Raw genomic sequence first — 72,089 nt, forward strand, 5'->3', positions numbered from 1 at the left:
GGGTTCCCAGAACAATCAGTTCTCTGTAATTACCTTCCATCTGCTTTATGTCATTTCTTAATGTTTAATGTATTTTCGGTGAAACATTAGGCATTAAGCTTCTGTACACTTATTCTGCAATTTTCCACTTAGTATAACATTGCCTTGGTCCTAATCAGATCAGGAATAAGACTTGGACTCTTGTTCCTAGACCCAAAGATAAAAATGTAATTGGCATAAAGTGAGTTTTTAGAAATAAGTTGAATGAAGATTGAAATGTTTCCAAAAACAAAGCAAGGTTAGTATGTAAAGATTATTCTCAAGAAGAAGGTATTGATTGTGGTGAAATTTTTTCTCCTATTGCAAGATTAAAAGGTGTTACAACTTTATTTTCTTATGTTTCACATAGAAGATTTAAAGTATATCAAATGAATGTAAAATATACATTCTTGAAGAGGAAGATTACAAAGAACAACTTGAAGGTTTTATGGATCCTATAAAAAGGGATATGGTCTATAAATTACACAAAGCACTATATGGTCTCAAACAAGCTCCCTGAACTTGGTATCAAAGACTTGATAACTACTTGATAAATTTTGGTTTTCAAAGAACAAATGATAACAATAGCCTGTATATTAAATAAGGACCAAACAAGAAGATTGTGTTGGCCAAAATATTTGTGAATGACACATTATTTAATGGAAATGAAGACTTATGAAAACATTTTTTAGAAGAGATGAGTAAATAATTTCAGATGTCCACGTTTGGAGAAATAAAATTCTTTGTTGGATTACAGATTCAATAGAAGAAAGATGGTATCTATATTACTCAATCCAAATATATCAAGAAGATACTAAAGAAGTTTGGAATGGAAGATTCAAAACCAGTTGGAACACCTATGTCTATTGGAAATAAGATTTACAAAATGATGATTAGAAGGAGGTAAATCAGACCACATATAGATCAATGATTGGAAAACTAAAAAATGTAGTGCATACAAGGCCTGATATTGCATTAGGAATTGGTATGGTGGCAAGATTCTCAGAAAATCCAAAAGAAAACCATATGATGGAAATCAAGATAATCATGAGGTATCTACAGGGTACTAAAGATTATGGATTATGGTAAAAAAAGGAGGCAATTTAGATTTAAAAGCATTCACAAATGCTGATTGGGTAGGAAGTGCTGTTGATAGGAAGAGCACCAATAGTGGGGCATTCTTTCTTAGTAAAACACTAGTGTCTTGGATAAGAAAGAAGAAGAATTGTATTTCTCAATCTATAGGAGAAGCATAGTATGTGGTAGTAGTAGTTAATTGCTCCAATTTTGTTTAGTTAAAACAACTATTGGTAGGTATGGAGATAGAAGCCAAGGATCCAATGGTTATCTTCTGTAATAACACTAGTGCAATTAATATATCAAAGAATATTATGATGCATACCAAAACCAAGCACATTACTATAAAATATCATTTTCTAAGAGAATTGGTGCAAGATAAAGAGGTAATATTGGAATATGTAAATACTAAAGAATAAATTGGAGACATATTCACTAAGTCATTACCTAAGGGTGCATTTTTGTATCTAAGAGGTAATTTAGGGGTCACTCCCCTATCTTAAGGCTACTAAATGAAGTTTACTTATGCATCAACTAGAGCATGTTGAGATCAATCAGTTGATTCAATATTGAAAAGGGCATATTTCATATAAATCAATACATGAGGTACACTGGCATTTCTCTAAATATTGTCTATGGCATGAGATATCAAAGAGGGAGAGTTTGTTGTCATATCACATAAATTTGTGTGAAGATGTTAGAGAAGAAGATGAACTTGGTCTGATATCAAATAAGGTGACTTTTTTGATAGGGGGAGAAATTGAAGGTAGAGGGAATTCTCATTGATTAAAATTAGAATGAAACTAAGGATATGTTCCTTTATTATTTCTCTAAAATTTCATTGTATTATGACATGTTGTTTTACCATCAATGCTAAAGAGGGAGATTGTTAACAATAGTTGGTTAATTGTGTATTGTCTTTGATGTTACACAAAATGTCATCTATTTACTAGTCAATGTATGTTGAGCTCACTCAGGAATTGAAGATGGTTTCATATATTTTCCTAGTATTCTAGAGTTTGCCAAGTTCATAAGACAATGTCTACTGAGTTCACTTGGGCAACAAAGAAAAGTTCACAGAAGTTGAGTGTTAACCAAGCTCACTTGATTAATGAAATAAAAGTTGGATAGAACTAGTGTTAACTGATCTCACCTGGTTACCAAAGGAAATTTCTGAAAATGCAGTGTTAACCAAGTTCACTTGGTTAACATAGGAAAATCATTTTTGAGATAGTGTCTACTGAGTAGGGTTTTCTAATGAAGGATTTTTTTATTTTTTTTTAGGATATTGAGTTCAATGGTTTTTTATATTGGTTATAGCTGACTAAGGAGATGAATGTTAAGTATTCTATGTTGTATTCAAGCCAACTTGACACTGTATATGATATATGCTAGTGATTTTACACTATTAAGAAACAAAATAATTAATACCAAGATAAAAAGATCACAACAACCTAAGGATTAGCTAATTCCCATAAATAGTTATATGTGCCTTAGATCTAGATCCAACTTGAATAAAATTGGAAAGATTTTCTACTCTTTAGGCTCTAAAAAACCAAGGTGGGTGCACCTAAGGGATGAAAGATTTATAACATAATACTACACACATATTTCATTCATTCCATGAAATTCTATAACAATAAAAATCCCTTGTAGCATATTAGTTACAATTCTTCTTAGAGTTATGAGTAATTTCAAGAAATAGTAGCTAACTAAAACTTAGAGGTTAAACGTAAACAAGTGTTGACCAGCTTTGACACTCTTTAGACATTAAAATAAAATTGATTTAATTTGGTTTTAAGCTTGATGCTTATTCATGATTTCTCCATCTGTAGACTAAACTAATAGATCAATGCCTCATCCATAAGGAATCAAAGTCTATCTAGTTTCTAGACCTAATTGACTGCATTACAATCAATATTATAAACAATTCTCACTAAAACTCATTCTTATACACATGCTTCCTATTACCATGGAAATCCTATCAACTTCACTAAAGCATTTACTTAATTCATTGAACTAAAAGCAATAGTGAAATGACATACAATTTGATTTAATTACATTCAATTGAACAAGCTTTGCTTATCCAATTTCAAGATAATTAGCTAATGAAGATAGAGACAAGATTTAGGAAGAAAAGATATGGGGACAGTTCATCTTTGTATTAATTTCCTTTGAAAATATTATGAAAATTGTGACAGAAATCAAAATATGACTCAAGATAAGACATTAAGATCCTATAACATCAATGTACTCTTAGATATTTGTAAAGAAAATACATCATAAAGTTTGCATCAAGAAACTGGACCAAACAATACTTAGTAACACAAAAATTGTAAATGACTCAAACCTATTCTCTAGCCTTGGAATCCTATTTATATAGTATGAGATGCAAGAAGTTTCAGGCATAGAGAATTGACAACTATCCTAAAGACAAAGAATATTTACATTTTCCTACCATCATAAAAGAAAAAAAATTTTGCAATAGAAAAACTTTTCCTCATAAACATTCTTTTGGTGGGACCATTTTCTACTGTATCCTTTCATTGCATTTTCTTGTTGATGAAAAAGTTGATTATTGGCTTTATTATTGTCGTGGCTCCTCAAAAGATGTGGTTAATAGAATTGATAGTGATGTTTCTAGCTTTGATTCTTGAAAACTCACTTCAACTTGAAGATCTTCATTTATATCATCATGGACTGACAATACAACAATTATATATATATTTTCTCTTTTACCAAATCATCAATCTAGATTTCTATTCTAGCAACTATAATTGGTTGCTCACCTTTTTCCTCTTCTTCTTTTTGATTTCTTGCTGATGTATCAATTATCTCTACCTCATCTTGTTCCATTTCCTCATCAGCATTAGTCTCAATATCTTCTAACTACCCACCATGAGCAATATCTGCCATCCACTTGTCAAAAAGTGTGTCATCTAGCCAATTAAATTGTAGAATATCATGTTGTTTCTTAATCACATATTCAACAATTTTGTCAATTTTAAAAAAATCATGTCTTAAAGAATCAAAAAATAACTAAAATTTTCCCCAACATGCATTTCATTTTTCTTTTATAACTCTATTCGTCCTTAGATAAAATAGGTCATTTAATTCTTGGGCCCATTTCTCCTTATTTTTCAATTTATTCTTTTTATCTAAAGCATGTGGGGATAAATCAAATTTAACACTCTTGTACTTTTCTAGATAACTAACAATTCTCCTTTGTAGCTCAACACTTTTTTCATCAAATTCTAAAAGATCATTGGTAGTATCATAAGTCTTTTCTATATGTTCATGTGATAAATTGATGATAGAAAAACACAAAAAAGTGACCTCTTTTCTCCTTTTACTCCACTTATTGACAATTGGCTTCAAGGCTTCACCATTTACCTTTATCTCATCCCATATATTTATTGTCTTTGCTAATTGCTCATAAAATGAGGGCCAATCAATTTTATCAACCAAGTACATAAGGGTGTTTCTTAGCCTATCCTCATATTGTCCATTTAGTTCCACATGCAATGTCCACAATTGGCTCTTTTCTTCATCAAAATATTCTATAGTATAATACTATGGCCTTTGTGGTGTGTCTGGGATCTCAATGAGGGGAGTTAATTTAAAAGGCTCCATTGGTGGGTAAGTGTAGGTGATTCTTGCCCTAGTGGATCGTCCCATTACTTTATTCTCAAGTTCAATTCTTTTTGGAACTTCTTTATTGTATGCATCGAAAATATTTTCATACTTGTTTTGTAACTCCAACTTTTCCCTTTCTTCTCTTAGAGTTGTGGCTAAGGTAAAGTGGGTTGACTGAACACTTAGATGTGCCACTTCTAAACTAGTAGTTTCTTCAACTCTTTTCACAATTAAGTTGCCTATCAACCAAGTACCATCAAGCTGGGAAGAGCTAGTCCTAGATCCTTTCCTCACTAACCAAATGACCAATGTAGCTTGGTCCTCACTAAATTTGGCACCTTTCATTTGTTTCTTCCCTTGATCCTCTATACTCATTTTATCTAAAAAAAAATTAAAAACCAAAGCATCTGCAATATCACAATTGTGTAGCAGTAGAACACCAGATGCTTTTATCAATTTTCTCCCTTCTTTAGGGGTAAATATCTTGAATTCTTCCATCATTTTATCCTTTATTTTATTTTGAACATCTACCTCCTCCATTTCTAGATGCTCTATTTTTAGCTTATTGCATCATTCTTCAAAACTCCCATGTTTGTTCTCCAAGAAAATTGGTAGAAGGCTTTGGATTTGACAAAATTATCATCATAAATGAATTCATGGCTGGCTTGTTCATTATAGGGTATAACTCTCTTCCTCTATAGTCTATCACTATTAATTCAAGGCTTGGAATTGGAGGTTCCTGAGGATTTCCCTCTTCTAATTCTACTTGAGTAATGAACACTCCCCCTTGGTATCCCAATTGTTACACCTACTCCCTAGTGAGTTGTTAATATCCTATTTGTAATGGGATTGAATAGGTGAATACTCCTCCATATGAGATTTTTGTTCCTTTTCTATTTTCTACCTCTTGGGTGAGGGCTCATTAGGTCTTTCCTCAAGAACAACACTAGTTGATCCCATTATTTATTTTCCTTTATCTACATTGGTGCTTTTATTTTGAATTATATTGTAGCTACTTCTTGTTTGAACAACTAACTACCTAGACCCTACTGTAGGAGTAAAGGATAACCTCCTCATGACCTCTTTGGCTTTTTCTGGAAAAGAATTTTTAAAGAATGGTTTCTTCTCATTCATGACTTCCATGATTTCATAAAAAGTAGTGATGAGTTTACTAAATCTATCTGCCTCCATTTTTGCATCAGCTAGAGGCTTATAATTATTATCAAAATAATGAATGAATTTTAAAACCCTAGAATAAACCCTCTAGTTTTCCTTATTGATCTCTTACTCTTGCAGAGAGAACTCATTCCTTATTATACCTTTAGGGAAATAAAATTGGTGGTCTTTTGTACCCACCTTGACCCTTCTATTGAACACATCAAAAAATCCTTTAGTGTCACAAAAATGGGGATAAGATACAACCATCTTGTACTAGTCCAAGAATTTGTACAAGAATGACCAACCATCCTTTGTGATTATGAAATGATGGGCCATAGTACAAGTGGGAAAAATTGAGCCTTTGCCTCTTCTAGCCAATTGTGCTTCCTCCAATCCTCCTAGCTACCACAACATCTTAGCTATCCCTACCTTCAAAGGCACCTTGTAGGGTAGTACATGGGGAGTCCCTTGGAATCCATAAACCCTAAAAATTGTTGAAATAGGGTATGGTATGATATCATCCTAATTATGTGATACATTAAAATAAGAAGGATTATCCATTGGTTTCACAAAATCCAACAATGACTTTGGGGTTTTGGGATTATCCTTTAATATGAGGCATCTTAACCTAGATGCAAAGTACTTATCAAATCTAACAAAGTTGGTCTCCTCTACAACCCAAGTCATGTCTGCACTCCACATCTGGCATAGTAAATCTTCTTCTTCATACTTTTAGTTCAAAACCATCCCATTTTCAAAATATGTAACCCCTTTCAATAGGGACTATTGGAATTATGTTGTATTTGTCATTAGTGATAACACTTATTCAATTTTGAATGGTTACCAAGATCATCACTCAATCTACAGTTTATATCGAGCATTCAGTGGTTACCTAGTAAGTTTAGTAGTTAAGTAGTTCACACCGAGCATTCTTAAAGATACTAAGTGAGTGTGCAATTCAATAGTGTATACCAAGCTTACAATGTTTACCAAATAGATAGTGGTCATCGAGGTTCACAATGTCTACTAAGTCATTAATTAACATGATGTGAAGTTAGTATCTACTGAGTGATGGATGTGTAGTGTTTACCAAGCAACAACAAGGTAAACAAAGGATTCATTTTCTATTGAGTGACGTTATATCTATCGAGTCTCCAATGGTTACCAAGTTTCAAGCTATGTTGTATGATTAGTATGGGCTGAGCTTCTACTTCTATTGAGTGCATGATGATGCCGAGTAATGTAGTGGATGCCAAGTATTAGAAGCTCACCAAGTTAGCTTGAAGAACCTAAGTTTTCTACTATTTAGTTGACTCAATAATGTTTTGTTTACTTGTGTTTTAGCCGACCTTATAATTTTAAATATTGGAATGGTGTATATGTAATGTATTATATCATTTGCAATGCATGGGTAAAAAAAAGGAATGATATGTAATGCAAATCAAAAGTAGAGTAGAGTATTCGACAAGGTCTACAAGAAGTAGCAAATTCATATCAGTCACAAGAGGTGATCTGTACTTCAAGGGTCTAATCAGAAATCAAGTTGTAAGTCAGATCTACTAGTTCATCCTGACAGGTGAATCAGTTTTCTAAATCCTTTAACAAGGTAGACTTAATAGTCTTTGTATAAATCTCTTAATAGAGTGTATACTTCATTGTATGTTTGTAAAACCTCTAACAAGGTGGATCTAGTAGTCCAAATTTCTCTTAATAGGGTAGATCATTAGAAGTGGTCAATGTAAGCCCTAATAGGCCAACTTTATATTGTTGTAGTGAAGTTTTGTGAGTATCATCCCCACCCTAGTTTTACTTTCTATTTGAAAGGTTTCTAGGTCACCAAAATATTGTGTTCATGTGTTTATTGATGAATGAATGGTGAATGATTTATATGGTTGAGTGCTGAATTGATTTAAAGTTTTTGAGATTACTGATTCACCCCTCCCCTTTTAGTAACCTAACTAGTCTTGATTATTTCCATCAATTGGTATGAGAGCTTTGTGGTTTTTAAGATAAAGTTTGATAACTTGAGCAAAGATCAAGGACAATGAAGACATTCAGACTTGATAAAGCTATTGATAATCAAAAGCTAGATCTGGAAATGGCCATAACTCAACTCAAGGAAGAAAAAGACTATCTTTCACTATCATTGAAAAGAAGGAAGGAACTTGCAAAAGAAATGAAAGACCACCAGTACATTGAAGAAAAGATTGATGACTTTTTTCCATCAAGTAGTTTAGATGAAGCTAATGAAGTAATCAAAGAACTCCTTGAAAGGAATTGTTGACATTAAGTTATTATTTTCCATTAGTAGCAATATTTATCTATATCAGTATAGCTACCAAGCTTAACACTCAGTTTCCTACACTCATTGAGCTTCACATTTTACACTGAGCATCTCAATATCTATCGAGCAGTCAGACTGTGTCATGATAATCTAGTGTAAATCGAGCATTGAAAGTGTAATGTTTATCGAGTGATGAAAGTGTAATGTTTACCAAGTGATGAAAGTGTAATTTTTACCAAGCAATGAAAGTATAATGTTTATCGAGTGTTGGAAGTGTAGTGTTTATGGAGTGAAATCAAGGTAAATGAAGGATTCAGTTCTTACCGAGTAACACTACACCTACCAAGTCACCAGTGGTTACTGAGTTGAGAACTATGTTGAATGATTAGTATGAACCAAGCCTTCACTTCTACTAAGTGCATGATGATGCCAACTAATGCAGTGGATGTCGAGTATCAGAAGGTCACCAAGTCAGTTCAGTGAACTTGAGTTATTTACTATTGGGCTAACTCAGTAATGTTTTGTTCACTTGTGTTTTAGCTAACCTTACAATTATAATTATTGGAATGATACATATGTAATGTATTATATCATTTACAATGCATGCATGAAAGTATCAAGATAGACATGTAATATTTTGAGAAGTATAAATGAGAATCAACAACAGAGCAGAATATTGAGCAAGGTCTACAAGGAGCAGTAAAGATTCATCAATCACAAGAGTTGATCTATACTTCAAGGATCTAATCAGAAATCAAGTTTGAAAGTAGATCCACTATTTCATCCTAATAGGTGAATCAGTTTTGTAAATCCTTTAATAGGGTAGACTTAACAGTCTTTGTATAAATCTCCTAACAGAGTGCATACTTTAGTGTATGTTTGTAAATCCTCTAACAAGGTGGATCTAGTAGTCCTTTGTGCTCCTAATAGGATAGATCACCATAAGTGGTCAATATAAGCCTTAATAGGCCAACTTTATACTGTAGTATTAAATTTTTGTGGGTATCATCCCCAACCTAGTTTTACTTTCTATTTTGAAGGTTTTTGGGTTACCAAATCACTGTGTACATGTGTTATGAATGTTTTATCTCTCATATATGATATAGATTAGATGAATGAATGGTGAATAGTATACATGGTTAAAGTGTTGAATTGCTTTAAAGTTTTGGGGTTACTAATTAACTTATCCCCTCCTAGTATCCTATCATATCTAGAATATTTCCAACAATTGGTATCAAAGCTTTTTGGTTCTCAAGATAAATTTTGATAGCTTGAGCAAAGATAAAGGACAATGGAGATATTTAGACTTGACAAAGCTATTGAAAATGAAAAGCTAGATCTAGAAATGGCTATGGCTCAACTCAAAGAAGCAAAGGAGCATCTTTCCCAATCCCTGAAAAGAAGGAACTTGTAAGACAAATGAATGACCATTAGTATGTTGAAGAAAAGATTGAAGACCTTTCACCATCAAGTAGTATAGATGAAGCTAATAAGGCAATCAAGGAACTTCTAGAAAAGAATGGCTCTCTATAGGAAGAAGTAAGAAAGCTTAAAAGGGAACAAGAAATCCAATCAATTAGGCTATGTGAAGTGTTGGAATAGAGAAAAGGAAAATGAAGACTTGGAGGCAAGAAATAATCAATCCAATCAGCATGAAGATCTTGTAGATCAACTATTTAATGAAAATGAAGAAATTATGAATCTGAGATCTGAAATGAAAGCCTAAGAAATGATTTAATCATTGAAAGACAAATCAATGAAAGCTTACAAAGTGACTTAAGATTTGAAAGAAAAATCAATGAAAGTTTGGAAAATGACCTAAATACTAAAAACAAATCAATGAGAGAATGATGAAATCTCAAGCAAACGTGACTCAATTAAATCAACAAAGTGAGCAGAATCTTCATAGACAAAAAGGTAAAGATGGTTTTGGTTATAAGGAAGAAGGTGAAACATCCAAAGAAGGTTACCAAAGGAATCAAAGACCTACTTGAAATCATTGTGGTAAGTTAGGTCATACATCAAATAAATGTTGGAGTAATGAAAAAGAAAAATTTAATGGAAAGTGCTACAACTAAAATTAGCATGATCACAAAGCAAATGAATGCAAGGAAAAAACAAAATTTGAAGGAAAATGTCACAAATGAAAAAAGAACGGTCACAAGGAATTCCAATGCAGATCAAAATCATTCAATCTAGTTGAACAACTTGTTAAGGCAATCTTTGGACAAGATTAAAATACCTAGTGCAGATGTCATTATTATGGAGAATATGGACACATTGGCAAAGATTGTTGAAGGCATCACTTGAGAAAAAGAGATACAATAGTAAGATGTTATACATGTATTGAACTTAGTCATATAGCAAAGAATTGCATGAATATAGGAAGAATTGAAGATGAAAAGAAAGCTAAAGCTGATAACATTCAGAAACAAATGATATAATAGAGGATTCCTAAATCTACTGAGAAAAATAGTTCAAATGATGGCCACATCACTCAAGAAGTGGGTGAATCCACCATTTCCAATTAGATTCATAAAGGAGGATTTTGAACTATATCATCAAGCTATATCTAGAGTAGTTCCAAATGAATGAAAGAAAAAGATCTAATTAGTATTTTAGATGCAAAAGGGTCACAAGAAATTGGGTCATACCAAGCAAAGTCAGTCTCAGACTCAACCGAGCTAGGTTGGGAGTAACTAAAGTTTTGTTCAAACACCAAGTTGCAAGCTTCTATCAAGAAAGTGAATGAATGATATCCTATCAAGCACTATTTCATTTCAGCTACTTTCAAACTAAGCATTAATGACAAAAAAATTTGTCAAAAAGGGAAAAATTTGATTTCATTCTTCATCGCGATTACAAAGCTAAGAGATTTCCAGGTGTACTTAAGAAAATTCCAAGTGATTTCAAGTGATTTTCAAGTGGAGAATTTGTTCAAAAAATTTCTTACACCTATCATGTAGTGATGACATCTAGGAGTAGCAGTAGTAGCAAGGAAAAGAGGGTTTCAGAGATGCTGGTAAATGGTGCAGAATGGAAAGCGCCTAACTTCAAAATTGTTCCTGCCATTGCAAAATCTCTTGATCCTAATGGAGCTCAATCAGAAATTTCACCAAAGGTACTCATCATAAATAATATTCGTACACATTTTAAATGTTCTATTCAAGAGATTGGAAACCTAGAAATGGACAATACCCTATGAAAAATGAGTGTTGATGGCTCTTTAAAATGCGAGCATAAGTATCTAGAGACCAAAGGATTAACCCATATCTTGCATATGCCAAGAAGTTTCCAAATTAAGTGGATTAGGTACATACTTAGTCATGTTCTTAATGGGCAACTATGGTTAAAGAAGCTAGTGTTAATCAGCAAGAAGATGATTCATAAAATTATTGGTCTCACCATACTTAGCAAAGTCAAAACTACCAAAACCCTAGGTCGGGACAAATTGTAGAAGAAAACCCTTGCTGAATGGGATAGTAGAGGTTTGAAGGTTAGCACTATATCTGATGTTGAATTAAGGTTTGGGATTCATTTCATTGCCCACAAAATTTATAGCTCTAGTCATTTGAACAGTGTGCCTTGTGAGGCTATGGATTTGACATTCAAGATTGTGAAGAAAAATCTTTAATTTGACCTATCAAAATTATTGTTGAAATAATTGAACAAGAACATGAACAGCATAAGGACCTCAAAGAATAATCCTTACAAATTTGGCTCCCTGTTAATTTGTTTATTTTTCTATGTTCAAAAATTCTTTCCATCCAAAGGAACTATTGTGTGGAGAAAAGATATTCCAATTCTATATCAGATTAATAAGTTTATTGTTGACATGGGTGAAAATTTTGAGAAGGTATGGATAATTATTTTGAAGATTTCAAGGAAAGAATGAATAATAGGTTCCAAATTTTGCCAAAACTAGGTGAAGATTACAAAGTGATGTATGCTTCATGGTTGACTGTGATAAGGTATACATTCAGCCAGTCAGACCCCGAGTTGCATGGGTGAAACCTCTTCCTTATGTGGTAAATATTGATGAGGCCAGGGACATTATTGAAGCACTAGTGAATGAGCCTATAGATCCTAAGCTTCCTACCTTTGGCACTTATGATTAAGCCAAAACTAGAATTGAGCTTGAAATCAAGCTACCCCAGGCTATAAGCAAAGGGAAGAGGAAGATAGCCAAATTGAAAATTGCATTTGGCCCTCTTATGCTTACTAAAGGTAAAGGAGAGGATGAAGATGAAGAAGAAGAAGAAGAAGAAGAAGGAAAAAAAAAAGAATCTAAAAAAGAAGAGGAACTACCAAAGAAGAAAGGGAAGGTGTTTATCACCAAACCTAAAAAGTAGCAATCTAGAGTATTCTCTAGAAGAACCAGACAAGGCAAGCAGGAAGTTGTACTTGTTAGGCCTCCACTCACATTTGAGGAAAGGCTAAAATAGTTAAAGGTTGGAGTAGGTATAAGAAATTTTAAAGCTCTCAAATATGAAACTCAGACTCCTGCAGAACAAAAGGAGATTGAAGACTTGATGATGGAAAAACTAGGAACTTGGAAATTCTCTCCTGATCAATTTTCATCACAAATTCCTATAGTACTTCTTGACAAAATAAAAGCCAAATGGGAGAACACAATACAAACTATCAAAGATATATTTGAGAAAAAATTGAAGGAATTAGTACCCATTCTGACAGAGGCAGAAGTCAAAAAGGCAATGAAAGATCATGAAGGAAGAATGAATAAGAGATTCAATATGTGTCTTATATTATTAAAAGACATTGAATCAGTTGTCAAAAATGCTATAGATGTTTGGAGTGATGCATATCATCTCAGAAATCATCAGTTGATCCTATTGAAATTAAGGATGATGATAGTAGTAACAATGATGACTTTGATAACACTCCATCTATCATGGTTACACTAGGAGAGCTGCATGCACCAATGGAAGAAAAAAAGGAAGAAGACAAGGAGGAGGAAGCACTTGAGGAAGAAAAAGATGAAGAAGATCCAGTAAAAATTGTAGCAAAATTTATTGCATCCCTTCCTCACTCTTCACTAAAGACTATTACATCTACTTTGGAGATAGCTTCTACAAGTGAGATTGTGAGCACAATTGCTACATCAATTGCTCAATCTTCAATAGCCACCTCCTAGCTCTAGGTATCTAAAATAGAAGTGCCAAGCACTTTATCTACCGAGTTGCCTATCACTTCTTCAGCTACTAAGTTAGCTACCTTAGCTCCTTCACCATCAGTGAGTGTACCAGTAAGTTCTACAATTTTGTTTTCATCAATTCCAGTAAGTTCTATAGTTTTGTTTTCATCATTATTATCTATATCCACTTCGACTCCAATTAGTTTAGATACTACTATGGGTACACTACCGAGTACGACACCATTTTTGGGAAGTGTTTCATTTTTTGATCTGGTTAATACTTCTATTGGCATTCAATCCTTGAGTCCTATCCCAATTTTTCTTGCTATTCCTTCTATCTCTACTATCGTGTTTATTCCAAAGGTCAAACCAGTAATCTTAGAAGTCAAACAAAAGCATCCATTAAAACTTCTAATCACTGGGAAGGAAATTGAAGAAGACATTGATTTAGACATAGAGATAGTAATACCAAAAATTGACTATGACACTGCTACCATTGAAGAGATGACATTAGCCAATCAACTCATAGAGATGAAAGCTACACAAAAGAAGTTAAGGTCTGAAAGGGATAAGGAGTACAAAATAATTGAGAATGCAAAGGATATAATTACACAAGCTATAGGTGTTGAAGTAGATTCCACTCAACACATTTTGATTTAGTTAGAAGAGGTAGTATAGAAATTTAATGAAGATCCTTCTAGACAAGAGAAGCTAATTGAAAAGGTTGAAAGGAAATTTGATGATAAGGTGCTAGAGCATATTGCTCAATAGATAGCAATCAAGCAAGTTGAATTTTCCACACTTTTGGGAAATTTTGAAAATTGTTTTAATAATGCAACATCAATTTTTTCAAAATTTTGTGATTTTTTTGGTTTTACTAAAGAAATAAAGGATAAGCTAAATAAGATTGACATTGATATGCAATCAAGTGCATCCAAGCTAAAGGTGGACTCCTCCTCCACAACCTCCCATCACACCAAAATTAGATATCTGGCAGATGTCCAGGCAAAACTATTTAGAGAGGAAGCAAGGATCTTGTCTACACTAATAGACATCTAGAACATGATCCTTCCTATCCTAGATACAATGCAGAAACATATTGCTCATTGCAAAAAGTTGATCCAAGATTAGAACTTCTCAATGGATGATCACATGATTCAATTCTCAGTAGAAGTTCAAATTGCTCTCTCCACCTGTCAAATTTTGCAACAGACTTGGGATAGTACTTTTTCCACCATCCTTAAGGTACATCAAGATTTTATATCTCACTTTGGTGTAGTCATATAAACTATATATGTAGTCCTTTGGCATTATTTTCAAAAAGGGGGAGAGATTCAACATAATAAATGAGGAGAGTTATCAGTATAAGTGAAAGGGGGAGCTAGCACTCTATAGAGTTAGCATGTGTACATAAGTATCTTTATATATATACATTATAAGTCATCAAGAAGATATATAGAAATGTATATGCAATAGTTCTACAAAGATCAATTTTGAAAAACCAAAATTCATTGAGTCAGGTTATGTACATTCATTTTAGCTTATAAGTGTTTTGTCACTAATGCCAAAGGGGTAAATTGTTGGCATTAAGTTATTATTTTCCATTAGTGACAACACTTATCTATATCAGTATAGCTATTGAGCTCAACACTTAGTTTCTTACACTCACTGAGCTTCATAATTTACACTGAGCTTTGCAGTTCACATAGAGCATCTTAGTATCTATCAAGGAGTTGAACTATGTCATGAGAATCTAGTGTAAACTGAGCATTAAAAGTGTAATTTGTATCAAGTTATGAAAGCATAATGTTTACCAAGTGATGAAAGTCTAATATTTACCAAGTAATAAAAGTTTAATGTTTATTGAGTGTTGGAAGTGTAGTGTTTATAGAGAGAAATCAAGGTAAACGAAGGATTTAGTTCTTACTGAGTAACACTACATCTACCAAGTCACCAATGGTTACCGAGTTCAAAACTACATCAAATGATTAGTATGGACTGAGCCTTCACTTCTATTGAGTGCATGATGATGCCAAGTAATGCAGTGGATGTTGAGTATCAAAAGGTCACCGAGTTAGTTCAGTGAACCTGAGTTATTTACTATTGGGCTGACTCAGTAATGTTTTGTTCACTTATGTTTTAGTTGACCTTGTGATTATAATTATTGGAATGATATATATGTAGTGTATTATATCATTTACAATGCATGCATGAAAGTATCAAGATAGACATGTAATGTTTTGAGAAGTATAAATGCGAATCAGTAGTAGAGAAAAATATTGAGCAATGTCTACAAGGAGCAGTAAAGATTCATCAGTCATAAGAGGTGATCTATACTTCAAGGATCTAATCAGCAATCAAGTTTTTAAGTAGATCCACTATTTCATCCTAACAACTAAATCAGTTTTGTAAATTCTTTAATAGGGTAGACTTAAGAGTGTTTGTATAAATCTCCTAAAAAAGTGCATACTTCAGTGTATGTTTGTGACTCCTCTAACAAGGTGGATCTAGCATTCCTTTATGCTCCTAATAGGGAAGATCACTAGAAGTGGTCAATGAAAGTCTTAATAGGCAAAATTTATATTGTAGTATTGAAGTTTTGTGGGTATCATCCCCACCCTAGTTTTACTTTCTATTTGGAAGGTTTCTGGGTTACCAAATCACTGTGTACATGTGTTATGAATGTTTGATCTCTCATATATGTTGTAGATTAGAGGAATGAATGGTGAATAGTATACATGGTTAAAGTGCTAAATTGCTTTAAAGTTTTGAGGTTACTGATTCACCCCTCCCCTCTTAGTAACCTATCATATCTTGAATATTTCCAACTAGAATGACTCTCTTAAAGAAGAGGTAAGAAAATTGAAAAGAGAACAAGAAGTTTAATCAATAAGAATGTGTGAAATCTTGGGACAAAGGAATAAGGCAAGTGAAGACCTAGAGGCAAGGAACAATGTTAATCAAAATCAATCCCTTCAGTAAGAAAGTCTTATCAATCAGCTCTCCAATGCAAATGAAGAAATCATGAATTTGAGATTCGAAAACAAAAGTTTAAGGAATGATCCAATCACTAAAAGATAGATCAATGAAAGATTGATAGCTGATATAATATCTAAAAAATCAACTCAATGAAGGGATGATGAAATCTCAAGTAGATATGGATCAATTAAATTAGCTAAGTAAGGAGAATCTTCATAGGCAAAAATGTAAAGTAGGACTTGGATATAAAGAAGGTGAATCTTCCAAACAAGGTGCCCAAAGGAATCAAAGACCTACTTGAAATCATTGTGGTAAATTAGGTCATACATCACACAAATGTTGGAGTAATGGAAAGGAAAAATTCAATGGAAAATGCTACAATTGTAGTTGATATGGTAATAAAGCTAATGAATGTAAGGAGAAACCAAAATTTCAAGGCAAATATAGCAAATGTAAGAAACAAGGTCACAAGGCATCTGAATGTAGATCCAAATTATTCAATCCAGCTAAAAAAAATGTCAAAGCAATATTTGGTTGGGAATACAACACTTGGTGTAGATGTCACTATTGTGGAGAATATGGACACATTGGCATAGACTGCACAAGGCATCACTTGAGACTGAGAGATTCAATAGTAAGATGTTATACATGTACTGAAATTGGTCACATAGCCAAAAAAATGCATGAATATAGGAAGAGTTGAAGATGAGAAGAAGGCTAAAGCTGATAACATTAGGAAGTAGATGAGATAGTAGTGGATTCCCAAATCTACCTAGCAAAATAGTTCAAATGATGGCAATGTCACTCAAGGAGTGGGTGACTCCACCATTTCCATTTAGATTCATGAAGGAGGAACTGGAACTATATCATCAAGCCAAATCTTGAGTAGTTCCAAATGGAAGATACAAATGGATCACATGAGATTAGGCCTTACCAAGCAAGGTTAGTCATAGACTCAACTGAGCAAGGTCGGGAGTAATGAAAAGTTTGTTTGATCATTGAGTCACAAGTTTCTAACAAGCTAGTGAGTGGATGATAGTATGTCATGCACTACGTCAGTATAGCACCTAGCATTTATGGTGAATTTTCATCAAAAAGGGTAGTATTTGACTTCTTTTTTCACCACAACTTCAGTATTCATAGAGCTAAGAGATTTATAGGTGCACACAAGCAATTCCAAGCAATTTCGAGCGAATTTCTAGTGAAGAATTTGTTTGAAAAATTTCTTTCTCTTATTGAGTAGTGATGACATCTAGGAGTAAAAGCAACAACAAGGAAAAAAAGTTTCAAAAATTTTTGTTAAGGGTGTGGAATGGAAAGCACCAAACTTCAAACTAGTTCCAGTAGTTGCAGAGGCACTTGACCCTAATGGAGTTCAATCCTAGATTGCACCAAAGGTACTATTAATTAATGAAATTTGCACTCATTTTAAGTGTTATATTTAGGAAATTTAAACCCTAGATATGGATAGTGCATTAGAGGAAATTCATGTTGATGGTTCATTAAAACTCGAGCATAAACATCTTGAAACAAAAGGATTGACTCATATCACACACTTACCAAGAAGCTTTCAGATTAAGTGGATTAGATACATTCTTAGTCATGTGCATAATGGTCTACTATGGTTAGAGAATATTGTGTTAATAACAAAGAATATGATTCACAAGATTATTGGTCTCCCCATGTTGAGTAAAGAAAAATCTACAAAAACCCTAGGTCGAGACAAACTCCAAAAGAAAACCCTAGTTGAGTGGGATGGTAGAGGTTTGAAAATTAGCATTGTTTTTGATGTGGAGTTAAGATTTTGTATTCATGTAATTAATCACAAAATTTATAGCTTTAGTCATTTGAATAGTGTACCATGTGAGGAAATGGATTTAGCATTTAAGGTTGTGAAGAAAAACATGGAATTTGACTTGTCAGAGTTACTGCTAAAACAATTGAACAAAAATATGGACAGTATTAGGACATCAAAGAACAACCCTTATAAATTTGCTTCTTTGTTGACATGTCTTTTCTTTTATGTGCAAAAGTTTTTCCCATCTAAAGTCTCTATTGTGTGGAGAAAAGATGTTCCTATTCTGTATCAGATAAATTAGTTCATTGTAGAAATGGGTGTAAACTTTGACAACAATATGGACAATTATTTTGAAGATTTCAAGGAAAGAATGAATAGAAAGTTTAGGATTCCACCCAAACTTGTTAAGGATTATAAAGATGATGTGTGTTTCATGTTTGACTATGATAGAGTTTACATTTAGGTAGTCAGGCCCTAAGTTGCATGGGTAAAACCTCTCCCATATGAGGTCAGTATTGATGAAACTAGAGACATCATTGAAGCCTTGGTGAATGAACCTACAGATCCCAAGAAACCAATTTTTGGTACATATAATGAGGCCAAATCAAGAATTGAGCTTGAAATCAAGCTACCCTAGGTAATTAGCAAAGGAAAGAGAAAAATAGCTAAGATGAAAACTACCACTAGCCCTCTAATGCTTATCGAGGGTAAAGGAGAGGATGAAGAAGAAGAAGAAGTAGAATAAGAATAAGGAGAAGAACAAGAATTAGAGAAGGAGGTAGAGCCATCCAAGTAGAAGGGTAGGGTAATCATTACCAAGCCACCAAAGGACTCCATAGTTGTTTTCACCAGAAGAGGAAAAGGAAAAGGTGAAGTTGTGCTCAACAATCCTCCACTTACCTTCTAGGAAAGACTGAAATAGATGGAAGAAGGAGCAGGCATCACAAACTTCAAGGCTCTAAAGTTTGAGACAAGGACTGATGCTAAGAAGATGTAGATTGAGGAATTAGTACTCACCAAAATGGGAAAGTGAAAGTACTCCCCTGATTAGATTGCTCCACAAATTTCAAAGGAATTATTGGCAAGATTGCAGCCAAGGTGGTAGTTAGTTGTACAAATAGCAAAAGATATATATGAAAAATCTTTGAGAAAGCTACTGCCAAATCTTAAAGATGCAAAAGTAAAGATAGTAATGAAAGAAAATGAAGGTAAAATGATGATTAGATTCCATACATGTTTGATTTTAATCAAAGATATTGAGCATGTTGTTAGAGATGCAACAAACATGTGGAAGAACATCTATCATCTACATAAGCCTAGTGATGACCTAGTGGAAATCAAGGATGATGATGGTGATAGTGATGATGAAGAGGATAACACTCCATGTGTTACATTTGATGTTGAAGACTATCAAGAGTTAAGGGTTGATGATGAAGAGAAAGAGGAAGAAGCTAAAGAGGAAGACACGGAAGAAGATGAAGAAGATGATCCAATGAAAATTGTAGTAGAAGTCATTGCTTCCCTTCCTCATTCTCCACCTAAATTTGCTACATGATCAGGGTTGGAGATAGCTTAAGCAAGTATGATTGCCACCACCATAGATATATATCATCAACACAATCATTAGTTGCTACCTCATAGCTCTAGGTATCTACAATGGAAGTGTCAATCACTTCATCTACCAAGCTATAGCCCTCTTCATCAACTCCCGAGCAATCTACTTTAGAAATATGCATAGTTGCTAGTTCTCCAATTGTGTCAACTTCTTCAACACCATGTACAATAAGTTTTCTAGAATGTTCTATAGTTTTGTCAACTAAAACTTTAACTATACCAATTTTCATTCTAGTTAGTTCTTCATTTGTAAGTATTCCAATGTGTATGCCACCTATTCATACTTCATTTTTGGGAAGCACATCAATTTTGGATACAATTAGTACCTCTCTTAGTTTTTATTTAGTTGGACCAATTCAAGTTTTCATTGCAAGTCTAGCTACTTCTACTATTGTTTCCATTTCAAAGTCCAAATAAGTAAGTTCATAAGTAAAACCAAAGACTCCTCTAAAACTTCTACTTACTGGCAAAGCAATTGATGAAGTCATTGATTTGGAAAATAAAATTGTTATTCCTAAGATAGATCTAGACACTACCACAACTAATAAAATGATATTGGTTAGTCATCTTTTAGAGAAATAGGCAAGGCAAAAGTAGCTTAGATATGAGAGAGATAGAGAGTTCACTATAATTGAAAATGCCAAAAATATAATAACTAAGGCTATATGTGTTGATGTGGACTCATCTCAACACATTTTGTTGCAATTGGAAGAAGCTATGAATAAGTTCAATGAGGATACCTCTAGATAAGAAAATATCATTGAGAAGGTAGAGAAAAAATTTGACAATAAGGTTCTTGAGCACATTACTTAGCACATTGCCATTAATCAGGTAGAGTTATCTTCAATTTTGAGCAATCTTGAACAATCGTTCACCAATGTAACATCACTTTTTAGCAAGCTTTGTGATGTTACCGAGTATACCAAGGATATAAAGGAGAAATTGAATAAGATTGATGTTGATATGAAAGCAAGCACTCAAAAGCTATAGCTTGACCATAGTTCAAGCTCAACACATCACAAGAAGGTGACATTTTTGTCAAAAATGCAAGTGGAGTTAATAAGAGAGGAAGCTAGGATTGGGTCTATACTAATTGATATACAAAATATGATCCTTCTAGTTATGGACTCAATGTAGAAACACATTGCATATTCAAAAACATTGGTCCAAGATAACAATTTTTCTATAGTAGATCATATGATTGAAATTTCTATAGAAGATCAAGTGGAAATCTCCACTTGCAAAATTTTGTAAGACAATGGGATAAGACATTGGCTCTTATTCTCAAGGTACACTCCAAATTTCTGTCCCATTTTGATGTCTCTATTTGAATATTTTGCATATCTCTTTGGCATTATTGTCAAAAAGGGGGAGTAAGTGATAGTAAGAGATGATAAGAGACTTGTGAAGAAATAAGGGAGAAAAGATATTGATATTTGTACAGATTAAAAGCTATGTGTATATACTATGCCATATGTATGGGGGAGATATGTGAGATATGTAAGATATGTATTTACAATAGCCTTAAAAAGATCAATTTTGACAAATCCTAAATTAGTATCTCATTGTACATAAGGCTCATAAGTGTTTTTGTCACTAATGCCAAAGGGCGAGATTGTTGGCATTATGTTGTATTTGTCATTAGTGATAACACTTATTCCATTCTGAATGGCTACCAAGCTCATCACTCAATCTATAGTTCATACCGAGCATTCAATGGTTACCTAGTAAGTTTAGTAGTTAAGAAATTCACATTGAGCATTCCTAAAGCTACAAAGTGAGTGTGTAGTTCAATAGTGTATACTGAGCTTACATTGTTCATCGAATAGATAGTGGTCACCGAGCTTCATAGTGTCTACTGAGTAATCAGTTAAAGTGATGTGAAGTCAGTATCTACCAAGTGATGGATGTGTAGTGTTTACCAAGTGACAACAAGGTAAACAAATGATTCAGTTTCTAACAAGTGACACTATATCTGCTGAGTCTCTAATGGTTATCGAGTTTCAAGCTACATTGTGTGATTAGTATGGACCAAGCTTCTACTTCTATCAAGTACATGATGATGCTGAGTAATGTAGTGGACACTGAGTATTAGAAGGTCACCAAGTTAGCTTGAAGAACTTGAGTTTTCTACTATTTGGCCAACTTAGTAATGTTTTGTTTACTTTTATTTTAGCTAGCCTTGTAATTTTAAATATCGGAATGGTATATATGTAATGTATTGTATCATTTTCAATGCATGGATGAAAAAAAAAGGAGTGATATGTAATGTGAATCAACAACAGAGCAGAGTATTCAGAAAAGTCTCCAAGGAGCAACAAAGTCATACTAGTCACAAGAGGTGATCTATAATTCAAGGACATAATCAGCAATCAAGTTGTAAGTCAGATCTACTATTTCATCCATATAGGTGAATTAGTTTTCTAAATCATTTAATAGGGTAGACTAAAAAATCTTTGTATAAAGCTCTTAATAAAGTGCATACTTCATTGTATGTTTGTAAAACATCTAACAAGGTGAATCTAGCAGTCTAAATTTCTATTAATAGGGCAGATCATTAGAAGTGGTCAATGTAAGCCCTAAAATGTCAACTTTATACTGTAGCAGTGAAGTTTTTTGGGTATCATCCTCACCCCAGTTTTACTTTCTATTTGGAAGGTTTCTGGGTCACCAAAATACTGAGTTCATCTGTTTATCTTTCTCATGCATGCAATAGATTAGATGAATGAATGGTGAATGATTTATATGGTTAAGTGTTGAATTGATTTAAATTTTTTGAGGTTATTGATTCACCCCTCCCCTCTCAGTAACCTAGCTAGTCTTGATTATTTTCAATAGGGACATCTGCATTAACAATGAATAATGGCCAAAAGTCTTTTCTCTTTGCAATTCCCACTAACCCTTTATGGATTTGCTCTATAATATATGATGCAAAATAAAAAATAATATCAACACAAAAAGAAGAGATCTAATTCAACATATACATAAATTTTATTGGCACAAATTTTTTCTCATCCTCACCAAAAACCCTATACATAGTCATATATATTTCTATGGCCCTAGAAGTGAAAATTTCCTTTCTAAAGGGCTCTTTAGTAGATGCTATGACCACTAGAAAATTTTCAATTGAACCTATGTGTACCCTCAGTGCACCTTGCCTAGTCTTAACCTTCTTAGATATGTATTCTTTCTCTAGTCCTAGTAGGTCAATGGTTACATGAATATGAAAATGGTTCTAGACCAAAAAATTCTCAAATTTCTTTAGGATTTATTCTTACCAGGCATTCCCCATCCATTCTTCTCACTACCCTAGCTATTGGGTCATAATTTTGGGAAATGGCCATGAGTAGGTTAGAATCCATAAAAACACCAAGGACCACTAGTTTTCCTAAATCAAAATTCTAAATGTTTCCATGGGGAGCAAAAAATTTTCTTTCTAAGAACCATATCTTAAAAATATGGAGCCCTATTTTAGTATTAGTAGCATCCCTAACAAAATTCCATCTATCATACAATCCATCCATAATATTGAGCCTAGGGTTCACAGATATTAGTTTTTCATTTGAGAAGACTCATTTGTAGACTCAGGCAATAATTCAAGAAGATCATCATGCATATTTCTACTTGCATAATCTACCTTTCTTGAGAAAACTTTCTTTGGAGGCATATTTACTAGTGATATAGAAATACCAAAACTCTTCACTATCTAGTGGATTCAGATACTTACTTGGCTCTTCATTATCCTTCTCAAAATTCTACAACAAATGGTTGATCCTAAAATCCTTTTACAATTTCAAATGTGTGAGGAACAATTCTTCAACTAGCCTTAGCTCTTTATAATTCTAAAATTCACTTGCATAGAGAAGAAATAGAAAAATCATGCAATATATCTCTAGTTTTATTTTGTATGGGGATCTTTTAATCTTCATAAATGAATTGTAAGGAGAACTAGGGTGGCACCACCTTCTAACTTTTAAAATACACCATCAAAAAATTTGACAATCTAGGAATAAAATCATGAGTGACTCATTTTCAATTTTCTAGGTTGGTAGTCAACCCAATCAAGTTTCTCCATGTAAGATTTTCCATCCACTGCTGGCAATTATTTTGGACCCACTGCCGCTCATGGACATGTGTCACACTCTCACTATGTCACTATGCATAAATTTTAAGAACTTCTACATTTGACATAGTGACGATTATTGATTCATCTTAATTTGATGATGCATATTTTACAAGCATTTTAATGCAACTACGGTGGGTCCTTCTATTTTTCCCTTTCGTAGCCATGTCACATGCACTAGAGATCAAGCAAGTCTCCATAGCGACATGATGCCTACCATTGATGCATCTTTAATCTAACAACTCCAATCAACATGTAACCTTTTCTAAGTATAAATCCACATGGTATGTGACATCAGACCACGTTGACATGCTAACATAGTCATTTATAACTATTAACCCTTTTGGCACTACCTTTTTAAATTAGGTCCCATCATATTTTTAATTCACAAGAAGTCACCATATCACTACTATTGAATCTCTTACAATTCCTAGTGGTGACATAGCGACCACCATATACTTTAAAGAAAATCAACCCCATGAAATCAACACATTCTCATTATGATACTCTATTTACTACACCTCTAACTCTCCATAATGATGACACAAATTATTAATGACAAAGAAATTTACAATGCCTATCTTTATTATTGACCCTATCATGTTTTCATTTTTACGAGAGGTCACCATGTCACGTCCAAAAAAGTCCTTACAATTCTAGATGGTGACAAAGTGACCATCATGACTCCATGCAAATCTAGCATCATAAAACAAAAAATGAAAAATTCATAAAAACATGAGGCAAAATCATAACCAACAATGTAAATAAAAGTTCAGGTTGAGGATTGAATGTATGCAAGTGAATAGAAGATTTGAAGATGCTTAGAAGAAATGAATTAGAAGAGTAAGCATAATATCCTTGTAGAAATGTAGAGATACATTTGATCATAAAGGATCAAGTATACAAGCCAAAATTGATAACTATAATTAGAATTCAATTGTATCAAAAATTAGGTCATCTCATTGTTACTCTCAAACCATTGTAGCAGTGATCTAAATCTCTTAACAAATTTGGCTTAATAGCTATTTGTAAATCCTCTAATAAGGTGGCATTTGTAGATTTAAGTGTCTAAAGACCTCTAACAAAGCCACACTTAATAGGGTGATTAAATTCTCTAATAGGGTCACACCTAACAAGGTGTTTTGTAACCTTTAACAAGGTTGGTTCCTAATAGGGTTAACTTTAGAAGAGTGAAAATAAATAACTAGTTGCAATTGGTGGTTTTTCCCAAATCAAATTTCCATGTTAAGTCTTGGTGTCACTTGTTTTCATGCTATTTCTTTTATGTTTATACAACTAAGTGAAGTAATATTAATTAAAAATAATATATTAAGCTTTTCATTTGCTGAGATATAGTTTCTATTTTAGTGCTTGCCGAGTTACATTATTTACTAGTGTAAACTGAGTGTCTATCTATTTACAAAGCATCAACATTTTTAGTGAAGTTTATGGTATGTTCTAACATCTAAGGGACCTAAGATTTATTTTAGTTGTGACTAATTCATCCCTCCCCTCTTAGTTACTCATCTTATATTTCCAATAGTTACGTACATATCTATTTACCTCATGAAATTAAGTCTTTCAACTTTGATGAGTTATCTATGGTTCATAAAGTTACTAGAGTTAGAATTAGTCTAGGAAAGGAGCTCAATGTTAGTAATAATCCTACTCTTGACAATTTCAAAAGTATAGTTGAGTTGTTGGAGGATAATCAAAAATAATTTACATGGGATTACACAAACATTATAGGATTAGTCCTCAAACTCTACACTCATAGAACACACATTACATCAGAATGTAAGCCTATCAAACAACCTCAATGAAGAGTGAATCCTACATTATGTGATATTGTAAACATTTAATTGCAAAAACTTCTGAATGTTAGATTCATCTATAATATTTTTGGTAGTCAACGGGTCTCACCTTTGGTGATTATTCCTAAGAAAGGGGCTAAATGGACAATATGTGTGGATTATAGAGAACTTAATACAATGAATAAAAAGGTTAATTTTCCATTACCTTTTTTTGATAAAGTTCTTGATAACTTGGATGGGAAAAATTATTTCTCTTTTTGGATGGATTCAGTGGGTATAACTTGATACAAATAGAACCAAAATATTGAGACAAAATAACTTTTACATATCCTTGAGGAATATTTTCCTATTTAGTATTGCCCTTTGGATTGTGCAATTCTCCTTCTACTTTTCAATGAGTAGTAATAAGTATTTTCTCTAATATTTGTGTCAACTACATGGAAATATACATGGATGATTTCACTATTTATGGATATACCTTTGAAGAAGCTAGATCCAATTTGGATAAAGTGTTGAGAATATGTCAAGAACACAACCTTTCATTTAATAGTGTGAAGTAGTACATGATGATGGAGGAATGTGTCAATTATTAGGTCATTATATTTATTCAAATTCCATTCAAGTTGATCCCCAAAAGATAGAAGTAATTAGTACTCTTCCTACACCAACAAAAAAAATGATGTCAGAACCTTCCTAGGTCATGCTAGTTAATACAAGAGATTCATCAAAGACTTTAGTCAAATAGAATCTTCACTAGAGTATTTTTTAAATAAATATTCCAACTTCTTTTGGAATTTAGAATGTGAAAAATCCTTTCAACACCTTAAGGATGTGTTAACTAAAGCACTTGTATTCATAGGTCCTAATTGGAACATTCCATTCCATATTCATATTGATGCTTTAGAATATGTTATAGGAGATGTCTTAGGCCAAAAAGAAGGTATTTTTGAACATGCTATTTATTATATCATTCAAAATATACTCAACTACACTATTACAAAAAAAGAATCGATAGCTATGACTTATGTTCTCAACAAGTTCAGGCATTTATATCACTAGATATGGAATATTTGTGCAACCAATCAAAAAATTGGAAAGGTTAAAAAAAAAGGATGAATCTCATCCACAGATTCATACCTAACCCTAAGCCACCAAATTCTTTATAAGGAAGATGAAACCCCATAATTTAGTATGAATAAGGAATTAATGCAAGGAAAATGTTGAAGGAAGGAAAGGGGTGAATTGATTAGAAAGCATTCAATGTGACTTACGAGAGTGAAAGAATTGTAGAATCAGTTTATAGAAAAGAGGATCAAAGACTCAACATTGGAAAATTAGATCAGAAAGGATCAAGATGGATAGAATTTAGATCTAAAATCAGCAAGACAAAGTTGTAAGTTATCAAATCAAACATTCTACCATTAGTTTCTAACACTTGTATTAGTAGGGTGAAATCCTTTGGCCTAAGGTTGACTTAATAGTCATTGTGAAATCTTCTAATAGGGTGACATTCCAAGTGAATATTATAAAAGTCCTTTAACTAGGCACAATTCTAACAGGGTGTTCAAAATCTTTTAATAGGGTAGGATTTAACAATTCTTTGTAAGCCTTTAATAGGGTAGATATTTCATAAGGAAGATCATGAAAATGGTCAAACTATGTAACCTTAATAGGTGACACTCTATTGTTGTAGTAGTGAAGAATTGTGGGTGTCATCCCCACCCCAATTTTACCTTCTCATTGGAGGGTTTCTGGGTAATCATATTAGGTATCAAGTGTGTGTGTATGATTATATTTTTGATGCATTTTCTTTACATTTCATTTTAGTTTTTACATGCATCTAATGAATAGTAAAATTTGGGTTAAGTATTAAATTTTGAACTTCTGATTCACCCCCCTCTCAAAAGTATATGTTTCCCATTTGCATTTCCAATAGTTGGTATCAAAGAAAAGTTCTCATAAGGAGAATCCTTATAGCTTAGACAAAATATCTTGAGATGGAGGTCTACAAACTGGGAAAGATTGTAGAGAACCAAGCATTTGAGATCCAACTCATTTTACATTCATTGGATGAAGCTAGAGAGGGATTAACGAAGTCCTTGAAGAGAAGGAAAGAGATTGCCATAGCAAAAAGTGACACATAATATAAAGAGATTGACACCACAAAGTTATTTGCAAGTGGAGAATCAAATCAATTCAATGCAGTAATTGTAGATTTGATGGAAATGAATAGAGAACAAGCTAAGGAAATCAAAAACCTCAAGATTGAGCAAGAATCACAAGCCATGATTTTATGTGAGGTAACTAAACAAAATAAGAAAGCCATTGAAGAAAAGTTCATGATCGAAGAAGACAACAAAAACCTAGCCAATAGACTAGAAGAGAAGTTAATTAAGCTTGCTAGAATATCCAACATGCAATTGGATACCCTAAGTTAGATGATGAATGCTCATCATGAGTTAAATTTCAAAAAAATCAATATCACCACACTAAAATTGTAGAATGAACAACTGCAAAATGATCTAAGAAGAGAAAGAGATATTGTTGAAAGCTTCAACAAGCCAAATGAAGCCATCAAGTACTTTGAGCAACTATTGAAATCCCCTAGATCCAACAACGATACATCAAGACTAGGCTATACAAGTATTAAAGAGGGAGAGTCATCCAAGACTACTGAAGAAAGAAATGACAAAGTTAAGAACTCCAAACCCACTTTTCATTATTGTGGTAAGAAAGGATATACAACTAATGTTTGCAAGAACAAGAAAGCAAGTCAGAATGCTAAGCCAAAGAACATGACTCATTATTAGAAGTGCAATAAACAAGGCCATCAAGCATATGAATGTAGAACCAAAATCATGCATGCACCAAAATTTGAAGGATACTACCACAATTGTCAAAAGTATGGACGTAGAGATTTTGAATGTGGATCCAAGTCCACATGGTCATCAAGTAAGCCAAAAAAGGTAAGAAGCTATGAAAACTCCTATAACTAGGATTACAATACAAGATATAGCTATCATTACTGTCAAGATTATGAAAACATCCCCAAGAATTGTATAAGAACACACTTTGGTGGTCACTATAATAGATGGTTGAGTCAAGCTACATGCTTTATATGTTTGAAGACTAGTCATATTAGCAAGCATTTTCCAACAAGGTAAAAGGCAACTAATTTTGAGCTCAAAAAAGGAAAAGGCAAGGTAAATGTTGAACATATCAGAGGAGAGATGAATAAAATATTTAAAAAGAGAGATGGATGCAACACATTAAATAAAGGGATCACTTCACTTGATAGGTCAAGCAATCACATCTCATCAAATTAAGCAAAAGGAGGTATGTGAGATTGATATCTAAATGTTTTATCATACATTAGTGATGTAAATAGAAGCAATGTAGTAAACCAAATGTTGGGATACATGAGTATCCTTTAAAAATCCATGAAATAAATTCCATTTTTAGAAATCTCATGAGGCAAAACAAAACTCTTTCCAACATTGGTTTACAATACTTTGTCATTCACATGGTTTGACTGCTATACCCGAGTACATTAATCATAACTTTCAATCCTTACATTTTCTTGAAAAAACCTTTGGATTATTTTTTCTAAATTATAAATTCTAAAAAATATCAAAAGATGAGCCAAAATAACTCAATCCATTAGACATTATAGTATTTGCATGTAGACCCATGTTCTCTGTCATAAATTAGAAGTAAAACCAGTAACCCTTCCTTGGGAGCCTAATAAATTTCTCTAAACAACTCCAAATAAAAACAAACTAATTTCCCATAAACCCTATATGAGTCTAGCTTTTGAATATATAATCCATTAAATTTTCCAATTCATAAATTATTCTACAAGCACCAATCATTTCTTGTAACTTCAAAACAAATCCTTAAAATCTAGTCTTCATTAAAATGACCATAACTGACACATATCTGAATGAAAATGACTCAAACAAATTGAAAATAAAAGCTGATTCATATATATTTCCAATAAGTATAACTATAACTTCTGTTTTATCCAAATATTCCTGTACCAAACATATAAATCCAACTATAGCTGGGCATCCTCAAATCTGCAAATGACCACTTTTACCAAAACTAGCTTAACTTCTTCAAAAATTTATAAAATTGTTCCAAACCAAAAGGAGAGATAATATTATTCATCCTACTCTTCAAATATATATAAAATAAAAGGGTTATATGCTGTACATGTCCGTACAATACCTAGAACTAGCACTAAAATAGTTAAAACCAATCAAAATGGAAAATTCTTGAAAACCAATTGCTTCAAAATGACTTTTTTTTTGTTCTCATTCACCCCTCTCTATTTGGAATGACCAATACAATTATTTTAAAGTGGCTTTGTTGGTTTACAACTTCCCAACCACCTTTTTAACCAACCCAACACAATCTTTTAACCCTTGTACATTTTTCAATGCTTTTTGAAGCACTCCCATTACAATGAAAATGTATTTTTTAAATTTTTTTTTCTACTTTTTAATACATCACAATGAAAAGTTACGCATTTTAACCATTTTTTCAACATGGTTATATGAAATCTAAATGACTTAAATATTACAATATTATACAACTCATCATAATGTATGAAGGGTCGAGATACTCCCGCATCATACTCTTAGGCTTAAAAGATTTCCATGTCCCATGGAAATGTGTAGTGGAGAGTTTTGCAATCAAATCTTTCACTTCCTTGTCTTTATCACCAATTCCATGCTTCTTCAGCATACTCTATCTTTCACAAATGACTCCCATCAATGGAATAAATACTAGCTGCTAGCCATCATGCTTTATTCTACTTCTTCATACCACCTTATTGTCATCTTACCCAACAGTAGACTCAGTCCGGTGATACACTTCTCACTCTTGCTCAGTGGTTGCTCTCAACAACCTACTCCAGACGTATCTCTGATGGAGACAATACCAAGATCCCAGCTTGAGATCTTCACATGCATAATTTCAAATGCATCCTTCTTGTAGCTATGATGGATCCACATACCACCAGTTATCTCTACCTACAAAAACACCAGACCTTTCGCTAGCTTTGATACCAATTTGATGTAAATAGAAGAAATGTAGTAAACCAAATGTTGGGATACATGAGTATCCTTTAAAAATCCATGAAATAAATTCCATTTTTAGACATCTCATGAGGAAAAACAAAACTCTTTCCAACATTGGTTTACAATACTTTGCCATTCACATGGTCTGACTGCTATACCTGAGTACATTAATCATAACTTTCAATCCTTACATTTTCTTGCAAAAACCTTTGGTTTATTTTTTCTAAATTATAAATTCTAAAACATATCAAAATATGAGGCAAAATAACTCAATCCATTAGACGTTATAGTCTCTGCATGTAGACCCATGTTCTCTATCATAAATCAGCAGTAAAACCAGTAACCCTTCCTTGGGAGCCTAATAACTTTCTCTAAACAACTCCAAATAAAACCAAACTAATTTTTCATAAACCCTATATGAGTCTAGCTTTTTAATATATAATCCATTAAATTTTCTAATTCATAAATTGTTCTACAAGCACCAATCATTTCCTGTAACTTCAAAACAAATCCTTAAAAACCAGTCTTCATTAAAATGACCATAACTGACACATATCTGAATGAAAATGACTCAAACAAATTGAAAATAAAAGCTGATTCATATATATTTCTAATAAATATAACTAGAACTTTTTTTTATCCAAATATTCCTGTACCAAACATATAAATCCAACTGTAGCTGGGCATCCTCAAATCTGCAAATGACCACTTTTACCAAAACTAGCTTAACTTCTTCAAAACTTAATAAAAATTTTCCAAACCAAAAGGAGAGAGAATATTATTCATCCTACTCTTCAAATATATGGAAAATACAAGGGTTCCAGGCTTTAAATGTCTGTACAATACCTGGAACCAGCACTAAAACAATTAAAACCAATCAAAATGGCAAATTCTTGAAAACCAATTGCTTCAAAATGACTTTTTTTTTTGTTCTCATTCAGCCCTCTCTATTTGGAATGACCAATACAATTATTTTAAAGTGGTTTTGGTGGTTTACAACTTCCCAACCACCTTTTTAACCAACCCAACACAATCTTTTAACCCTTGTACATTTTTCAATGCTTTTTGAAGCACTCCCATTACAATGAAAATGTTTTTTTTTTTTTCTACTTTTTAATACATCACAATGCAAAGTTACACATTTTAACCATTTTTTCAACATGGTTATATGAAATCTAAATGACTTAAATATTACAATATTATGCAATTCATCATAATGTATGAAGGGTCAAGATGCTCCCGCATCAATTAGTTCCAAAAGAAGTTAGTACTAAAAATATATATTAGCATGAAGAAAGATGCAAGATAATAAGGAAAATCCAAGGTTAAATCTTAAAGTTTTCACATTACTATCAAGTGTGAAAAGTTCTCTTCAGATGCCAAGTAAAATACTAGTATGTGCTGAGTTGTTAGCAAAATTTAGTTGAAGCTAAGTTAGTGGTAGCTGCAAAGTGAGGGAAATTTCTATAGGTGTCAAGTAAAGGTTATTCTAATAGCTTTAGAGTGATGATAAATGTATGTTGAGTAAACAAAAATCTTATTGAAGCCAAGTTTACAACTATACATGCACCATGCAAAAAATGCTATATTTTGAAAAGGTATAATGTCAAATAATGCATATTTCTTTGTTATTAAAGATTTAAAGCAATACTGGGTAGATCAAAGAAGCAATTTACAAGCAAAATTGAAGCATTTTCATAGATCATAGTGAACATCAAGCATCGGTTCATCAGTTTTAAAGGTATTCTTCATCTGCCAAGCTACACAGTTTCATATTTTTTAAAACCTTAGCTTGCATAATGACCTCAAGTTCAAAGAATGTAAAGGATAAAGAAATGTTTGACATTCAGTTGTTTAGCAACAAGGTCAAACAACTAGATTTCAAGGCTATACCAAAAGTTTCTTATAAAGGTGACCCAGTAGGCATGTTATCTATGATTCCACCTAAGGTTGTAATGGTCCAAGATGCGAGGAAGTGTTATAATTGAAAGGTAGGAGGCATTGGAGACATGGAAATTAGAAAAACATATGAAAAATTGTGTGAAAATAAGGAGTCAAAGGAAGAATTTAAAATTGTAGAGAGGAAGGGCTTAACCCGTGCCCTAGATTTCCCAATAGTTTTCAAACCTGAATGGATCAAAATAGTTCTGATTAGAATTCATGATGGATTTCTTTGGTTAGAAGGAGGACCTATCAAAATTTTGAATAGAATTTTACATAGGGTTATTGGATACCAAACCCTAGATTGGCCCAAGACATTGAGAAGTGATTCTAAAGAGGTAATTGAGAGAAACATAGAGGCTAAGTGGAACAAGCATGGAATGACTATTGACACTATCACAAATCCACTTCTTGAATTTTCCATTCAATTCATATCACATAAATTCTATTAGTCAAGTAGACTAAATAGTTTTCCCTATATAGTAGTTGATGTAGGCTATAAGATTGTCAAGAAAGATCATACCTATGATCTTGTAGAACTCCAACTGTAGTAGATAATGGAGAATCTAGGAGCAATATGAAAGTCAAAGAGTACTTAATGTAAGTTTGGTTCAATATTGGTATTTATATTTTTCTATGTGCAAAATGAGCTCCCATCTTTTGGAAAATTAGGATGGAAGACCAATAGGTTAGTTTCTATGCAAATTAATGAGTATATGGAAAAATGGGAGAAAATTTTGAGTCAGTAATGACTAGTTATTTTGAAGACTTCAAGAAGTCCATGAAATAGAGGTTAAAATTTCATGTTTCCCTAGTAGAGAAACATTACAATGACATTTGTTTCCTTGTAGACATTGACTATACTTTTATCCAGGCTGCAACACCTAGAGTTGGATGGTTAAGGCCTTAAGGATATGAAATTAATATTGATGAAGCCTCAGCTGCTATTACTGTACTACTTTCTAAAGAAGTTGATAAGACTACCAATTTTTTTTGGTAATTATGATGTTGTGAAGTCAAAGGTTGAAATGGAATTAAAGATAGCTTCAACTTTGAAAAAGAAGGACAAAATGGTGAGGAAATTAAAGGCTAAGTTTGGAGAAGGTGCAGGAGATAATAATGAAGAAGATGATGAAGATGATGAAGAGGAAGAAGAGGTACAAGGTCAAGAACCTATTGCTTTTACCCAAGGCATGGGTGAAGATTGGAAAGAAGAAGGTTTAGAGGAAGAAGAAGCCAAGGAAGCATCAACAAAGCAACAACCAAAGAAAAAAAAGCCAAGACATAGCCTATTGCACAACCAAAGGCAAAGAAGACTACAAAACCAAGTGCAACAAAGCCTACAACCCTAGTAACAAGAGCCACTACAAGAGAAACTACTCAAAAATCCAAGAAGAAAGAAAAAAAGAAAACTAAGGCTACTAAATAGACTAGTCCAATAGAGAAGAAACCAAGAAGAAACTACAGAGCATAACTAGAGATAGATGATGAGAAGATAAAGTCTAAGGACACAAGTCAGTTTAGAATGGTAAGTCATGTTCCTAAATCTAATCTTGAAGTTTTTTTTGATAATGTTAGAGATAATGTAGATTTGACAAGATTAAAAAAAAATGAATTTGGAAAACTTGGTAGAGAATACAAAAACATGATATAAGAGTTAGTATATGCCATGATGACAAAATTCAAGAACACTCCTCTTGAATTTGATAACACAATGCCAAAGGAATTGTACACTATTATTGAGAATAAGTGGTATCATTGCCTAAATGTTGAAAAAGAAATAAGGGAATCAATATTAGCACAAGTGATCCCAAAGTTAACAAGGGGGAAAATTGCCAAAGAAAACAAGAAGTATGGAAATCAATTTGCACATAAATATAGAGCTTTTAGCATTTTACAGAACAAGATTGAGGATGTTGTTAAGAAATCCACCCAAATGTGGAAGTTAATATATGGATTGACAACTATCAAAGAAGGAGAAGAAGATCCCTTTGAGGGAAGAAATAATGAGGAAGAAGGTGAGGACAAGGAAGAAGAAAATGAAAAAGAAGACACCACTGTAGAGGCGACACAATAGAAGAAAGATGAGATGGCAATAGTTGATGAGCAAAAAATAGAATAGAGTATGGAAGACACACAAATGCCAACAATGAGCCCTCCACATGACATAAAAACACCTAGAAAAACCATAATAGTGATAGATGTTCTTGATAGCTCACCTCTGAACATCAATCAATTAAGTATAGAGGATCTAAAAAAAAAGATACTTGACCAATCTACATTACAAGAAATATTATGTGAAAATTGTGTATTGGTTAGTGTGGATGAACTTCAAAAAGTAGTAGCTAATATAACAAGGGATATAACCACCTTCTTCCATCCTTGAGGCTACTAGTGTTGAACCATTAATACAATTAGATGATAAATCTACAAAAGGTTGACACTACTAAAAAAGTTGATATAGTTAATATGGCTTAGACTACAGAGGTAAAGGAGACTATAATAGAACAAGGAGGATGGATAAATGTTTCTATACCTAATGCACAAACACAAGGTGCATCACAATTAATTATAATTGATAAAGGTATATCTAATGAAGAAAAGGACACACCCAAGGAGAAGGAGCAAGAAGCCATACAGACATTGGTAAAATTACAAACATCTAGAACTCCTACTAAAGTCCTTTAAAGGCCGAGCACTAATGCAATACCATTACAAATTTTAGCACCAGGCTCCAAATCAACAAAGGTTTCTAAGTTATTTCACTATGGTGATGGAATTTTAGATGAATAAATAGTGATACCCAAATATGACTATGCAACCATGACATTAGAACAGATAAATATAATGCAAGAAGCATTGGAGAGAAAGAAGAATCAAGAAATACTCGAGAAAGAGTACAAACAAAGGCAAGCACTATTAGAGATCAAAGACATATTTTTGGATGCTTTTAGCTTACAAGCACCTAATGAATCTAAACCTATATTAGAACAACTATTAGAAATTTTTGAACAGGTGACTAATGAAGACAAGGGATTCTAATGTTAAACTTATGGAATAGTCTAAAAAGAAATTTTGAGGGAAAGTTAATGAGAGAATATTTGGTGAAATAACACTATCACAAGTTGAATTGGCTACCAAAACTAAGAAAGTGAAGAAGGTACTTGAGAACATATTCTCATTGTACACAAAATTGTGTGATCCCACACTCTTCACACAAGAAATAAGCCATAGGATTATGAGTCTAGAAAGAAACTTGAAGATATCAAGTATGAAATTACCCCAAAACCCAGCTCAGAGTGAGAAGCATTTTAATACAATGATTGAATCACAAAATCAACTAGCTATGTTAACAGTAGAAAAGGCTAACATAAGAGGGGTGTTGATTAATATACAAGCCTCCCTTACCCCTCGTATGGAAATACTCCAAAAGGTATTAGCATATGTAGAAATAGTATTAAAGAAAGATCCAAATCTTTCAACATTGGATGGACTAGTTCACCTTGTAGTAGAGACGGCCATCTAGATAGAGTCCTTAGATGTTGCATTAGAAAATTGGGATTCTACTCTAAATATTATAGTGGAAGTCCACAGGAACATTTTGGACAAATACACAGTCAGTATATAGACCCTTTGACATCAGTGTCAAAAAGAGGGAGACAAATTTGCAACGAGGAGCTAATCAAGAATAAAGAGGGAGAAAACAAGTGAAAGAGGGAGATAACCCAAAAATGGGGAGAGAAAAAAAAGGGGGAGCAAACAACAAAAGGGAAGAAATAAAGTAAATCAAATAGGAAATAGAGTGTCAGTACTTTTGAAGACAGAGAGTATCAACGTGGAACAAATCTACTCAAAGAAGAAAAATTTTGAGGTATATAGTCTCGTACAGAGTTTTGAAAATTTTGAAGTTTTGTATATAAGGAAAACTATTATACTCAAGGACATTAGATTTTTTATATATAGTTAAGTGTTTTTGACACTGATGTCAAAGAGGGAGATTGTTGATCTTAGTTTGGTTTTGACAATTGAGTGTCAACACACTTAAGATATTTACTGAGTTCATGATGAGCTAGTAATACATGCCAAGTATAATATGTATAGATGTTGAGTTGCAATGAGTGCTAAGTCACTCATGTGTCAAGTCACTCAAGTGGTGAGAAAATAGACCATGTCAAGCAAGTTCAAGCACCAAGTGAATAGTTGATGATGAGAAAGTTCAAGTGTCAAGCAAGACAAAATTATAGTAAGTGTTGAGTAACACATAATGGATCTAGTTGCTTGTAATGACACAAATAAACATGTAAACCATTTTTATTCTGACTTTTGGATAGATCTTGAAGCTTTAAAATATAAGATCAAATCTATTTAGTTTTCTTGTGTTATCAATATGCAACCAATCAAAAAATTAGAAAGGTTAAATGAGAAAATGGCTAAATCTTAGCCATAGATTCATACCTGACCCTAAGCCACCAAAATATTTATAAGGAAGAGAAAACCCCATAATTCAATATGAATAAGGAAGTGATGCAAGAGAAGTGTTGAAGGAAGGAAAAGGGTGAATTAATCTAAAAGCATTCAAAGTGACTTGGGAGAGTGAAAGAATTTTAGAATTAGTTTATAGAATAGAGGATTGAAGACACAACATTGGAAAATCATATCAGAAAGGATCAAGATGGATATAATTGAGATCTAAAATTAGCAAGACAAAGTTGTAAGTTATTGGATCAAACATGCTACTATTACTTTCTAACAATTGTATCAGCAGGGTGAAATCCTTTGGACTAAGGTTGACTTAATAATCATTGTGAAATTTTTTAATAGGGTGACATTCCAAGTGAATGTTTTGAATGTCCTTAACTAGGCACACTTCTAATAGGGTGTTAAAAATCCTTTAATAGGGTAGGATCTAACAATCCTTTGTAAGCCTTTAACAGGGCAGATCATGGAAATGGTCAAACTATGTACCGTAATAGGTGATACTTTATTGCTATAGTAGTGAAGAATTGTGGGTGTCATCCCCACCCCAAATGTACCTTCTCATTGGAGGGTTTATGGGTAATCATATTAGGTGTTAAGTGTGTGTGTGTGTGTGTGTGTGTGTGTGTGTGTGTGTGTGTGTGTGTGTGTGTGTGTGTGTGTGTGTGTGTGATTATATGTTTGATGCATTTGTTTTACATTTCATTTCAATTTTTGCATGCATCCAATGAATGGTAAAAGTTGGTTTAAGTGTTAAAGTTTGAACTTCTGATTCACCCCCCCAAAAGTATACATTTCCCATTTGTATTTCCAACAAGATTTTATTGGAAAAATTGATCCCCCTTCAAAAGGAAATTCATATATTTTGATTTGAACTGACTATATTACCAAAGGAGAAAGCTATGCAGCATGGAAGGGATAGAAATATTGCTAAATTCTTATATAAAGTCTTCTTTACAAGATTTGGAGTTGTTAGAGGATTGGTGACTCATCAAGGAGTCCAATTTAATTCCAATCTTATTGCTACCATCATGACTCAATATACCATTAAACATGGTAAGTCCTCTCCTTATCATCCACAAGCTAATTAACAAGCTGAGATAACCACCAGATAATTGGAAGCCATTTTCACAAAAACTATTCAAATACACAAGAAAGATTGGGTAACCAAGATCTCAAAAGAATTGTGGGAATATAGAACAACATAGAAGACTCCACTTAAACTAGTCTGTGTTAAAAAAAAAAATGATCTCCATTGATTTTCAACATAAAAAACTCCACACTACCTTGGAACTCAATATCAACATCCATTATGCTCAACAAGAGCACATCCTACAGTTGAATGGACTTGATGAGTTTAGGAATTTTCCATTGCATAATACCAAATTTATTCAAATAAAATTTAAGAAATGGGAAGATAGATTTATTAAAGAGAATAAATTCAGTGTGGGTGACTAGGCACTCTTGTATGATTCAAGATATCATTACAATCAAAGAAAATTTCAAACTTGATGGTTAGGACCTTATGAAATGGAAGTCATCTATGATAATGACACTTTGTGACTAGCTACAATTGATCTAGTTTGATTCAAGATTTTACTTAAGAGTCATCAACTCAAAATTTACAATAAGCCCCAGTCTCAAGAGGACATCCTACAGTGCTTGAACATGAGTCTTACACTTAGAGTTCATCATAACTTTGAACTTGGTTAAATTTTACAATAAATCTTCACTTTCTCCATGATATTTTCATTGCATATATTCTTTCTCTCACCTATCCATTTCAATTTTCTACTTCTCCATGTGAGTATGAAGTATTTCAAGTATTCACAAAAATCACATAAGTTCATGAATTTTAATTTCTATGTTATTACATTCTTTTCTCACTTTGCATGGTGGGACGCATGCTCTCTTTTAAGTTTTTTTATTTCCCCTTCATTTAGTTTTTTTTTTCGGGTAGGGGGGGAGGGGATTGTATATGTACATTTTTATTTTGCATATGAATCTCATAATATAATAATTACATTGTATTTTGGGGATATATGTAAAGATATGCCATATCATCACCTCTTCATCTATCAAATCAATGTGACACTTGCCCTTTTATTTGGAAGGTATGAACATAACTTGTATTCATGGGAGCTTGAGTGAAAAGGTAAAAATTTAATGATGACATGAAATTATTATATCACATGCTATTTTCTAAAATATTTACAACCTTTTTTTCTTCAATGTCTCTAAATGTATATACTCTATCAATATTGAAGTTTTCTCTTTATCCTATATTTTTTTTCTAAGGAGTGTGGAAATTTTCATTTTGGGCCTTTTACTGGTATAATAATTGGGGTGGTTTGATATGACATGAACCCATAGTTCATGACATTATTCTTCAAGATAATGTTTTTTATTAGCCATTTGAAACTTGTGGTTGGATCCGTTATTTTTAGAAGATGACTAATTGGGACAGTGAAGTTTATTTTAAGTTTATGAACTCATTCAATAATGGAATAGCTATGGTGAAAGGGCTCAAGGTCAAATGTAGTCAAGAGATAATTTTTGAAGTCTCAAGGTTGCCATTGGAAGGGGAAATTTTTGAGGAAGATATGGACCCAAAAATGGTGAGGGCCCAAGTCACCCTACATATAGATAAACTATTGGAAGTGGATATGAAACAAGGGATAAGGAGGATTTATGTACAAGAATACTATGATTAGTGTACCCTCCATATTATGAAGTACTTCATGTATGTAGGAAGGAACAAATGGTATCATGGTGATCATTTTAAACTCCTTAGTTGTTTAAGGCATGACAATAGACATATCTACCTTCAACATTTCTTGTTTAGTTTTATAATAAAAAAAGAATTAAGGAGAGTTTCTAGTATCTTTTGGGATGAATTTTGTTGATGGAAAAATTCTTTCTAACAATTAGTGGACCAAGGGGTTTAGGAGTAGGAAGAAGAGTTGCTATGGCAATTGGCATGGTGAAAATTATTGAATGTAATGTATCTAGTAAGCCGTCACTTGGGAAAAAAAAGAAGAAAATAGTATTAAAATAACCGTCCATCCCTAAAAAAGAAAAGGAAATTGGAAATTTTTTCAAGAAAACCCCACTTCACCTCAATTCAAGGATAGTGTGCAAAATAGGTCTTCTACACATAGGGTTGAACATGATCTAGTTTGAGAACAAGAAGTACCTAACCTAGGTTACACACAAGATTCAAGTGACAATTATGATAATATTTTTCCTCCCTCACCTTCTATTGACAAAATGAAATTTAGAAGGAGACTCCTATAGTTCATGCTCAAGAAGGGTTTTCAAAGAAATGAAAGAAGGTGTCTAAAACTCCTTTTAAAACACCTATGAGGAGGAGTGAGAGGATTTCTAGGAATTACATTACCACAAACACCCTTGTAGATAAAATTTCTCAAATCAATACCTTTACAAATGATGAAGGAATTCCCAAATGTGCACAATCAGAAGAGTTAAGAAAAGACTCCAGAAGTCCACTTCAAAGTTCTAGCCAAAACCAAGAAGATATTGTTTATGTAGGAGACAAAAATAATGATAGTGATTTAGGGCATGGTAATTTTGTGGTCCAAAAGAAAGGAAAGGATTCTCATATTGAATGTGAACCAAATAATGATGATTTTTTTATGTCTAGAGATGAACCTGCAGAACTTAAAATTAATAATCCTCAAGATTTAGATGAAAATTTTGTTGTAGTCAATATAAATATTGTTGACCAAGTTCTTAGGGAAATTGCTACCAAAGGGTTGGAAAATTTAGTTCAAGATGCAAAAAAATGGAAGAAGGATCTTCTTCACAATAGCTACCTTCTTAAAATCTTCAAAGAGGCATTGTAGTATGGAAAGAAAAATCTATTACTAAAATTCATGTGGAAGGAATTAATGGTAATAATAATTTTGAGTGGGTTGATGTTAAGGATCAAGGACCTATGCCCCAATCTGACCTCTCTACATCATTAGGAGCAAGAATGAGTTTATATGTCATGCCCAAACTATGAGGGCAAAACACAAAATTTTTTTTTGTACAAAACTGAAATATTATTAGCTATAATTTTAAAACAATCATTCTGATCATCATTTTATTAAGGTCTATTAATTCACCAATCATTAATTTAAAACTTTAATTAAATAGTAAAAAAAACAAGTAAAGTAAATTACATTATAACTCATTACTAAACTAGATACTTATCTCAATACTACTCAAACTAAAACAAAATAAGCATCTAACAAAAATCTAAATTGATATTAAAGTTTAGAAAAACATAATTGTGACTAAACACAACTCCTAACTCCCACATTAACCTCTAACACTAACAACTTCATTAACCAAAAATTACTAATACTAACGAAAATAATTAAAACAAAAAATTAATCAAAATAACCAATCTTAACATAACACTAACCTATACTACCATAACTTATTACTTAACAATTTAAGATTACCTATAAAACTAACTATAAAAACAAACTAATAAGAAAACTAAAATTAAATAAATAACTAACTAAATCTAAAACAAATCTTAAAGTCTAAAACTAACTAATATAAGCTAACTCTAAAACTATCCTACTCCCATCTCTAAGTTCCCCTCCACCTAACCCTCTCCACTTGGCCACTAGCCAAGTGACCTGACCCCAAGTTGGGCGCTCTCCAAGGTTCGGCGCACTGCACAAGAGATATGCACATCTTTTCCAAATGCAAGAAAGGTGGCAGGGCTAGATTAAAAGGGAAGGCATAGGATAAGGCGTCAACAAGGGTCTTATCAACAAGAGCTGTCCCCCCTAAAACATTAGCCTCCATGCAAAAAAATTTTAAGGTGAGCACTCAATAAAAGAAGAGGGGAAGGTACCGGTGATGTCACTCTGTGTCAGGGGATAAAGTCCAAGCAATCAACTCGTCCAAGCCCCCTACTAATAGCTGGCGCCTAGGAGAATATAGTTAATGCAAATAGGGTTGGGGTTGATGTAAAAGTCAAAGCGAATGGGGGGGGGGTAAAAAGAAAGAAAAACAACTTCAAAACAATAGCAAACTTAAAAACTTTTTTTTTTCCCTCCACATGCATACTGCGCCCAAGATGATGGGACAAGTGGGTGACGACCCCAATGACAAGATGGCACTTGCAAGGCAACGCCTAGGGAGTATGCAGGGGTAGATTAAGACTTAGGGTTATTGCAATAAGTTATAAAGTTTATTAGGTGAGAAGGAAGATATAGACTAATTTAAAAATGTGCACATTTATATATATAAAATTATACACTCAAGAGAATAACTTAATATTTATTTGTTTCTTTATTCATTTAGGAAGGAATCTGAGCAAGAATATGCTCTGTAGTTTGGAAGCAATGAATTTTCTCTCCATGTATTTTCCAGAGAGTTTTTACTCCTAGGAGTGCATATTTTTTTTGAAAGCAAAAATTTTGACAAGGCATGGTCATGCTATTTTATGCATTTCATTCATGTTGCTAAAGATTTGAATAAATCTATTATTAACATTTCTCCTTAATACAAGTATTCCAATGCAAAGAAGTACATTAGGTAAAGTCTCTCAATCTCTAGTTAAACATGTATGTTTAATATTAATTCTTCAAGGACATGGTATGAGTTCCATGTTCTGGTTATTATTATTATTTATTTCAAGCATACAACCTCTTAGTCCAATTGATCATATTTGAATAACATAGAAGGTGAATGATACTATACACATAATAAAAGAAAAGGTGGTGGATTATTCTCATTCAAATTTGATTGTAACCACCATGAAATTTATCAAGAAATGAACTATCTTTGATTTCGTAATATATGGTTTGCTCTTGATTGATCTCATCATAATACTTATACATCAAAATTGAAACTCACTATATCAATTCAACTCTTCATTATCATAATTAAAACTTGAACATTCATAAATCAAGACATTATCTATGATTCTATTCTCCCATTTATATATATGCAAATTAATTTATTCTATTTTGATGAGCACTCTTACAATTGAACATTATGATCAAATATTATGAGAACCAAATACACTCAACCATTATTTTATTGGCTAACTTGATTCAAAGGCTCAGCTGGGAAAGAATCAGGAAGAAAACCCAGCTTCGTTGCCATATACAGTAAGGTTCAAAAATACAATTTACAATAGGATCTCAATCCTCATTTTCAACAATTTTATCAAATTTTCTTCATGATCAAATCAAGGAGTTTGAAATATTTTCTGAATCTCATTTTAAGAACCATGGAGGACACCAATAACTGATCGGGTGACAACCAAGCAGAACCAAAAGAACATCAAGCATGCATGGTCACACATGGTTTCCACAATAAGATTCACAATGAATCAAGACTAGGGAGAGGTGGATTCTTCCAACTCGAGAAGTCAAGCACAACACCAATTCAGATGCCCAATCGGGGCCAATAACCAAGAACTTCCGTTCTTCCATTTGAACTTGCTATACTCATACCAGGTTTGTGCTGACGGGTAGGGGGCCATAACACCCTACCCTTTATCCCTCTTCTCATCCTGAGAAGAGACTCTACATAGGTTGGAGTCCAACTAAACAGACCTCTCCCAAAATTGGTCACTTCTACCCTCTCCTAGGGTGAGTAATACCAAAACACCCATGCAAGGAAACTCAAAATTGCAAACATAAACAAGAAAGGAAAATAATCAAAATAACAAGGTCTACAAATCTTCCCAACATACCCACAACCATACAACAGTAAAACAACAACAAGGTAACAAGAACATGAAACAAAACATAAAAACTGAATAAGGGAGATGGGAGTTTCCTACCTTCACAAAGAGGTAATGGCAATGAACTAATTTGAGTAGAGTATCCCTCCTTCCTTCAAGCTTCAAGAAATCTTCTCTAAATGTAGAGATTGGTTAACCCCCACCACTAGACCAAGGAAGGCCTCTAAATAAGCCTCCAACTCAACCACCCAAAAAGGAGCAATAACTATTTCCACCCACTAGCCACACTAGAAACTCCTAACTCAACCTACACCATGGTTAAACCTTAAAAGGAGGTGGGGTAAGACAAGTCATGACAACCACTTGCAATTTTCGCACAAAGGCAAAAAGGGACTTTTTGAGTGCCCTCAAAAGTCAAAGCTAGGGGCTTAGGGGATGGAAAAGACCCCTAACCCCTACCCATACCCTATGGTTAGAATAAAAACATGTTTTAAAGCCTTTGGGAAGAGGTTAGAGTCAAATAAAAATCTAGAGATAAAATAGGTCTATCTAACAACTCTAACTTGCAATCTAGCACAAAATCGAATTAGGGATGACTAACCCTCATTAAGAATCTAATAGAAAATTGACACTAACTTGAAACCAAAGGTTAAACAATTAACCCTAACCAGCATACCGAAGCACATAACATTTTACGAGTGTCAAGCGACACTGAAAGAACATAATTACAAACAACAGGGTTTCCAAATTTTAGCACATGGAGATCAGTTTTGTTCCTTCGTAGGGTTTCTCGGCTAAATATCTGCACACTCATTGCACACATCAGTAGTCCCATAAAATCACATGTACATATGTATACGTATTAGAAATTTTCATAATTTAAAACATACATTAATAAAGTTTCTTCTCCCTTCATAATTCTTAACCATTTGAAATATCATAAATCAAATCTCAATCCTACATCTACTGATTTCGTCAACATACATATACATGAACATTAAATGACAATCATCAAATATATCTGGAAATAACATCACACAACATGAAATAATAAAATATGTTCTAAGCATCAAATAATGTCTCGACATCTCAAATCGCGGATAACAAAAATAAGAGTAATGTATCACTATGCTACGATGGGTCGGGGCGAGGCCTCACATTATAGCATAAATTTTTAATAGAGAAAACTATGTGGTTAGAGGAAATGAAGGAGATGTAGTGAGTTATTAATAATCAATAGAGATAATTGTAGGAATGGGAAGAAAAAATTATGATTTTAGACAAAAAAATCACAAAATTTACTAATTTGGTTCATAAACTTCTCTAATGTACACCACCAAATCAATTTTACACTCTATACCTTAAGAAGAAGATGATGAACTATGAGATGACCTAGATTGTACAAGGTCTTAACTCATCCCTCAATACTCCTCATGATTTTTTTCATGCATTACAAAAATCTCTTGTAGTCATTAAGAAATTGTTGTGTGGACTATATATGCACAATTTAGTTGTTCCTAATGATAGGGAATGGAATCCTTCCATGGATGTGGGGGATATCCAATTTAGAGCATTTATTTCCTAGGCTCAGAATGAAATTATAAGAGAAAATTAGGCTAAACCATATTGAGAAGTAGAAGAGTCAAAATCATTGTACTTGAGGCCTAAAGCAAAAGATTCAAAAACATATTATTATAACTTTGTAAAAGTTGAAAATTTTGAGAAAGGGGAAAAACAAAAAATCTCTAAGGGCATTTGCTTATTCAAAATTCCATGAAATGCAAGTTAATGAGTTAGAGAAAGTGGAAAGATCAATCATTCAATGATGGATAAGACTTATTCAAGACTTGTAGGTTAAGGAGCCACATTCTCCCCATACTTTTTTTTATGGAAAGGAGGCATGAACCATGGTATGTTACTTTGGGATAGACTAGAGGTAGTGTTGACACAAAATTTTGCACCCTTGCATGAGGTATCACCCTCAAGTGACCTTGTGTAACATGGAAATGACCTCCAAGTGTGGGACTTGTGCTCTGAGGTTGAATATCTAGAGAAGACTAGTTTCCTTAATATTAGGATGCACCTATGTTACCACTTGAGAAGAAAAGGGAGAAGGAAACTAAAATTAATATGCAGAAAGGGAAAGGGGGGTGATGCACCGAGATAGAATAGTGACTAAAAATCCATCCATGTATTCACAAAACATCAATGTAAAGTCTAGAATACACTAGTCTCGACTCTATTATATCTCCAAGAATCCACATGGAGGTTTGGAATTGGTTGAAGTGCTAAAAGGAAAGATATCTTCACATATACAACAACCATCAATAGTTTGGACACAACATACAAACCTTGAAAAATAGAAAGAAACACCCACCAAAAGGAAAGAAGAAGTAAGGAAGGAAAAATATTTCATTAATGGAAGGCAAGGAATATAGTTGCAGAGCATAAGGCTGCTGCAAGTAAACATAACATAATAAAGAAGAGCTGAGAAGAAGTATTTACAACTTGCCTTTATAGATTAGGAATAACTCGAGTGTTAACTTGAAGTTTAAACCCCAGCCCAAGCTGGAGTCAAGTTGTAGAGAGCGACAATAAATGAATATCAAAACTAAATTTGATCATGAAATACAATATGCTATAGAAGTGATAGGAAGGGCATAACAAATGCACCTAGCCATAAGAAATCACATCCATGCGATTTGAGAATTACAATCATTAATGAGGCATGGAGATGCATAAATGTTGTGCAAACAAGTCCAAAGAATGTTGTTTAGCATTAAAGAATAGTCCTTGTAGTGTGTCATGGCCACAAAAAATAAATCCACACTAATATCAGAATTAATACAAGATGGGATAACATGCAAGTTAACTTGCCACAAAAATACAAAGTTGACCCACATGGAATAAATTTTATTTGGCCCCAAAAGGTGTGAACTATTGATGTAGATCCTCACTTGAATATGGATGGCCCAGATGCTACAAAAATATCCCCAACTGATGAATATAACCCAACCATAGATGCATATCTTATTCATTCTCCAACGAATGACTGAGATTCACTCATAAATATCCAAGATGCTTCTAGATCCAATGACCATGTTATCTTTACAATAGTAAAGGGCAACAATGCAAAAATATGACCACCATTTGATTAAAAGCAACCTAGCATAAGAAGGATCTACCACATGGCATGAAACTAATGGTTGACACATTTCTTCAATGTTCAATTGAAGAGGTGCCAACAATTTCAAAATTTTGAAAAGAGCAGAAAAGTCATTCTCTGAAATGGAAAAATTGGTAAACATGAAATGTTAACCCAGGAAGAAAATGTGCATTAACCCACAACTCAGTAAATGAAGGAAAAATGAGCCAACATGACACATGAATGAGCTTAACTAGCTTAGAACATGAAGAAACCAAGCCAACTTGGCTTATGAAGAAATCACATTAACACAAGATGTCAACCCGACCAAAAAGCATGTTAACCCACATCAAAGAATCCAGCCCAATGAAGATCTCTTAGATCAATTACCAATTAAAATTTTTTGTAATAATGATGGGCAACTTCACAAAATTCTACAACCAGAAAAAAACAAAAAACTCTAGGGAACTTTGGAAAGCTTAGAAAAACTCCAAAAATAGGATAAAATGTGCTCGTGCACTTCTTGAAAAACAAGAAACTCCTACTCTACTATGTACAACTATTCACAATGCAAAATTAAACAAAGTCGTTGACTAGCCTTTTGAAATAGTTGTCCTTAACTTGCCTTTGGATTTCAAAAGCAAAGGGATAATTGAAGCTTCTTGGTGTGTTTGGGGTAAATTACCGGAGTAGGAGAATATGCTCTTCACCCTTGTGGTGAATTAGAAATCTTGACTTTCAAAAGTTTATTTGCTTCTTGTTTAGTCTAGATTCCTATAGAGGGTCTACTCTTGGACAATCCAAGAGGAACAACCTAGGTGGGGACAAGCTAATACCCATCTCTTCCAACCCAATATAAACTCAAGGCTATCAAGGACACAAAACCTTGGTAAATGTATTTTTTGTCTTTGCTTAGTGTGATCACTTGTAGGATTCTAACCATGAGGAGATCATTAGGTGAGAACACTTAAGTTTCTCTTGTGACTGTGAGGTCTATTACCCACCACAAGGTGGGTTGTCCCTTAATTGGATGCAAGAGGAACATTATGAATGGAAGCTCTTTTTAAACACCCTAAGTTAGTAGCTACTCTCTTTTGCCACTCAATTTCTTGGTGCAAGGATTGGCCCTAGCGGATTACTCGGATCATCCCAAGATTTTGCATTCACCATCTATGTTCCCTTAGTTGTTCTTATGTAACTTCCATGACAAAGCCAATATCTCTTATGGGAAACCACTTGGTGTGAGGTGAAGGAGCACTTAGCATGGGCTAAGTTGTTTAGTAATGAACCATGACTCTAAGGTAGATTGCTTGGCTAATGTTTTCAAATATGTTGACTAGTGTTAATGTTCTTACAAATAAAACATTTCAATAAAATTGGTAGGAAGGTTGTTCTAACATCACAAATGCATATTAACAAGGTTGTTTTTACCCATTTTCAATTATTTGAGACAAGTTAAAAACCCCTACTATTTGCAAACCTTGCTATTACTTGACATGAACTAAAACTTGAAAATGCCTGGTCTTAAAACTATCTAATTATTAAACCAAATCACAACAAAATTGGAGTCAAAACTTGTCTTTTTGCACAAAAATAGAACTTTGTTTCCCATTCTCTAGAGAAATATTGCACAATGTTGTTTCTAAAAATTGTGTCACCCTACTATTATCAAGTTTATTGCCTTGCTATAAGGAAATCCATCATCCCACCTTGTGTGAACTATCACCCAAGAGAAAAGTGTCACCTGAGTATTGTGAACTATGTCATGCAACATATTGTGATGTCTTACTATCAACTAGGTTCTGAAATAATATCACCTAAGACTATTTGACAACAAAATAGGGTTTTTGTTCCACTTTATCTACTCTAGGGTCTTATCACTTGAATCCTTCCTAGTCCTGGTCACACATTTGTATGTTATGTGTTGTTCAAAGTTGAAAAGATGGGTTTAGTGGTTATGTGCAGGATCATGGTGTGTCAAAAAGTGGCGATCTAAAAAATATGTAGTTCTAAAATGCCTCAAAGTATTTTAAAATCTATTTTGATTTTTTTTCCACTCATCCTGATACCAAACAAAAATATTAATACCTTTATAAGGCCTAATATTTCTTTGGATACCAACCCTAAATGGTCAACTTTAAAAATGTCCTAAAAACATATTTTTGGCCTATTCTTATGTGTTTTTTAATTTAAACATGTGTCTGATGGCTTTTTTTCACCCAAATTTGATGAAATGAAAAGGGTTTCTCATTAATGTTCTTATAATTCCATAACAATAATGTCTGCCAAATTACAAGTTTAGTAAGTAATTATTATTCATTTTTTTCGGAGTTACACATAAAGTGTTGATTGACACATTAATTGAAAAAAAAAAAAACATAACTTTCAAACAGTATAACATTTTTTAAATCCAAAAGATGCATCACATTATATAATTCTTCTACTATAACAAAAATAAAACAAAAATTACATTTTTTAAAGTTTTGAATTAGTTAAGGTGGTTAGACATACACCTACTTCTTATTTTTATCCTAAAATTTATGTACTATTTCATTAAAATTCAAAATTTTGACCAATACTTTTTCATTTCTTTAGATAAGGCCTATTAGTTTAGAAAATAAACTCAATTTCCTATAGATTCTTTTTTAATAGCTATTTTATTGAAAGTTTATAACAAGTTTAAAATTGCATGTCAAGTTGACATAACCCTGATTTGTTGATTTTTCAATGCCACTTAAGTGCATAGTTTGGTTGACCATGATCCTGCACATACCGTAGTCCATTATATGTAAGTCTCAAAAAGTTATTGATGATCAACTCTATGCTATCTATTTGTTATTGAGCTTCTTGCTCACTTGCTCAGCTCGAGTCACTAGTATTGTAAATTCTTGAGCACCTTTGATAAGCCATCTATTCTACCTTGACAAGCCATCTATTCTACCTTGACAAGTGATTATTCTTGATTGTAAGAGCTTCAAATCTAAAACACTTCTCTCATCCTATTAAGAAAAGACACATCCTTACATGTTGGTCACAACTAGGTTCCAAGTTGGTAATGGTATTCATTCTCCATTCATTTTCACACAATTAGAGGCTCTACCTAGATGTCCTTGTCGATAGCCTTGTGTAGAAGACCCCAATTCTAGTCAAACATAGACAACCAATGTTCAACACAATCCAGTTTATAGTTTTGATAATCCATTCAGAACAACCTTTGATACACCCATGGGTGAAAAAAACTTTGACCAATAGGCATCCTAATGAAATCAAATGCCGCTTAGAAGAGAAAGCACATGAAAATGAAAGACTTTTGGAAATTATCTATGCTAGGGAAAGAGTAGATCAACAAGCTAAAGCTAACCACCATACACATAATGAGGAAATTGGAAGTGAATATTATTGTAATCCTTTTGACCAAATTCCCATTGGTGGAAATAATGGAAATCACAAACCTCCAAGGACTTCTAGAGTCAATATAAGAGTCTGTCCATCACCACCTAGATGATCACAATCACATCATGAAAGTGAGGAGGAAATCACTAGTGAGGATTTTGTAAGATTTCAACAAAATGAGCTCACCCAAAAGATGATGCTAAAAGCCTTAGAGAAAAATGGGGATCAATACTTCCATTATATGGAAACAAAAGGATGGAACCTCCCCCAAGACTTTGATCTGAAAAAATAATCCAAAAATGAGAGCCTACTAAGGCTGAAATCTTGAGAGAAGAAATGAAAGAACTAAGGAACCAACTTGCACAATTGCAAACTACAAAAGAGTCACCTAAAATGTCATTTATTGAATCACTATGTGATCTTCCATTTCATAGGAGTTTATACGTGCCTCCATTTCCTAAGGATATAGAGGTTCCTAAGTATGACAAATATGATGGAAATGGTGACCATCATGATCATATGAAATATTTCTATGCTATTAGTATAGATTTTATGCATGAAGACTCCTATCTTATGCATTTGTTTCCTAGAAGTCTAAGAGGGCAAGCTATGGAGTGATTCACAAAATTGACTCCCCCTCTCAAAACATTTGATGGCCTAGCACAACTCTTTATCCAAAAATACTCTTACAACATTCAACATCCTATAATTGTGTTGGACTTATGCCAAATTAAACAAAAATAATGAGAACTCTTTGAAACATACCTTCAACGATGGAGATCCCTATACTCTGGGTACCCTTAGCAAGTTCCTGAGGCTCAAAAAATTGACATTTTTGTCAACATGATTGTACTTGAGCTATACTTTGACCTTATAAAATAGTTGTTCACATCCTTTAATGTAATGGTTGAAAGTGCATATCACATCAAGGATGATGCTACCAAGAAGGGAGATATTGTTGTGAACAAAAATAAAAATAAAAATGGAAATGGCAAAGAAAAAGACAAAGGAAAACCTTGGAATAAAAATAAATATGTTGTCAATGATGGAGTAGTGGACACTCCTAAGACCAAGGAACTTGCATTTAACCTTTCTAATCCTATCTATGCTACAAACCAACAAGAATGTTTGAAACCATAAACATCTGAAAAGAGCTCTCAATTTACCAAAAAATAGCATGTTTATACACCAATGGTCGAGCCTTAAGAAGTGGTTTTAAAAACCTTGATCGTAAATGTTGGCCTAGTTTTTCACCATTCTTTTTTTGTACACTCAGTGGTGAAAAACCCTAACTATGTGCCTTGAAAATTTTGAAATTGGGTTATGTCCCTAAGTAAAATTCATCAAAAGACACTAATGTTTTATCTTGTTTTACACTAGTTTTTGAAAAATTTAGAAAATACTACTTCAAACTATTTTTAGGAAGGACATTTTACCCTAATGTTTAACTTATGCAAGGATGAATTCATTAGTTTTTGTCAAAACCTTTTACATCCTTGCTTTTAGTTGCAATTATTTCAAATATTTTGTTAAAAATATTGACTACAGTACCTTTTGATCAACCATCAATCTTCGTCAGATCGACAGAGGGCACTTCCCCACAACATTGCAATGTAAGGTTTTTAACTAAAGTGGGAAAGCACTTTTGCACCATGTAGCCCTTGTTGGCGATGGAGTTTTAGTGAGTTACAAAGTTTGTGATTTGTTAGAAGTTGGCCAGAACCTTTCTATAGAATTGTTAGTACTTTTAATGCACATTCTAAAATTTTTGCAATGTCATTGATTGATATTTTAATGAAGGTGTCACTTTATATTTAGTTTTGATACACCATTGATCTTATCAAGATCAAAGGCCAGTGTTTGCCCACATTAAGAAAATGCATGAGAATTAAACAGTGTGGGCAAGCACCAACAAGACACATAGCACAATGTGACATTATGGGCCCACCTATTCAAAGGGTAATAATGAAATATCTTTTGTGGAAACTACAAGATGAGTTGGATTAAAGTGAAGTGTCTCATTGGTCATTCCTACTAACTTGATGTTGTTAAGGCACAAGATTTTATGATCGCTGATTTATGTGAGATTCATGTTTAGCACATACCTACTTGATGAAATTGCATGACAATTAAATATTGTGGGGAAGTGCAAATCTGATGTGTGGCATGTTCAAAAAAACTACATAGGGTATGTGTTGAGTTGTGTCATGTTGGAAAGAAATTCTAATGTGTACTATTAGCTAGGCTAGTCAAAAGGGTTGTCTGTTAAAGATGAATTGAATTTGCACAATCATAGATCTTTGAAGATGAGTGGCTAGTGCTTACCTGCAATAAGAAACTAATCAACTTTTAAATAATGTGGTCAACCACCCTTGTGCCATGTGACCAAATCTTGGGGAGATTGGTGAGTCATGCCATGTTGTAAGACCATAAGAATTCAGGTGCATTCATTGGTCAAATATGACATGTATGACAAGTTTGGAGTGATGATGCCATGGGTGTGGAAACTCTAAAAAATTAATATGGAAGTTAGACTTTTCAGATCACAATGGTTAAATGGAATTATTTTATCGATCAAATTGGGTGATGGGACCATAAAAGACAAATATTTTGACCCACCATCAATCTTGGTTAGATTGACGAAGGATGCTTGCCCACTTTAAGAACCTACAAGAAGTTTAAGTGAAGTGGGTAAGAACCATGTGGACACATGTCCCTAGTGATATTAGCACCTCCATCTTAGAATAAAAAAATGGTTTAACCTACACCACCATTGATCTTATAGAGATTGATGGTTGGCACTTGTCCACATCAAGAAAATACTCACTAGTTAAACAAAGCAAGGAAGTGCCAGCTTGACATGTGGCAAAGGTGATGTCAAGGACCCACATTCTTAGAAGATAAAATGGAACCCACTTGCATGGAATTTTATCAGAAGGCACATATTTGCATAGAGAGTTCCTATTGGTCAATGTAGCTAACTGGGTATCATCAATGTACAATAATATATGATCTTTGATTCAATCATGATCAAGGGTTACTGCTTTCCTATAATTTCAAGATGTAAGAATTTTAAGAAATGTGGGGAAGCACCTATTTAACATGTGGCCAAATTTTTAAAATAATAAGGAAATTCTTCTTTTTGAATTAGGGTCGTCTAATGTATTGAAATCAATGAATGAGATTCAAATTTGATGATAACATGGAAATAATGGTTAATGGAAGTTGATACTCCTCAAAAATAATTCATGTGATTTTAATGCCCTGATATAGTTCACAATCTCACCATTATTGAACCACCAAAGTGTAAAAGGTTATCAAAGCACAAAGAACTTTCAGAGGTAGGGCACATAAATTCTACTAGGTGATTATGTGAATTGGGAAAAAATTCCACAGAAAAGAAGTGCAAATTTGGTAGGTAAGAGATCTGTAACTCATAAAATTAAACATTTGGTTTTGTGAAAGTTTTAAATTTTCAAGATGCCTCCACAAAAGGAATTTTTTGGACCAGCCGATTACATTAAGAGGGTTGTGCATGATGATTTCCTTGAATAATTCATATTGTCTGTAAATGAAATAACTAAGGGAGGAGAGCTAATTCCTAAAATACCCTAGTGTAGTTGTAGCTGAGGGTTTCTATGATAAAGCAAACTAGGTAAGAGATGAAAAAGTTTCTATGGGAGGTCTAGAATTGTTTAAAAAATGATTTCCTGAGAGAAACCTTGACACCCCTTTGAGAAATGTTTGGAAATTTGACATTGGGAAACTAGTAGTACCTAGGGTTTTCTTTGACAATGATCTACTTACTAATTTAGCTAAGAAATATTATCATATTACTAGGTTTCTGAAGAATTATGCTGGAGACAATCTTTTTAAGGTTTCTCCTAAACTAATTAGTGAAGTTTTGAATATAAACCCCAATCGTGATGTGCATGAGATAACAGACATGGATGACCTTAAAACAAGGTATGATGCATAGAGAACATACCTAAGGATAGTGCCTCTACAAGAACAATTTTCTAGGATTGGTACATAGTCTTTGGTTATAGCCCATACACTAGAATCATTAATGAGAAAACATTTCAATCCTAAGGCTCATGAATTTCACATTGTGCAAAATTTTTGGGATGGACAAGGAGGAACATATCAAAGGCTCTATTTTCCTCATCATGGCTTAGAAACTACAATTTGGAATGAGTAGTATTCTTGATTTTTCCACTTTTCTTTCATAAGAAATTCATAATGGTTTTTTGGGAATATCACAAGGAAAGGTAAACAAACCCTTTTGTTAGTATTCATTGCTCATGCATATATGTCTATTTAAGGGAGTTACTTTTTTCTCTAAGGGTATGGAATTGGAAGTAATAAGGGATGGAGAAAGGAATCTAGTCTAGGTCTAGAGTGTTGACATGATTTCAGAAGCTAGAGATGCCAATTTTGTGAGATTTGATAGATATTTTGCATCCAAACTTAGACTTCTTTCGAGAGGAGATAGCCCTAGGATTCCACAATCACTGCTAGAATTGATCAAACCCAAGGACCATGCAAAAGGGCTTTTGGTTAGTCATAACTAGGGGGATATAATCTGATATAATGTTTCTACAGTGATCAAAGTATATGGCTTTCTAGGGAAACCTCATGTGCTACCTTTCCATCTATCTTTGAAGATAGGGATAAAAAAGTTGTTATGGAAATTTGGGACTATTGATGAAGTAGATTTGCCTAAGAAAGGCACTTTCTTCCTAGTTGTCACTATGGCACATGATTTTTTTTTGTGAGAAAGGGATGGAAACATCTTAGTTTATTTTTGGATAGATACAACATGGTAGGGTCCCATGCAAGATTTATTGATCCAAAAGGATTTTATGATCTTTTAAGAGAAAGGACAAAAGCTACCCACATGACATAGTAGGTGTGGTTTCCTGAAGATGTTATAAGGAATATTTTTTCTTTACAAGAGCAATAAGTTAGGAAAGAAAAATGGATAGTGTTTAGCAAAGTGTTGGAATTCATCAATGCTTTTGACTATTCCTATGATCCTTTGAAGGATAAAAAATGTTGGGGAGCCAAAATGCATGTGTTGATTAGCAATTTTTCTGCAATAATGCAAACCATGATTGAGAAAAAAGCTACATATGCCAAAACCTATCCAGACAAGGCTACAAAGGTATAGAGATGAATAAACAATAGAAACATAGTAGCTCTTGGTCAATATAATTTGCAAAAGAGGGTAAGATATGTGATGGTACAACATATACAACAAGCTCCATCTCATGGAAGACCAAGGTCAAAGAGCCCATGTACAACTAGTTAACCAAAAAGGCAGAAGTTGAAACAAGGATCCTCTTCTCATGTAGAAGAGTACTCCCTAAGCCAAACCCCAATCTTGATAGATGATGAAGCATCCTTGAGGGAGAAACTCAAATAGATTGGTGGAGAAGGGGATGTCATTGTTACCACCACAAACCTGCAAAGTGGAGAACCTCAAGACCCTCCTGAACCCTCCTTGGACCTTACAATTGTTGATTATCAAGGTAATGAGATACACCCAATCATTACTCAAGCTTCTAAGAAGTTCATTAATGATGAAAATTTTGTTAAATCTAGGGCTATTGCACAATTTTTGTGGAGGAAGAATATAGGAAATTTTGAGAAAACATGTGAAAAAATAAAAATAGAGCAACCTGGAAAACTAGACTCTATTATTCAAGAAGAGGTAAAAGCCAAGTTTTTGAGTGACTTTGCCCAGTTCACACCTGAGGTCAGAGTCAATTAGTCAAAGAGTCAGGGGTTTTAATTTTTCTAGAGTGGGACATATCTAATGCTATGATTTTTGATTCAGTTTGAAAGGAGAAAGATGTACAATATAGAATAGAGGAAGAAATATTACAGGTCCATAGAGGAGTCAAATTTAGTGATGATCACCAACCCCTAATGATTTGGTCAATTGAGAAGAGAGACAAAACTAGAATGCAAGAAATCTCTAGTGTAGATCATATTGGTGCACTTTCAACATTTAGGGCTGGTGAGGTTGGTAGCAATTATTTTTTTGGAATGGCCTCAAAAATGATGAAATTTGGCACTGTGGTGTCTGGATAGGAAGATAATAATTTTCTACAACTTAATGCTAGATTTGAAGAAGGTTTGAAGGCATATGAAGATAGGGGTAAGTAGATACAATCATTGGAAAACCAAGTATCTCAAATGGAAAAGCAATTTAGGAAAAGGAAGGTGGCAGAATCTCGTAGGCCTAGAATTGTATATCCCTGGCCACCTATTAAACCATTTAAATCAAATCACATTATTTCAATCCTGATAGACACGTATTCCAAAGATTCAGAATAATAAGAGAATCAAATTATAGATCTTTATTGTTCCAAGAGATGTAATAGGAAAAGGGCCTACCAAGAGAAGTAATGATGTATAAGTTTTTTTGTTACACACAATTTTGTTTTTTTTTGTGGGAGAAAAATGTAAATATCTTTTGTAAAAGGGAACCTCTCAGTTCTCTATGCTTGAAGCTTGTTGTATCTCACATTATTCAAGTTAGATTCTAGGACTAGAGAAGGGCCCAATTTCCAACACAATTTTAGTGTTACATTAAGTATGTTTTGGTCTAGTTATTGAGAAAACTTTATGATGTATCTTCTCTACAAATTTTTTGAGAATACATTGATATCATCTGATACTTGTGTCTTTTTAGAGTCATTCTGAGTTTTAATGCAACTGTATAGAATTTTCAAGGAAAATAAATACAAAATCAAGCTGGCCCCATACCTATTCTTGTTGAATTTTGTCTCCTTAGTTATTACCTTGTTATTCTAATATTATGTGAAGTAAAGCTTATACAATTGAATGTAATTCACTTAGGTTGTATGTCAATTCATTATCGCTATTGATTCAATGAATTAAGTAAAATCTTTAATGAATTTGATGGTATTTCTATGGTAATAGAAAGGGTGTATGTAAGAATGAATTGCAATAAGAATTGCTAATCATATTTGCTACAATGCAACAAATTAGATCTATAAATTGTAGTAGACTCTCAATCCTAATTGAATAGGCACTGATCAAATTAGTCTAGTTTTTAGGAAGGTAGATCATGAATAAACATCAAATCTACAATCAAAATCAATTTTATTTCATTATTTTAAAGAGTTCCAAAGTTGGTCAACACTTGCATGCATGAAAAATTTTAGCCTTGGTTAGTTTCTATTGTTGGAAGTATTTGAAAATTAGAGAAGAATGGTGACCAAATCTATTTATAAGGGGTGTATGTCATCTGTGAGTGTTAATAAATCAATAAAATATGTATGTATTAGGGAATGAAGATGAGAATTAGAATGAAACTAATATAATTCTCATGCAATAACATTCATTTTGAGTCATCCCTTAGGTATACCCACCTTGGTTCTATAGAGCCTAAAGAGTAGAAAGCCAGTTTTGGTTTTGTTGAAGTTGGTTCCAAATGGTTTACACACATAATTGTTGATAGGAAATAGGTAACCCTTAGATTATGTGAGTGTTATTACTTTTCTATTAAGCCTTTGTTGTTCAATAGTTTTAGAACACCAAAAAAATGGCAACTCTGTTGGGGAGTTGTCAAACATGTGTGTAAGGAGTATTGTAGTATCTTTCATTCTATTGTGTATGTGTCTATTAGATTTGTGAGTACTACTTATGGTTATATTGGGCATGTTTTATTAACAAACCTTGAGAATTTAAAAAGGAAAAAGACAAGGCACATATGCACACCAACATATACAACCCTTCCAAGCATATTATCTATTATGTAAGAATTATAGTCTTATCATCTCATTTGATTGGTCCATCTATATCTTAGATGATTCCATATGTATTCTGATCTTCCCTTAAAGCTAGAAGTACTTTTCATTGTTGTATTTTCTCCCTAAAATAGGGTGGCGACTGAGTCAAGGTTTTGAAAGCTAGTGCTAATTATATAAAATGTGAGTGTGGCTGACAAAAGGAAAAACACAAGAGCATACACAAGAGCCAATCCTAATGTATTAATGTATATTGACTTACCTTAGGGTGGTATGAAGAATCTAAATAAGAAGATGGTAGACCCAAATCCCACTTGGAAACCAAGAGGTAGTGTATTAGTTGATTCTTAGTACCAGATAGTGGTAGGGAGAGAGTCTTCTTCACTCAGTTCAAAATCAGAAACCATGAGACTCCTAAGAGGAATATTTAGTACCTCATTACTAGATGAAAGAATATATCAAGACAAGGATATGTCACCAATAGGGAATAAATCCCCTAGACTAGATCTAATAGATAAATTGCATCATAGGCTAGGACTCAGGATTTCATTTGGAGATCCTTCTAATCTTAAAACAATCCTATATATGGAACCTAATCTTATAGACCTAGATGACTCTACTAATTTGGAAGCTACTTCTGCAAATCCTAAATAAGTACAATCAAAGATAGGATTTCTAAAGAAATGGGTTACTAAGGAAGAAGCTAAGTGCATTCATCTAGAAAAGGAGAAGGAACAAGCCACCATAGACACTATTATTGAGAGAGATAATCTACTTAGAAGGATGACAACCCTAAAATTACAAAATAGGAAGTTAGAAGAAAGGACCTCAGTCATTCATGCTGGTGTGTTTGGAGATATAGATACTCTAAGATCTAAGGTTCTAGAACAAGAAAAAATCCTAAGCTAGAAGCAAGAACATGTCATCACTCAAGTTCAAGCTTATAAGCCTATTCAAGTGGACCCTATAGAACCTACTATGAAAGCTACTGATGAAAGATAAGACAAAGCTATAGGAATACAAATAAATGAACCCCAAGCTCTACCAAGAAAATATATATGCCCTCCTATGTCTAAGTTAGATCTAGATTTGGAAAAATCTAGGAAGGAGCAAGAAGATCTTGCAAAATAACTTGAAAGGGTTGAAAATGAAGCCCAAGCTGCAAAAACTAGGAGGAAAATCCAATTCATAAAGTCTAATTTTGCATTGTCTTCATGGCCAAATTTTTCTATCCCAACTAAAACTTATATACTAGCTTATGGTCCATTAATTTCAATTTAGGGAACATCTCAAGCTATCCCTACCTTATCATCCACTATTAATACTCAAGTTCCCTTTGGCCAACCTCGACAATCTCAAAGTGTTGTCCCTAACCAAGCCAATATGGCAAGTACCTTGAATGTGGCTAGTTTTTAGAAAAAAACCTATCTATATGGATAAATATAGACAAATTTCATTTGTAGGTATTTCTGGTGCTCCACACCTAATATCTTTTGATTTCAGAGATAAAGTTGTCAAGTACTCTGGGAATAATGTTGTTACTAGTGAAGAGCATTTAAGATTATTTATAGACATGCTAAATGATTTTGACATTGAACATGAGGATGTGGTGATGTAATTTTTTGTTTATTCCTTGACTAAAGATGCACGGGATTGGTTTAGAAGATTACCTGATGACAACATTAATTCATGGAGTGATTTGGAAAGTTTGTTCAAAGAATAGTAAGGAGATAATACTAGTGCTAGATTTATGTTGAATGACTTCAATAACATCAAGAGAAACCCTAATGAATCTACATTTGATTTCAATGTAAAATTCCAAAAAGATATGTACAAATTATTCTAGGTTATGAGGCTGAATTAGGAGGTTTTTCTTACAACTTATTTTAATGCTTTGACAACAAGATGACTTACTAGTTGAGGGATAAAGATCCCAAAACTCTGAGGGATGCTTATAAAATTGCAATGAATATTGAAAATAATATAAAAGAATCTAGAAAGATTGGTAGGAGAGATGATCCAAAATTATTCAATCCCAAGGGTAATAACAAAAGGGATGCTGATAAAACCCCTACTGGAAAGAAAACTGAAGAACCCACAATAGGCAAGGTATTGGACTTGTTAAAAAAGATGAACCCAACTACTTTCAATACATATAAGCTAAATGTTGGTGAGAAAGCCCCAGTGAATAACAACAATTTCAATAGACAACCCAGAATGCAGAACTATCCTTATACCACTCAATGGAAGGATGGTAGGCCAATTTCTAACTAGGCCCAAAATATTAAAGACAAAGGTAAACCAGATCCTTTACAAATGAGCTCTATTAATATGAATGATGATGCACCATGGTGTATCATTTGTTAGTCACCTCACTCTTTAGATTACTGTGTTGTTGCTTAGTCATTTTATTTAGACCATAGTACACAAAATGATGAGGAGAAAGAATAAAAAAGCCATGATGATGTAAGTTGTAATATGGCTAGCATGTGCAATGACTATCTAGATTTCGATTTTTAAGAAATAGAAGGTAATCTTGAAGATAATAAAATTTCTTATTAGTTACACCATCAAAAAGTGTTCTAAGATAATGAAGGGTGTGATGAAGATTAGATATGTGCTACATCTTCTAAAGTTGGTCATGTGAACTTGAGAATGCCTTCCAAAGATGAAATTGATAGGATCACTACAGAGATGATCTCCCAAGTACATAGCAATTACAATTTGAGAAACTAGATAGTTAACAATGATTTTGGGAAGCCTTCTAGTATATTCATAAAAGATATTACACATTAGATGAAATATGAAGATAAGAAGGCTAATGTAGAGATAGTCAAGATTAAAGAAATAAAAACCAAGAAGTGAGAACCCAAGAATAAAGTATAGTTTCAAATAAACAAGACAACAAAAGTAATTATGCAAGAAAAGAGATCAGGGTCTGATACTGCCAAGCAAATAGTAGTCCCTACTATTCAAAAGGTTCCTACTCCACATATGATTGTCAAACTCACTATGTCTGATCCTATTGACATGATATCCATGTTGTCACAAATTATTGTTAAGGTACCCTTTTCTAAACTATTTATAATTGAAGAGCATAAGAGTAGAGCTTTATCATGGTTGCAAGGGATAAGAAATAATAAAATCAATGTAGAACAAAATGCCATTCAAAAAACCCACTTAGTGGTAGAAGATAGTGGTATTATGTCCCAAATTCCCCAAATGTTCTTGAATGATTCATTAGTAGCATACATAGAAGATATTGACCCATTTTTTCTCAGTCTGATTATAAAAGGAAAAACCCTAAAGAATTGCATGATAGATTCAGGAACTTCTAACACCATCATGCCATTCATAGTAATGGAAGCCCTAGAGTTGAAAGTGAACACTAAGCAAGGAAGATGTAGGGGTATGGATGTTTGAGAATTTCTAGTCATAGGTACTATGAATGCTTTACCATTTAAGTTAGTTGCATACCCTGATGTAGAGTTGACCATGTTAGTCCTTATAGTTGATATCCCTGCACATTATGGGATGTTAGTCTCTAGAAAATGGAGTGCTTCTATGGGAGGTAGCCTACAGTGTGACCTAATTTATGCCACCTTTCACATAGGAGATAAGGTTATCAAGGTAAATAGAGAGCCAAGGGTTAGTTATATTTTGGGGGAAGAAATTGTTAAAGATGCTACTTGCTATTTAGACACTAGTGTGAATGCATTTAGAGTTGAATTGATTATCCAAGAAGTTGAAAAGTTACCTATAGTGATTGAACATGAGGTTGAGTGTTGTTTTGATTCACCATTATTATGGACCATGTTCTTTGATGGGGCTAGCTCTAAAGAAGGTGTAGGGCTGGGGGTAGTTTTTGTTTCTCCAATAATTTAGATAATCCTTCACCCTAAATTTGTTATGCACCAAAAATATATCTTAATATGAGGCCCTACTCTTAGGATTGAAGGTTTCTACCCACCATGGGATTAAGAAGTTGCATGTAATAGGTGATTCTAAGTTGGTCATCTCATAGATAAGGGGAACATATGCTTATAAGAATAAAAGGTTGAAACAATATAGAAATTTTGTTTGGGATCAAATTGAATTTTTTGATGCATTTTGTATATCATGGAGAGATAGAACTTAGAATAAGATGATTGAATTCTTAGAAAATGTAGCAATCAAACCCAAGGAGATATCATTTGTAGGAATTTCATAGATTGAAGTTGAAAATATGCCATCAATAACTGACAATATTGAACATTGGCAAGTCTTTGAAGATGATAAAGACATTGTGAATTTCTTGCTAAATGAAGATAAATATCATGGTCAAAATTTGGACTGTAGTGATTTAGTTCAAACCATAGATGGGAAGGAAAAAAAATTTGTTCAAGAGGTTATATAATTAAAGACTAATAAAGTTCCTAAAGGTTTGGTTATTTTGGAGAACATGTTTGATAACCAAGATAGGGTAAGGCCTAGGGCTAAAGATTGTAAGGATCAAGAGCTAGAAGAGATAAATTTGGGTACTACTAAGGCCCCTAAGAAAATTTATATTGCCCAAAATTTGTCAACTAAAATTAGAAATCCTTTGATTAATTTACTAAGAAAATATAGACATGTTTTTGCATGGTCATATGATGATTTAAAGGCTTATAGAGAAGATCTTTTCCAACATGTCATACCACTGAAGGATAATGTAAAACCATTTAGGAAAAAATAGAGACTAGTAAATCCCACCCTAGCCCCTAAAATGCAAGAGGAATTGATGAAGTTAAGGGATGGAGGGATAATTAAACATATTAGACACTCCTCTTGGGTCTCAATTCTAGTGCCTATCAGAAAAAAGAATGGAGATATCAGATTGTGTGTGGATTTTAGAAATTTGAACATTGCTTCCTTAAAAGATAATTATGGGTTGCCAAACATGGAAGCTATGTTACAACAAGTAACTAGGTTTGAACTCATGTCTATGATGGATGAATTCTTAGGATATAACCAGGTCCTACTGAAAGAAGAAGAGTAGTTTAAAACAACATTTACAACTCCTTAGGGAACTTATGTATATGTAAGAATGTCATTTGGATTAATTAATGCCAGTGCCACTTTTCAAAGAGCCATGGATGTTGCTTTCCATGAGTACATAAACAAGTTTATGGTTGTGTACCAAGATGACCTCACAACATATTCCAAAAAGGTTGAAGACCATTGTAGGAATTTGTAGAAGATTTTTATTAAAGCATTGGAATATGAAGTGTCATTAAACCCTAAGAAATGTGCATTTGGGGTAACTAAAGGTAAGCTATCGGGACATATAGTGTCAATGGATGGAGTAAAGATAGACCATGATAGAGTAGTAACTATTGATAAGGTTTTTAAACCTAAGAATGTGAAGGGAATATAGTCTTTCTTTGGGCAAGTTAACTTCCTAAGGAGATTTGTCACTAACTTTGCTGAGATTAGTAGACCTATCTCAAAAATGCTTAAGAAAGGAGCTATTATCAATTGGAATAGTGAAACTTTATAGGCATTTGAAGATATTGAAACTTCCATAAAGAATGCTCCAGTTCTGAGGACCCCATACTATACAAATGCAATGCACATATTCTCTTTTGCATCTTTCCACTCTGTAGGAGCAGTTTTGTTGCAAAAGAATGAGGAAGTATATGAACAACCAATTGCATTTTTTAGTAAGTCATCATAGCCTACTGAATTGAAATATGAGATAAATGAAAAACAAGCATATGCTTTGGTAAAGGTTGTTAAGGCTCTGAGATGCTACTTGATAGGTGCTATTGTCATTGCACTTGTACCTAGTGCTACTGTAAAAGACATTTTTTATCAACAAGAAGTGTTAGGGAGAAGATGTAGGTTGATCAACAGGATCCAAGAATTTAACATTGAAATACAAATAACTAAACTGGTAAGAGGTCAAGGTTTGGTTCAACTCATGGCTCAATCTAATTTGGATGCTAATCAGATAAATATGGTAACAGATGACCTTTGATTTGATTTATGTGACATGGATCACTGTGAGTGGTATGCTAATGTTATTCATTATCTGCAACACATGGAAGCCCTATCCCACTTGACTAAAAATGAGAAGAGGAGCATTAAATTAAACTTTATCAGCTATATAATTGTCAAGGGCATTTTATGGTGGAGAAATTTTGAGGGAGCATTATTGAAATTGTTGATCAAGAAAAGGAAAAGGAAATCTTGAATGAAATGCATGTTGGAGTCTATGGAGGACATTATATAGCCAAGACCACTGCACACAAGGTAATGAGAGCCAAATTTTGGTGGCCATCCCTTTTTAAGGATGCTCAAATCATGGTCAAGAAGTGTGATTCTTGTCAAAGGTTTTTTGGAAAATATAAATTTTCAGGTAATACTCCATTAAAACCAATTGAGGTTTAAGCACCTTTTCAGCAATGGGGTATGGATTTCATAGGTGAGATATCTCCTAAATCTGGCACTAGTTATTCCTAGATTTTAGTTGCTACTAATTATTTGACAAAGTGGATAGAAGCAATCCCTACAAGAAATGCAACTAGTAAAATTGTCGACAATTTCTTGTTAAGAAATATTATTTCCAGATTTGGTTGTCCTCATAAAATTGTAACAGATAATGCAATGTGCTTTAGGTTTGAGGAATTCATAAAATTTTGTGACAAATATGGAATTACCAAATCAACATCCTCCCCATATCATCCACAAGGAAATTGACAAGATAAATCCACAAATAAAATCTTGTTAAAAGTCAGTAAGAGGACCTTGGATGATAACAAGAAGGAATGGGATTCCAAGTTGTAGCTAGCAATATGGGCTATCAGGGTGACTATGAGGAAAGCCATTGGAGTAGCCCCATTTGATATGGTAAATGGAATTCAGGAAAGGATGCCTTAGAATAACCTAATGAGCTTGTATAACTATATTCAAATGCATGATGAGGATATCATTGATGACATGCAAGAAAGGATGGATGAGCTAGTAGGAATAGCAGAAACTAGGAGAGAAGCATCCCTCAAGAACCAAAAGTTGCAACTACAAGTCAAGACATTATATGACAAGAGGACAATAAAAAAAAAGTTTGAAGATGGAGATTTGGTCCTCATGTAGAATGCCAGAATTGAGGATAAAGGAAAACATGGTAAGTTTGATCCTATCTAGTTAGGTGATCCCTACTTGATTGAAAATACATCAGGAGAAGACTCTTATATTCTCAAATATTTGTCAAACAACATTCTTGAATTGCTAGTTCATGGACAGTTCTTGAAGAGGTATTTTTCTTAAAAAAATATCTATTTTTCCCTGAACAGTAGTCTACAATTTTTTTGTACATTTGTAAATCCTTTGGTCTTTGTGTAGTTTCTTGTGCATAGTTTTTCCCCTATGTGTTTATTGTTCTCTCAAAGTTGTCAATTTTAAGGAATATTTGTTTTGTGGTTTTCTTCTCTTAGAAATTCTAAGCCCTCATTTGAATCCAAAGAATTCAATATCCCTAGACAGAGCCACTGTTGGCCGAGTTTTTCAACATTCTTGTTTTGTACACTCAATAGTAAATGTATGATGAGGATATCATTGATGACATGCAAGAAAGGATGGATGAGCTAGTAGGATTGGTAGAAACTAGGAGAGAAGCATCCCTAAGGAACCAAAAGGTGCAACTACAAGTCAAAACATTAAATGACAAGAGGATAGTAAACAAAAAGTTTGAAGATGGAGATTTGGTCCTCATGTGGAATGCTATAATTGAGGATAAAGGAAAACATGGTAAGTTTGATCCTATCTAGTTAGGTCCCTATTTGATTGAAAATAAATCAGGAGAAGACTCTTACATTCTCAAATATTTGTCAAACAACATTCTTGAATTGCTAGTTCATGGATAGTTCTTGAAGAGGTATTTTTCTTCAAAAAATACTTATTTTTCCATAAATAGTAGTCTACGATTTTTCTGTACATTTGTAAATCCTTTGGTCTTTGTGTAGTTTCTTGTGCATAGTTTTTCCCCTATGTGTTTATTGCTCTCTCAAATTTTTCATTTGAATCCAAAGAATTCAATATCCCTAGACATAGCCACTATTGGCCTAGTTTTTCAACATTCTTGTTTTGTACACTCAATAGTGAAAAACTCTGACTATGTGCCTTGAAAATTTTAAAATTAGGTTAAGTTCCTAGGTAAAATTCATCAAAAAACCCTAATGTTTTATCTTGTTTTACCCTAGTTTTTGAAAACTTTCAAAAATACTACTTCAAACTATTTTTAGGTGGGACATTGTAACCTAATATTTAACTAATGCAAGGATGACTTCATTAATTATTGTCAAAACCTTTTACATCATTGTTTGTAGTTGCAATTATTTTGAATATTTTGTTAAAAATATTAACTACAATACCTTTTAATCAACCATTGATCTTGGTGAGATCGATGAAGGGTGCTTCCCCACAACACCAAAATGTAGGGCTTTTAACTAAAGTAGGCAAGTGCCTTTGCACCACATAGCCCTTGCTAATGATGGATTTTTAGTGAGCTGCAAAGTTTGTAATTTTTCAAAAGTTGGTCAAAACCTTTCTATAGAATTTTGAGTACTTTTAATGCATGCTCTAAAATTTTTGTGAAGTCATTGATTGGTCTTTTAATGAAGGTATCATTTTGTATTCAATTTTGATGCACCATTGATCTTGTCAAGATCAAAGGCTAGCACTTGCCCACATTAAGAAAATGCACGAGAATTAAACAATGTGGGCAAGTGCCAACAAGTCACATAGCACAATGTGACATCATTAGCCCACCTATTCAAAGGGTAATAATGACATATCTTTTGTGGCAACTATTAGATCAATTGGATTAAAGTGAAGTCTCTCATTGGTAATTCCTATTGACTTGATGTTGTCAAGGTGCAAGATTTCATGATCATTGATTTATGTGAGATCCATGGTTAGCACATACCCACTTGATGAAATTGCATGTCTATTAAATATTATAAGGCAGCACAAATCTAATGCATGGCAAGGTGTGACCAACTATGCAAGGTATGTGTTGAGTTGTGCCATGCTAATAAGAAATGTTGATGTGTACTACTAGTTAGGCTAGTCAAAAGGGTTGTCTGTTAAAGATGAATTGAATTTGCACAACCATAGATCTTTGAAGATGAGTGGCTAGTGCTTACTTGCAATAAGAAATTGCTTGACTTTTAAATAATGTAGGCAAGCATCCTTGTGCTGCATGGTATAGTGAGACCAAGTCTTGGGGAAATTTCTAAGTCATGCCATGCTATAAGATCGTAAGAATTCAGGTGCATTCATTGGTTGAATATGATGGGTATGCCAAGTTGGGAGTGATGATGTCATGTGCATGGAAACTCTAAATGATTTATATGGCAATTAGACGTGTTAGAGCATGATGGTTAAAAGGCATTATTTTATTGGTCAAATTGGGTGGTGGGACCATAAAAGACAAAGATTTTGACCCACCATCAATCTTGGTAAGATCAACGAAGGATGCTTGCCTGCATTAAGAACCTGCAAGATGTTTAAGTGAAGACAATAAGCACCATGTGGACACATGTCCCTGGTGATTTCAACATCTCTATCTTAGACTATCAAAAGGGTTTAAGCTATGCTTCCATTGATCTTTTAGAGATTGATGGCTGGCACTTGCCACATTAGGAAAATGCTCACTGGTTAAACAAAGTGAAGTAGCATCAGCCTGAAACATGGTAAAGGTTGTTGGAATTATGATATATTTTTCATTAGTTACAACACTTATTCAATTCTGAATTCTTATCAAGCTCATCACTCAGTCTACAGTTCATACCAAGCATTTAGTAGTGGTTACCGAGAAGAACAATTCATACCATGCTGAACAATGGTCATCAAGAAAATGAGAACTTTAATAGTGTTTACCAAGTTCTCAGTGTTCACCGAGTCATTAGTTGAAATTACTGTTTACTGAGTGATCAAGGTAAATGAAGGACTTAGTGTTTACCGAGTGATCAAGGGAAATGAAGGACTTAGTGTTTACCAACTGAACAAGGTAAATGAAGGAATCAGTGTTTACCAAGTGAAGAAGGTTATCAATGGTTTCAATTTTTACCGAGTGACACAATATTCACCAAGTCACCAATGGTTACCAAGTTTTGAGCTACTTAGAGTGATTAGAATGGACCGTGCCTCTACTCTTACCGAGTGCATGATGATGTAGTATATTATAGTGGATGTTGAGTATTAGAAGGTCATCGAGTCAGTTTGAAGAACTTGAGTTTTCTACTATCTGGCTGGCTCAATAATATTTTGTTCACTTGTGTTTGGCTGACCTTGTCAGTGTAAATATTTGAATGGCATATATGTAATGTATTATATCATTTATAAAATATGAAAAAATATTGTATATCATTGTATGGTGTTGTATTGCAATATTTTGAGAAGAGTGAAAGCGAATTAGCAGTAGAACAAAGGAATACAACAAGGTCAACATAGATGCAAAAATGTTATATCTATTACATCAGGTGATCAGTACATAAAGGATCTTATTAGCAATCAGTTGTAACCAGATCCACTACTTCCTAACAGGTGAATCAGTTTGTAAATCTTTTAACAAGGTAGACTTAACAGTCTTTTTTTAATCTCCTAACAGAGTGCATACTTCATTGTATGTTTGTAAATCCTCTAAAAAGGTGGATCTAGCAATCCTACTTGCTCCTAACTGGGTAGATCACTAGAAGTGATCATTGTAAGCCTTAACAAGCCAACTTTATACTGCAGTATTAAAGTTTTGTGGGCATCATCCCCACCACAGTTTTACTTTCTAATTGGAAGGTTTCTGGGTCACCAAATCAGTGTGTTCATGTGTTATGAATATTTATCTTTTCATGCATATAGTAGATTAGATGAATGAATGGTGAATATGTTATTATGCTGAATTGATTTAAAGTTTTAGAGTTACTGATTCACCCCTCCCCTCTTAGTAACCTTGTTAGTCCTGATTATTTCCAACAATTGGTATTAGAGCATTATGGTTCTTAGGATAAAGTTTGACATCTTGAGCAAAGATCAAGGACAATGGAGATATTCAGACTTGACAAATCTATTGAGAATGAAAAGGTAGATCTGGAAATGGCCATGGCTCAACTCAAAAAAGCAAAGGAGCATCTTTCTCAATCTCTAAAAAGAAGGAAGGAACTTGCAAGAGAAATGAATGATCATTAGTATGTTGAAGAAAAGATTGAAAACCTTTTACTATCAAGTAGTTCAAATGAAGCTAATAAGGCAAATAATGCAATCAAAGAACTCTTAGAGAAGAATGGATCTCTACAAGAAGAAGTAAGAATGCTAAGAAGAGAACAAGAGATTCAGTCAACAAGGTTATGTGAAATTTTGGAACAAAGGAACATGATGCAAGACGAGATAGAAGGAAGGAACAATGAAATTCAAAATCAATCCCTTCAGTATGAGGATCTTACAGATCAACTTTCCAATACAAATGAAGAAATTAGAATTCTCAAAGCACAAAATGAAAGAATAAGGAATGATCCAAATGTTGAAAGACAAATCACTAAAAGCTTACAAAGTGACCTAAGATCTAAAAGACAAATCAATGAAAGTTTGGAAAATGACTTAAATTTTGAAAACCAAGTCAATGAAAGGATGATAAATTCTCAAACAGATGTGGATCAATTAAATCAGCAAAATGAGAAAAATCTTCATAGACAAAAAGGTAAAGCAGGTCTTGGATACAATGAAGAAGGTGAATCTTCCAAACAAGGTGCCCAAAAGAATCAAAGACCTACTTGCAATCACTGTGGAAAAATAGGTCATACATCTAATAGATGTTGGAGCAATGATAAAGGAAAGTTCAATGGTAAATGCTACAATTGCAATCAGCATGGTCACAAAGCCAATGAATGCATAGAGAAACCAAAATTTGAAGGTAAATGTCACAAATGCAAGAAATAAGGTCACAAGGCATCTGAGTGTAGATCTAAATCATTCAATCCAGCAGAACAAATTGTCAAAGCATTATTTGGTTGGGACTACAATACTTGGTGTAGATGTCACTATTGTGGAGAATATGGACACATTGGAGTAAAATGTAAAAGGCATCACCTAAGGAAGAAAGATACTACCATAAGATGTTATACATGTACCTAACTTGGTCATATATCCAAAAATTGCATGAACATAGGAAGAGTTGAAGATGAAAAGAAAGCCAAAGTTGAAAACATTCGAAAATAGATGAGACAACAGAGGATTCCTAAATCTACCGAACCAAAAAGTTCAAATGTTGGCAATGTCACTCAAGAAGTGGGTGACTCCACCATTTCTATTTAGACTCATCAAGGAAGATCAAGGATCGCATCTTCAAGCCATATCCTAAGCAGTTCTAGAATGAAGGAGTGCAAATGACAAATCACTATTTTAGATACAAGACATAGTTGATTGTGATGCATCTACCGAGCAAGGCTAGTCTCAGACTTAACCGAGCTAGGTTGCGAATATGAAAGGTTTTGTTTGTTCATTGAGTTTCAAGGTTTATTGAGTAAGTCGGTGACTATTTGACAAACCCTAGGTCATCTCAGCTACCTTCATACCCAAGCATTAAATGCATATATTTCATCAAATGTGTAGAATTTGATCTCATTTTTCACTGCAAATTTTGAATATATATAGTGAAGAGATTTCCAAGAGCATGCAAGTGAGTTCAAGTGATTTGAAGTGATTTTCTAGTGAAGAATTTTTTTTATGAAATTGTTCACTCATCGAGTAGCAATGGCATCCATGAGCACCAACAATAGCAAGGTGAAGAGGGGCTCTGAAATGCTTGTGAAGGGAGTCGAATGGAAAGCACCTAGCTTCAAGCTCATTCCTACCATAGCTGAATCGCTCGACCTGTATGGAGCTCAATTGCAGATTCCACCCAAGGTACTACTTATAAATGACATTCGTACTCATTTCAAATGCACTATTCAAGAGATAGGGACACTAGATATGGATAATTCCCTAGCTAAGTTATGCATGGATGGAACCCTTAAACTTGAGTTCAAACATCTAGAAACTAAAGGTTTAACCCATATCTCGCATTTGCCAAGAAATTTCCAAGTGAAATGGATAAGATACATTTTGAGCTATGTTCATAATGGTCAGTTGTGGTTAGAGTAACCTGCTCTGATTACAAAGAAGACGATTCATAGAATCACAAGTTTACCTATGTTGAGAAAATCCAAAACCATTAAAACCCTAAGTCGGGATCAACTTTAGACGTTAACCCTAGCTAAATGGGATGGTAGAGGATTGAAACTTAAAAATGTATTAGATATAGAGCTAAGATTTGGAATTAGTGTAATTGCATACAAGTTGTATAGTTCCAGCAGATTGAATAGTGTGCCTTGTGAGGCTGTGGACTTAGCCTATAAGGTTGTGAAGAAGAACATGGAGTTTGACCTAGTAGATGTTTTTTTGAAACAACTAAATAAGAACATGGATAGTATAAGGGCATCAAAGACCAACCCCTATAAATTTGGTTCTTTGTTAGCTTGTTCATTTTTTTATGTACAAAAGTTTTTCCCTTCTAAAGGTACAGTTGTATGGAGAAAAGATGTTCCAATTTTGTATCAGATAAATGAGTTTATTGAAAAAATGGGTGTAAATTTTGATAAGGTTATGGATAACTACTTTGAAGATTTCAAGGATAGAATGAACAACAGGTTTAGGTTTCCTCCTAAACTTGTTGAAGACTATAAGGAAGATGTATGTTTCATGGTTGACTGTGACAAAGTATATATAAAGGCAGTCAAACCCTGCGTTGCATGGGTAAAATCACTTCACTATGAAGTGAACATTGATGAAACTAGAGACATCATTGAGGCACTAGTAAATGAACTAGTGGATACCAAATT

The sequence above is a fragment of the Cupressus sempervirens genome, chromosome 10 (assembly GCF_028749045.1).
Source record: "Cupressus sempervirens isolate cs-2001-9-10 chromosome 10, ASM2874904v1, whole genome shotgun sequence".
Taxonomy (NCBI): domain Eukaryota; kingdom Viridiplantae; phylum Streptophyta; class Pinopsida; order Cupressales; family Cupressaceae; genus Cupressus; species Cupressus sempervirens.